This window comes from Nicrophorus vespilloides, unplaced genomic scaffold (genome assembly GCF_001412225.1).
Source record: "Nicrophorus vespilloides isolate i.1.1-1 unplaced genomic scaffold, Nicve_v1.0, whole genome shotgun sequence".
NCBI classification, from domain to species: Eukaryota; Metazoa; Arthropoda; class Insecta; order Coleoptera; family Silphidae; genus Nicrophorus; species Nicrophorus vespilloides.
The window spans coordinates 13,983-86,071 of NW_017099833.1; the positions used below are offsets into that span (position 1 = coordinate 13,983).

At 31.2% G+C, this 72,089-nt stretch overlaps 1 protein-coding gene across 3 annotated transcripts; it reads right to left on the minus strand.

Moving 5' to 3' along the window:
• Positions 1-3,602: 3,602 nt before the first annotated feature.
• On the minus strand, positions 3,603-57,751 carry LOC108565738 (octopamine receptor beta-1R-like). Of its 3 annotated transcripts, none has more exons than XM_017925335.1 (4): positions 57,640-57,751; positions 48,758-49,738; positions 12,238-12,450; positions 3,603-4,864 (listed from the first exon to the last, which is right to left on the minus strand). In XM_017925335.1, exons 2-4 carry the CDS (start codon positions 49,516-49,518, stop codon positions 4,468-4,470), a joined length of 1,371 nt encoding a protein of 456 aa, XP_017780824.1. In that variant the 5' UTR covers positions 49,519-49,738; positions 57,640-57,751; the 3' UTR covers positions 3,603-4,467. The 3 variants fall into 3 exon arrangements, with proteins under 3 accessions (XP_017780824.1, XP_017780822.1, XP_017780823.1); XM_017925333.1 differs by lacking the exon at positions 57,640-57,751 and adding an exon at positions 54,033-54,464; XM_017925334.1 differs by lacking the exon at positions 57,640-57,751 and adding an exon at positions 53,993-54,464.
• Between the last annotated feature and the right edge of the window lie 14,338 nt (positions 57,752-72,089).

Genomic DNA, 72,089 nt, shown 5'->3' on the forward strand with positions numbered 1-72,089 from the left:
AGTCTCTTTCCGAAATAGTTCTTAATCTCTTAACGCCAAGCATATCATATTTGACACATACGATTTCTACAACATAATGCGAGACAGAACAATATTTTCGAGCAATGGTCAAGTGTATCATATTTAGTTCATTCCTGTTTTAAAATATACACTTTCAGTATAACTAGAAGAGTTAAAATGCAAGTTTTGTATGACACAAATTAAATTTTTATGAATTAATTCCGAGGTTAAAAGGTTAAGTTAATTAAGATGCATTATATAAAAACAGCGTTATTTGTCTGTCGCAAATTTTGTTCTCCGTTATATGGATAGCGCATTGTAAGAGTAATTCGTTACGGGAGGTTTTACTGTAATTTAATTTCTCTCTATAAAAATGATGAAACCCGGCGCAACCACATCAAATAAAAAAATACATTGATTGGAAACGGTGTACGGAATTGGAGCACTCTGTATGTGCGTCGAGCGGGTGACGGCTGGTGGGAGTTTAAGATACATTTTAAGGGTTTTGGTCCTCCTTCAAGACCTTCGAGTTCTCTCGCTCGCTCTTGCATACACATATACACACACACGCCTCTCTTTGCCGATGCGACAGGAAATTCTATTACCTTCCTTAGATACACAAAGGGGCGGGTTAGCTTCCCCTGCGGCCTCCTCCAATACTCCTATCCTCATTTCCCTCTTCCTCCACCTACCCACACACAAATTCACCTCCTCTGTATCGCTATATACATAAACGTACATAATTCAGACACACACTTCGTCCTTTAAATATTTATCTCATCCGCGATCCAATTAAACTTTAATCGGATTCTATGCACGCCCGATATATTATGCAGGAGAAATATTTAGCGAACATTTTGCAGCTATAATCACATTGATGGAAAGATGCGCTGCTCGGAAAGCAATTCGTCGATCACCTGTGTGAAGGGAGTATAGGTCACGTATCCTATTTCCATGGAAATGAATTAAAGTCGCATTTACTTTTTCGTACGTGAATCAAAGATCTCTTTCGTTTACCAGAGAGTAATCTACTTTTCACGATTCTAAACACACCAATTTCGATATATTCTGAATGTGATGTGGTTCGCATCTTTCAACGTCAACTTGAGATGATTTATTAACATGACCTCTTTTTTTTTGCTCGAGAATAATAAAAAAAACCTTTTGCGCGTGCAATTTTTTCACTCGCAAACAATTTTTTTGCTTAAATTTGATTAAAAATAATTTAGTCAAACCATTTTTCTTGTTGGTATTCTTCAATTGAAACTACAAAAACAAAATACTTTGTTAAGGGCGGAAAGACTAAAGTGGACAGTTCTTCAATAAGATGTATTTATACATATATGATCTAAAATACTGGTTTTTTTAGATAAAAATATGTTTTTATAATTTATGTATTTTTTTGCAGATAACTGCAACGTTTCTTTAAAGTACACTTTTTAACAATTTTTAAAATAACCCGGTTTTGAGTAGCACGGGATCATTTGTTTATATTATTCAAGGGTTGACTGTATTTAACTAATTATTGTATAATTTCGTAGAAAGTAAATCAAATAAAAGTAAATATTATATATTTTTAATCGATAACTCATTTAATTAATGATAAAATTGAATAGATTGAAACAAAAGTACATTTAAAAAAAATTCTTTAGTTCATCGACAAAAATTGAATTGAGTGTGCAATTTAATTTCGTAATTACAAATATATACGAACAACATTCAAATAACACGGTATTTGAGTTACACAAAGTCTTAAAATGGTAAACGTGAACCTTTTCACAATTCTTAATAATGTTACTATTCACCTTTGAGCAAAATATTTTATAGTTAGGAACGATTTTTAAAATACAAAATCTCGAACAAAATGTTTATTTATATATGGAGTTTTGAACAACATGGTTTTGTTAAGCTCTGAACCAATTCTTGACTGAATTGTATAGAATAGTCTATAATTATTTTCAATTAATTATAAGAACCAGATTTAAAGTAATAAAAAGTAAAATATAATTAATAACAAATTTCGAAAACATTTGCCTGTTTGTTGATGGTCAATAAGAAATGTTAAAAACAAAATTAAATGTATACATTTTGAACCAATTCTCCAGTTGCAATTTATCAGTTAAATCTATGAAACCCAGTTATTTTCTCTATTAAGTCTGTTAAATAGGTGCAATATTCGTATAACACGGTAGTTTAGTTATACGGAATCTTAAATAACAATATAAACATGCGACAATTTGATTTAAATCTGAATAATTAAGGAATATTTGTGGTGGTACGCGAATTTGACCATCTTTGAAATGAAAACTAATCAGAATTATTATAATATTCTACAAAATCTCCAGGAAAAAGGAATTACCATTTAGTTTGGTTGGTATGCCAAGGGATGAATTTGATAAGGCAAATGTTGATTCACTTGACGAAGTTGTCTGATTCAGTTGTCTGGCCCGACTTGGGTTTAGAAATTTCTTGCACTTCAAAGAGATGAAGGAACAACACCGATAATTTATGTTTAACCAATAATTTTAAAATTATTTTCAATATGTAATTTTCAAACCGTACTATAGTGAATCCGCACTATGTTCGAAGCCGCACTATGCGTGGAATTGCTATTTAACATTTCTATTGTTGGTATTCATCGGTTATATTCAGGACAGTTATTTTTTTCTTTTAAGATTGATAAATAGAATATTTACAATTTCATTTATTACTTAAATATATGTACAGACAACCCTACATAGTCACGTAACAATTGTATGGTTTAGTATACTTTTCCAGATTTCTTAATCTTAATCTTTTTACAATAAAAACTGAGACCCAATGTCCATTTATATATGGAGTTTCAAATACATACCGTGTTATTAAAAGCATGTAATCAATTATCCGTGTTATTTGAGTGTTGACTGTATTTTATATATTACATAGCATAAGAAATCATTTAGAATTGATAATTAATTTACTCAATAGATTGAAAACAAACATTCGATGAAAACAAAAAGTGAAAAGTAGTTAATATATATTGAAAATGTTAGTTTTACGATTTATTAAAGCGTTAGCAGTAAAATCACAAAAATCATATATAACAAGCAATTTTTAATTTAATTCTGCTGAAAATGAAATAAAATGTAAAAATATTAAACAAATTTATATTATTATTAGACAATTGAATACTCGAAGTTGTTTACTCTGTTATGAGTGATAAATCGAATATAGGTGGGTATATCGAGTATAATACATTCACGGCTGATTGAATCAATGAATGAAATTGAATGTTTGCTCGCGCTCTCGATGTCGAGACGGATCAAATCCGAAAACGAGGATAAAGCTAATAAAAGTACTTCTATGCCATCGAAATGGAAATGTAACCTTATATCATCATCATTCTCCCATTTCCCACTTCAAAAAAAAACCTCAACTTCTTACTGTTATTATTTAGTAAAGAAAAAAAACTTATTTATTATTCGCTTTATGTTTTTTTGTTATTCCAATTTTCCTGCACGCTTCTTGTGCGATTTTTTTTTGTCATGAAGGGTGGAAAATGCAATATAGCGACTCGGAGGAGCGCGTGCAGTGAAACATTTCCTGCGTGTGATTTAGTATAGTTCCTGTTTTTAGAGAACAGCTCGAGCGTTAGAGTACCCATCCCCTTCATCCTTTACCTTCCTTATTCATCTTGTGCTATTTTTTTCTTTTTCTACATAAGGAATGATGATGAAAGACGGCACGGCACAGATGTTGCAAACGTTCAACCCCCGAAAATTCATCAAGAAAAAAAAAATAGTATTTTTTTATATAATATACAAGATTTTATTTTCTAGGGGTTGATGTTTCTATATGATATTAAATCTTGGAGATACGTTTTGATTGTGGTTGATTTTAAACTAGATTCAGCAGTACATGAATTTTCACCATCGGCATTGCAGAGGAAACGCAATTGGATAGAAATAGTTCAAAGTAAATAATATGGATGCGCCCCAATTCCGCGATGGAAAATGTAAATTGATACGCATTGGAGCGGCGCCAGGAATGCGATTTGAATAACTTAATATTAATTTTCGCGGAAAATATATATATCTGTTTAGTGGAGACGAGAATTAATTTCCATTAAATACCCTGTCATCAAATAACGTGTTTCATTTAGTGTCGAACGGGATGGAGTTAATTGCAAACCGCATCGTGTTAAGTGTATTCCTTGATTAAGCGAGAAACGGATACTGACTATGTGCATTTCTCTTTGGTTTCAAAACAATTCACTTAATGATTGATTGATTTTTGGCCATGCCTCTCGCGCACATTAAATATGACTTAATGTATGCATTATAAACGAGAATTGAGCTTCCTTTGGTTTACATGTTACCTACCTCATTAAATCTGTTTTTTTTGTTCGTTTTTTTCCTTTTTTTCTCCTTTTGAAATTGGAGTGAGTTAGGGTAAATGATATGTACAAATAATGATGTATAAATGAAATTAAATGACCGCCTCGCTTTGCGTCTGCAGATTGATGATCTCACCCTCAGAGACGTTGCTGATGAGGCGGGGATCGAAGGAGGTCGCGCCCGTCGGTGGTAGGCGTAGGGTCGCCCCGGTCGTCACCAGGTGATTGTTCATGTGGATGTCGCTGGAGGCGTTGCTGTAGTTGACGTGATCGCGGCGCGGCCTCCACAGACGGACGCAGGTCAGCCGCGAGGCAAACTGGCAGCAAGATTGAAGGGTCTTCTTGAAAGCGGCCCTGAACTCGCGGTTGAAGTAGGCGTAGATCAACGGGTTCAGCGCCGAGTTGAAGTAGCCCACCCAGAAGACGAGAGTCACCACGGATGGTGGACTGTAGCAGTACGTTGTCCCGCACAACGTCGAAATCACGTACCTGAAATAATAAAGCAACGTATAATAAATTAATCAAATGTCATATCACTTAGAAACACTATAGTTTTATTTTCATAGTTTCGGAAGAGCCACGTAAACAATTTTGTCGCTAACAACTGAAGACACTGGAAGTATTTGTGAAGAAATATATTGTCGTGTCGTGTCCTATATGGAAAATCGAGTTGCTGTGGAATATCTTCTTCGGTTGTATGTTGTGTAGTCTTAGGTTTTGCAAATAAATAATCCAACGAGGTCTACTTGTGCTTTATTATTAAAATGTTCTTTAAAATATTTACTTTATTGTAGTTCTTCCCTCAGCGATACATCTAAGACTATGTAGTTGTTTATTTATTGTTCTTCGTATGAATAAATACAAATACTTATTCTACGTATAAAATTAATTAATAGTTTGAGGAGTAAGGCACGTTTTTTATAAGAAGCTCCGCTTCAGATGACTTTGTTGAATCTGCCAATTCTGCATTTTAGTTCCCAGGTTAAAAATCATAATTAGCAAATGTTTTACTATTCACAGAGTTTAGCAAACTTTGAAATAAATAGTAATCTAATGATGCAAAGTCAGGGCTATATGTAGAATGCGGAAATACTACCCAATCGTACTTCAATGAATTCCTACGAGTTACCAAATATTTTTGAGGATTTGTATTTTTCTTTTAGTGAAATACAATTTTGCAAATTCTTGCTATTTATCTTTGATTGCTTTCTCCAGTTCCATTAGATTTAGACAGTAAATATCTGAATTGATTGTTTGATTCCTTGGATGCAGCTCAAAATACACAACACCTTTGAAAGCATCATTGTTTTTGATGTAATTCAGCTTTGGATGTGGTTAGTGCTGTGTACTACTAATGTCTTCGTCTAAAATAAGTGACACAGCACGCAACAAGCATGATTTTATTTAAAAAAAAAATTACTTTTAACAAATGATTATAAAATGTTAATGTAAAAGCATCACAGGTTCAGATCTTGACGATCTGTCAAATGTCATAGGTTGCTAATAAGGATTATTGTGTTTATAGTAATTGTATTTATTGATTTTTTTTACTGCATTATTTGGAAATGTTTTTTTATAATTTATATTGTGACTTGCAAAAAGATCGTCCCGATTTTTTACGAAATTAAAACATTTATATATAGATATATAAATTTGTAATTATGTATACACCATTTTGATCTATACACTTTTATTCATCTTTCTCATAATTTAAACATCCCAGCCTCTCAGAATTTATAAGGTTTTTCGTCTAAAAACTTTTCCCGGTGATCTTTTTGTCGACTGAAAATTAAACGTTCTTGCGTTAATGGAATTTTGCAAAGACAAGAATAAGTGGAAATCGGAAGGTGTACTTTCTGGTGAATACTATAGGTGGAGTAATACAACTCAGTTTAACTCCAATAATATTTGTGGGGTATTAAAAGTAACATAAGGGCTGCCATTATTGTGGCTATTGTCAATTAAATTATACAGATTTCATATATCGTAACGATTTATGTAACCAAGCTTCAAGAACGCTCGTGAATGGTTGTTTTCGATACTTCTATAATCTCTGCTAATTCACTTGTCGTGTACTGCAGGTTATGATCGATTAATCTCTTGATTTCATCATTATTACTAGCAAACTAGCTTTAGTGGTAGATTTTAAGAAGTTGCTTTAGCTGCGTAAGTGATTTATTTAGATTAAAGCTTGTGATTTCAGTCATAAAAACAATGAATAATCCACCATCGATAATAATCAAATCGACAACCGGACAATAGAACATTGGAAAAAAAATGGAAATTCTAACAAAATATAAATAAAAAATGGAATGATCTTGAATATAAAATTTATTGAAAACATCTCATTCCTTTAAACAATAATTTGCATATGATTCGCTTCTTTAGTATAAGTTCATAATTTCATAATAATAGATAGATATATTCTTATTTGGGCGACTAATAGCCGAATGGTTAAGTAGCCCTACCGACGATTTCGTGGGCGCCGGTTCGAATCCTGGTGAGCCCTCTCGGTGCTTGCAGCAATAGGGCCATCGTTCATCACAGATGGACAGTATTCTTATTTGTTCGTTTTGTTATTATTTTACTTGTTATATTTTAGCGTAGTTTTATTTGTTCAATCTTTTATTGTTTTACTTGTTAATAAATTGAAACTACATTAGGAACTTATTATTAACAAATAAAAAATAAAAGTTATGTCATAAAATCATAATCGTATTTTTTTTAAAGAATCTGTCGTCCACTTGTCCAGTACATGATTAAATAAATGGAACACATATATATATATATTAGAATTTATTTATGTATAGAATGTACATTTTTTTCTTTTGTATTGATGTTTGGCCAATAAATTATTAAATTATTTATTTACATGAACATTAATTAAATAATAAAATTCAATGAACAAACTGAAACTGAAATATAATATTATATTGACAAGAAAAGTTATTTTAGTAGTGTTTCGGAGTATGTGATACCCCAACCGTATTTCAAGAGAGCTAACCACGAACTGAATCTCATCTAATAACTATATTCTCTTTATACATGTATAACCTGAAGCTACTGAAAGCTACAAGTCACTGGTGTTTATAATTTTTGTTTTAGAACATTAAATAGTGACGCTTGGGGTATGTGATGCCCCACAACACTAACACAGGGTTAATATCTGTAATGAAACACCTGAATTCATATTAATTTCATTTTGAGTTGAAAATTGTATTAAAATTTGAAGTAAATTTATGTTGATTAGTAACTGTAATTTAATTCTATTTGAGACAATAAAAAGGTCTAAATTATGTTTTTTTTTACTGGAGTAAAATAAACTTTTGTGTACAATTTCACAAATAAACGTCATGACATCGATATTTATTTTGATGACTTTTTACGTATTTACTTCCCTTTTTTTATTTTTACCCGTTATTGTTAACATATATAAATGTAGGTATTTTTATTGTTGAACATGTTTTAAACTTATTTTCTCTATATCAAAATCGTACGTTTCTATTCGAACATTGCACGCCAGCACGAACGAATTCTCACACAATAAAGAAGAGATTCAGGTAAATCTAGGACACATTTTTCTATAAACTTTATAAGAAGTTTCTATAACACACGTATGCATATTTTCCATAACGTTTACTAAATTTGATTATATGTATTATTAAATTTTCTTATTCAATTCTCACAAATAACAAAATGTAAATTGTTTTATCCTTAAAATATATTAAAATTCTTTAAACAAAATAAAGCACCTTTATTTATGTATTAATTTGAGATGTTAGCAGTTGTTATATTTTACATAATTATGTTGTACAATGTTTAATTTTGTTGTTTTTATTGTCTCTAATTTATGATTTAATTTCAGAAGTTTTTCAGGTTTAACTCATATTTGCAGCTTGTCTCTAATTTGAAATAAAGTCGATATATCTTTATAAATTTTGTTATCTTTTAGACCAGGGGTCGATGAACCGGAGTAATTTACCCCAAATTGGATAAAAGTGAATTATTGGGTGAAACGCGTAATGCCGACAAAAATGAATATATTTTGGGGTAATTGGTAAAATAAAATCTGCGACCCCTGCTTTAGGTCACAATATTTTCTTGTCTCCTGTAGTTTTCTTGAATTATTTGCTATGTTAAAGGTATCCGCATGTTCAAATACCGAATGATTATCATATAAAAAGGTTTTATTTCAAGCCCAAGTTGAATTGTAAGATTATTTATATTTATGTATTTAAGGATCTGGTTTTGATCACTAAATTTATAAAACGGTAGTAAATCCATAAGATTAAAATGAAATTATCCTTCAAATTTACAGTCTACCAATATTTTCAGAAAAACTAAGTTTCCTTTTGATAAAATTGAGTGATTCTTAAATTAAACATCTCAAACAGGAAATATTGTATTCAGAAAGGGCGATTACATTACGGTCTACTACTAATACGACCCTCGTCCCATCCTCATCCTTGCCGGAAACACTTGCAACGTGGACAACAAGCTGCTTACGTCCCACGACTTCCTTTCCTCCTCACTCACCTTTCTATCTAACAAGCATTCGTCGATGACAACCTCATGAACCGTCCTCTCGCACAGCCACATTCCTTCCAAACGTACAATTCAAATGCCCAGCAGCTCGTTAATCCTGGGCAAATTTACAATTTGATGCAATTTTGCGCTTGTAACTGCACTCGACAATGCTAACAAACTCATTAAATTCATAGAACAACATTGTTATTATCTGTCAACGTCAGAGGTGACAGCTAACGCAACAACTTTTTATAGATGAAATTCGCTAGTAATAATCAGAAATTATAGATGTAAAATTGATTTTTATTAACGATGCATTGAAACGTGAAATAACTGCTATTTTGCAAAACTTTGTTTTTAGAGGTATAAGATACAATGCCAAGGTTTTCTACCAACATGTTCTCCATTGATTAATAACTAACATCCTCTTTCGAAACCCATTGATTTAGCTACACTCCACTTAAGCATTTCTTCATGACTTCTTTCGAAGAACTATAAATGTTTTCGGATCACTGCGGATTTCGCTAAATCAAAACTTTGTTATCAAAGGTAATGTTATCCGGAATATGACTGTATTTTCTTTAGACATTAACTCCGATAAAGAAGCCAATAATATTGTTAAAGTAATAATTCAGAAGGAAACCTCTCTTGTTAATGAACAATTTGGGATATTCTACAGATATTAATACGTTAGACCAGCGGTTTTGAACTTGTGAGTTGCGGATACCTCCGCAACGCATCTCAATATGCGTTTTTTTAAAGGGTCACGAAATGACAGCTGTCACTGTCAAGAGGAAGTAAAGAAATCCGTGTGGAAAAATATATCAAAATCAAAATATTAAAAAAAAAAAAATATGAATTAAAACCGAAAATTAAGAATTTCGAAAAATTACAATTACTTGCGAAATCAACATATAAATAAGTTTTAACTACTTTTTGCAAACACTGTTCAGAAATAATATTATTTATAGGATTAAAATAAGGGAAAATATTAATGTTACGACAAAATTAAGTAAACTAGCAGCATATTTCACACCACAAAAGATTATATTTTTCACTACAGATTTCCTGTCATTACTAAAGTTCTAGGGTTGCTTAGTCTCGACATTTTACGTTGCACGAAATGAAAAAATAAACAATTTTTTAACAAAAATAAAAATAATTATAAAAAATGGTAATATGACAAATAGTAAACTAAATACTTATTATAATATACATATTGAAAATTGTATATAAAAGATCCTGGAAAAAATCGTTTCATTAAACAGCAAATTAAATCATGTCTGATTTTTAAAATCTGATTAATATTTTCTCCGCATTTATAAGTTTTTGGATTATGAATATAGATATTTAAATAAAGTTATAATTCGTTTATCCCTTTGTTGTCCAAGTCTATCTCATAATGCATATCTCTTCTAAGATAATAATTAACTTTGTACTGTTATTTGTTTTTTAAATGTTTCCATTGTGTCATTTTTGTCTACTTAATAAGTAAATTAATTAAGCAATGAACTTAAAATACTTAAATAGTACTTACGATTAACATTGAATTTAACAAACAAATTAATTATTGTCAAATGTAGATTGTATAATTCGATCTTATTGCCCGTGAATAAATTCAATTAATACTAAATTCAGACAACCCAGAAGGCTGCGCTCTATTGTTTGTATTATGTCATTTTTTTTTACAGCAAACACAAAATATATTAGTCAAGGGAGACGCTTGTTATACTTATATTTAATAAAAATTTAAAAAAAACAGAAGATAATTAATATATTCAAAGTCAATTTTGAAATTTCTCGCGTCTCGAACGGCAATTTCCAGGTATCGAAACTATATTTTTCCAAATGTCCCGGGAATTCCCGGTTTAGAAACCCTAGTACGTTCTATTTTGACGTGCCACTTCAGATTAAGAGAAATATCAATCAATATTCTTTGTCGTTCCAATATATTTCTTGGTGTTAATTTACTTGTTTTTGTCGCAACGTGAAATGCAACCCCTATAATAATCTTTTAAATTAACGTTCGAAAATACAGTTTATTTTTAATTTCTAGTTTTCCGGGAATTCTGAGAAACAACAAATAATATTAATATATATATATTAAAGAGAATTGAAAAACATAGTTATTGAATTTCTGTATTTATGACGCTTATCAATTTATTTGTAAATTTTTAAACATTTCATTTTTTATTTTCTTTAATTTATTTCATTACTAATATACGCTATATACTAAATTGACCAAATACAGAAATATTAAGTATATATTGTAATAAGAATGAATGTTGAAATTAGAATAAGCAGCTATTATTTTTTTATTATACTTTATACAATTTTTATTTTTTAATTTATTTTTGTAATGAATATTATTATTAAATTGCATATTTTCCAATAATCGAATTACTTTGTCAAAATTTTGCACACAATAGACAAAATCAATAAAATATTAATGAAAATACTCGGGTCATTCATTAAAAATAGGTATACAATCAATGTTCTTTTACCTTATAGTAATGTGAATAATTCTGATTAAGAATAATAGTTAAATGAAATATAATATTAAATCTTAAATAACTAAATTTAGTAGATCATATTGACATTCTAATCAAGACTGCTATTTAATGAAATATCTATGACAACTGAGAACAAGGTTGCGCTTAACAAAGTAATTTCTGGGAATCCTCGTTAATTGAGGTTTGATTATTTATTAGGATTTATACAAAAACCGACTTTAAAAAAACCGGTTATCTAATTTCAACTTTTCTATAAAACTGGTTTAAACCGGTATTTATCACAAAATAATATTGAGAAAATTGAGAATATCATGTTATAAAACTATAACAAAATAAAATTTACAGAAAAAAGGACTTCTAACAACATTTTTTACCATTTTGGACAGGACGAAGTCGCTTCTTCAGTTTCTGGAATATATTAATGAATTGATTTATGCATAGCATTTTCTAATGCTATTATTTAGAAGTCAATATAATATTTAACAATATTTCCGTTTTATGCCAGAGGCGATTTTGTGTCAAAATGTTTATGTTTTTAATCAAATAATTCATTCATTTTTTTATTTTAAGTATAGGTTCAAAATATAGATTTTTTTTTCAGAAAAAACCCTACTGTATAGCAGAACGGATGAAACTAAACAGACAATTGTAATAAGTACCAACTTAAATAAATTTATTTTACTAATAATGCCTTTGCGATATGTTCAAAATGAAACAGATTTAATTATTATTGTATTTTTTTTAATCTAAGGTAGTTATCGTCCGCTACTGACTGAAAAGATGTCAAAAATAATGTAAAAATAATTAATAAGAAATTCTTACCATAGAAAGAATGGAAGCCAGCATGCGAGGAAAGCGGACACGATGATGCCCAGTGTTCGAGCGGCCTTCCTTTCCCTCTTCATCTTGCTGGTGCCTGGATCCGTTTTCACTTCAGCTAGATCTGCATCAACGGATTGCCTCAAGGAGGTGAGTCCAGCCGAAATTCCATTGATTTGCAGGTGCTTGTTCAGAAGGGCTGCCGCCACTTTACTCCTGAAAACGGTTCGAAATGATCAGTATTCCAAAACCGAAACCAAACTGAGCAACCTGATTTAATTAAATTACTTAATACACATTTCTCGTTCGAGAACTCCGACGGAGAAACAGGAATGTGCGGTATTGCAATTTTCGCGCCCGCCAATTGAAAGGATGAGAAGGAAGGGTGAGGGAATTGACCGAGTTTTCTCCGTTCCCAATTGCCATCCGATGGTCGGACGGGGCCAAGAAAAATAGTTAATTGCCTTCGCTCGCCTTTCATTTCTCACTCTTAACCTCGACGGAGGCTTTCCGTCGTAATAAGTTGGATTGACTTTGGACGAAGCAGGAAAGTTGGCTGTAGGGTAGACCCAGATGATATATATATCTATATAGATGTATAAAACTGGTGGCGAATTACAGGCTCGCATCAGCGGCAAAACTAAAAGTGGGTAGTTTGGAAAATGAAACGAAATAGGGATCTTCTCCTTCTTCGTCGTCGTCGTCATCATCTTGTGAACGCGTGTCTGTTTGTGTGGAAAAAGGATCCCCATTCTCTCGCAGAAGCTATTTTTAGAAACGGTTCTAAAGCCCGACTCTAAATCATTTTCGCGGCAGACGTATATTCTTGCACGGCCGTCAAATGTGAAAACGTCTCTCGGATTACCACCGAGGACGACTATCTAAATTCATCATCCTCTGTCTCTCTCACTCTTTCAATGTATTTAGCCAATGATGAATACTCGCCCGGCGCATCCAACATCCACGTCTTAGGTATCGCACTAAGCCCTCTGGATCATTACAATTTAAACACGTACTCAAACTCAATTAATTTCTCTTTAATGTTCTCTACTCACGTTGTTACATACGTCCTGTGAGACTAAGCTGTAGTGCATAAAAGGAGTGTAATAGCAATTGCAGATTCTCGTGTAATCGCTGTCAAATTTTATGAGTGGCTTTTCTAAATGACTTTGCTACATTAGAGGATTTGTGAATTTTCAGTACATCTAAGACGATTTTGCAATACGTAAAGTAATTGAAAAAAAGTATACTTACGTTCAATGAGCTAAGTGATGTTGTTTATAGTTTAAAAGCAGTTTAATTATTTTAATCATATTAAAAAATATAATAAAATTATATAAAAAATAGCAATATTTGAAATGTTATATTATTAATTTGAAAATAATGTGAATTTTAAAATATATATGTTTTTATCTATTTAAAAAAGTAAATTGTAATTCGAAAATTAATGCAAAATTAATAATTTGTAGATTATTTTTGAGTAGATACAATATGCAAAGATAAATTAAATATATTGGATTTCAAGCAACATCAAAGTATCTTTAAGTTGAAGTTTGTAGAGAGAAACAGTGAGAAGATTATAATAATAAAAATATTGCATTAGTTCTGTGCAATGCAAATAAGTAAAAATAAAATAAATATTTGTCGTTTCAATAAAATACCCTTTAAGTTTGCAGTTTTTAAACAATATTAAAAAAAATGTGAGAAGTATGTAGTTTTAGAAATACTTTTTAGAACATTACAGTAGAATTTCGAATACTTGAAAATAGGATAATTAAAATAATAACACATAAGTTTCGCTTTTCTTTCCACTTTCCACTTATGTCATATCTTACGTATAGTTATTGTGATGTTATTTTTTTTTTTATCTATATTTCATGTTTTTTTTATATATATATATATATTTTTTTTTTAAATTTGTAGTTGTTGGTTGGTTGTTATAGGTTAACTTCAGTAGTATATTCATGCTCTGAGATTCCACTGTTTCCTTTCACTGTGAATCTGCGCCCTACAATAATTCTTGTGGAGAAAATAGTTTCGCTTTTCGAAAAATTTAATTTTCGACTAGCCTTAAGGATTAAATTAATATCCCATTGTATTAGTAGCGTTATAACAATATCTAAGAATATGTATTGTTATGCGAAATATTCAGTTTTTAAAAGAAATTATATTAATGTTTCAAATTTTAAGATTTTTATATTAAGATGCAAAGTATATATTTTTTTCAAAGAAATTATGTGATCTTAAAATTTTATTAAGGAATTTTTATTAACGTGTGTAGAATTTAATTTTGAAATTTAGATTTTCATGATCAAAAACGAGGTCACTGCAATTCATAGTTAGGTCTATAACTATAAAATTGCGTTAAAATGTAATATTGAGATTTGCTAAGAACATTATATTAAATTATAAGATTTATTTATAAGAAAAATAAATTATTAAACGCTAAAACATAATCAATGAATATTTTTAACGCATACATTTTCAAATATCGATGTTCAAAAACCTCAACTTCACACCATCAAGTATCAAGGAAATTATGTGAAAGCATACAATATTAAGGCTTTATTAAGAAAATTAAATTCAAGTATGTAATGTTACAACATTCTCTAAGAACTTTTATTACAGTATGTATAATTTATTTACATAATTATATTAATGTTTGAAATTTCATGATTTTATCTATGAAATGCGTTTATGCGTTCAATTTTATTACTTAATCTAAGAAATTATGATAATCGTTTTACTGTTAAGATTTTATCTATGAAATTATATTAATTTGTAGAATGTTAATCTAAGAAATAATTTTAATATTTTTAGTCTTAACATTTAATCTATTAATTAATTATGTTAATATGCATAGTTACGATTTGTTATACAGTAAAATGTTCTCCTCCTCTGTATAAATCTATCAGTACCAAGTTAATATATAAATGTACTGATCACCAATCCATATCTTTTTCCATGACATTGATTACTTAACTGTCATGAACTTAAAAACTTAAAATACTCTAGCATTATATTTCAATATTTAAATTAATATTGAGCGCACAGGAAATGATTACAGTGACACTGTTATATAAAGCTATTAAAACTTTGTAACTCTCTGATGGAATATACAAAATAACCCTGACATAGTTACTGTCTATTAATAAACAAGCAAAGTAAATAGATTTAATTTTCCAAGCAACACAGAGAGAGCGGATTTTATGCAAATTATTTGTATACAGCAAATAGCTCAGATAGTCCGGATTCACTGTAATCCAGTTTAGAATCGTTCAAAACAAATACAATTTTAATTGAGCAATATACAAATAAATTGTAAAAACATAAGTATACAATTTTTTCCTCCGATTAATCCGGTTTCAAACTGTCTGCGATATTGACAGAATTGACTGACATAACAGACCGGTTTCAACATTAGACCGGTTTCATAGAGTCCGGGATATTGCCAGAAATAATTATTCGGACTATGCGAGGAATTGCTATATTTAATTCATCAATTAGTCTGCTTTCAGATAATGCAATATATTGACAGAATGAAAATTATTCGGAATTTCTATATTTAGTTTCTCAATTTCACCGGTTTCAGACAATAATTGATATTGACAGAAATAATTATTTGAACTATGCGAGGAATTGCTGTATTTGATTCTTGGATTAGTACACTTTCAAACAGTACTGGATGTTGACAGATTGATGATTATTCGGACTATGTGAGGAATTGCTGTTTTAGTTTTGACAGAAACAAGTATTCGGACTATGCTAGGTATTGCTGCGTTTAGTTCATCGATTAGTCCGCTTTTAGATAGTCTTTTAGATAATCGGGGATATTGATACAATCAATTATTCGGACTATGTGATGTATTGCTGTCTTAGTCTGGTTTCAAACAGTCCGAGATATTGAGAGAAACGATTATCCGGACTATGCAAGGTAATTATGTATTTAGTTCTTCGATTAGACCGGTTTCAGACAGTTTGAGATATTTACATAAACAATTATTCAAATAATGCGAGGTATAGCTGTATTTAGTTCCTCGATTAGTCCGCTTTCAGATAGTCCGGGATATTAACAGATTGACGATTATCCGGGCTATGTAAGGTATTGCTGTATTTAGTTCCTCGATTAGACAGATTTCAGACAGTCCAGAATGTTGACAGAGATATAATTACCCGGACTTTATTTAGTTCCTTCAAACAGTCAGGGATGTTGAAAACATCGATTATCCGTACTGTGTCTGATAGACGGTTTCAAATAGTCCAGTATATTGGCGGAATTGATAACCCGGACTATGCGAGGTAATTTCCAAATTAAGAATAGATTAATGTTATAAATCTTAATATAGGAGAAGAAAAAACAATTAATGTTTAATAATAAACAGAATTAAATTGTGTGGAACAGAAGGGACTAAGTAATTGATGGATCGAGGAGCCCAGGGAAAAAATACAACCGTGCATCGACAGAGATAAATCATTTACGTAACAATAATAATTTCCAAATGGACGTAGCACGCAAGAAAATAAAATAGAAAGAATATATATATTTCGAATTCAAGTCTTTCGTTTCCATGGGAATTCGTATCAACTCCTTCTCGCTCCCTCTTGTTCTCGCTTCTTCTCACTATGCATCCTTCTGAGAGATCGAAAAGGTATAAAGTGTGTTCTCTTCTGCTCTCTATGTGAAAAACAGAGATGAGATGGAGGATGGAGAATTGGGATAGGAGCTAATAAGAAAGTGCCGGGCGTAAAAAGAAATCGAGTTATCCTCGCTCCTTCGCAGGCAGCAAACATAATTAATACCGAAGTTGCTTTCTAAGTGAAATTATTAAAGCCTCAGATGGCCAGCCGTGCGACATCTCAAAATCAATGCACGCTCCGCCTCAATTAAATCTCAGCTGGAAAATTGGTGGTAAATCAAGCTCAACAGGATAAAAGCGGACAAAGATTATGAAGACGACCTGGACAAGATGTAACATTAATTTAAATAGGTTTGTAACCTAAAATTGTTATATTGTTAAATATTGTTTGTACATTTTCATCAACAAATTGATTTAATTATAAAAATAAAAATAGTTTGTTATGATTAGTGTTTAGTAAGTATTTTCTTTACGTATAAATTGGAAATAAATATTTTTTATTGTTTTATTTAAATAAAATAAATACAGTAAACAGAAATAAATATATAAGAATTTTAATTACTCCGGTTTCAAACAGTCCGGGATATTGGCAGAACTGATTTCCCGGACTATGCGAGGTATTGCTGTATTTCCAAATTAAGATTAGATTAATATTATAAATCTTAATATATGCACACAAAAAAACAATTGAATGAATATAATTTATGTAACTGCAGAGACAGCGTTAAAACGTTTCTTTTCAAAATTAGATAATTATGATTAAAATTAATGAGATTTGTATTATAATTAAAAAGGGAAATTGTAATTAAAACAAAATACAAAATCTTGTTTACGAAAGAAAATATACATGGGAAAAATTGAATAGAATTTCTTGCATTTATATGCAAACCTTTCTTCATCTTTCACGCAACTTAAAAATTACCTATTGCCAGAATTTATTTGTTTTTTCTTAAAAAAAAAATCTTCAGGTGGTTTTTTATGTCGACTAAAATCGTTTTTACAGTTAATGGAATTTTGCATATATCCAAATTTGTGGAAATCGGAAATTGCATTGTTTGGTGAATACTACGGGTGGACAAATTATTTGAAAGACAAATCATCGAATGAAAAAAAAAAATGATTTCACTATAAATGATAATGCAACGGATTATTACGACTAATAGCATGAACAGCGTAATGCAAACAGCGTGTGAAAAGTGTAGGACGCGAGACGGACGACTCAGCAAATATTTGATCCGTACGGAATTCCGTGCATTGTGACACACTTTCGCATATACATTTATACTCGCTGAAAATACCGAGTTTTCCGACCGGAAAACAATGTAACAAGGGTTACTATGATTGTTGGTTTTATCCGGGAAAATTGTCATTCAAAATTGTGCTCTCACGTGTTTAAGTTCCCCAAGCAACGAACCGTCTACATTTAAGAGATTGCCATTGTCGTACGACTGCACATTATTGTTTCATTTCTATGGAAACTGCAAGTTATAAATAAAAAAAACCTTGATTTATAATGCTCAATGCGTTTAGCTTCAGTGAAATAATAATTATCTAAAGTAGCAATAATATTATATAATAGCAATAATAATTATATTATATAAGTTACGCGAATTTAGTTCTAGTTTATCATATTTTAGTACCAAATTAGAAATTCGTTTTTATAAATTTTAATTAGAGTTGAGTGAGAACAAAAACCAAAATTTGCATTTATGAAAAGTGAAATTAAGTGAGGTCCATTCAAGGAAACCACATTCTTTGATTTTACCGATTGACGCATATTAATATCAAATCTTTTAGCATTCTCGTTTGAAGAAATTGTCCAAACAATAAAGTATAATTATTTAGTTACTGCATTTTTTTTATAATATAGTAGACAAATCAGGTTAGTTGAAATATTTTCAATTATCTATAAATGTTGTTTATATTTGGACTGAATTGAATCAATAAACATTTTATGGTGGATGCGCAGGGTTCGATTAGAAATTAATTTGTATTTTGGAGCAGATTAAAAAGGAGTTTTAATAGGAATTAGTTTTTATAATGATAAAAATATAATCAATTTATTAAAATTTTGCATATAGACGAGTGAATACTAAAACAAGAAATGTATATAATACAACTGAAATTAAGCAAGTGATCCTAGGAAACCGATTGACGCATATTAATTTTCACTATTTCGGTGTATTTGAAGGTGAAAGTGAAGTAATATTTGTTCTTTTTGTAAGATATTACTTATCTGAATAAAAAAGTATTTAGAAATATTTTTTTAATTTTTTATGTACTGTAATTGTATTCACAATCTGTTCATCAACGTGAATATTGAGTAAATTTAGGATCGCGGTTGACATTAGGTAGGTAATCTTTCCCGGTGGATAGTTACCATTATGATGATTTTTTTATTTAACTTCAGTAGTATATTGATGCTCTGCAATTCCACTATTTCCTTTGACTGTGAATCTGCTGCTTAACACTGTCATTGTCCATCAACTTGGCTGAGGGTCCATCTGTGACGAGCGATGGCCTGGCTTGATCAGGATTCGAACTGTCGCCGGATTCGATCGTGGTAGGGCGACTTAACCATTCAGCTATTAGCTGCCCCTTTTAGAAATATAAATTTTATAACCACTAAAAATAATATTATTTTTATTCACAGAAATAAATATTGTCGTATAAGAAATATTAACTATTATATTATAAATTAACTAACTTCTTTAGGTTGCAATAGCATTACATTCGATCAGTTCAGATTCACTATGACCAGGTTAGAAAGTTTCAAAACAACTTAAATTTTAATTGAGCAAAATAAATATAAATTTCTAAAAGTTTATTTTTTGTAATCATATAGTTTCTTGATTAGTCCTGTATCAAATATTCTGAGATATTAGTATAGTTAATTATCCGCACTATGCGAGGTATTCCTATATACATGTAAGTGCTGTAGTTTTTACATTTCATTTTATTTTCTAATCAACTATTTTTTATTTAATTTGTGTTTCGTGAAACATATTAATCATAGTGTAGTTGTAGCATTATAAAAGTCATTTTAATTTATTCTTCATCTATTTCATTGTTTTGTTATTCGTGTCGGTCTTCTATTATTAATGGCTCGTGAATATATATGTAAACTGCGATTGGTTTGGAAAAGTTCGGAAAACTCGAGTTCGAGCATTGTTTATGGAGACGGATCGATAAAATTGGCTTCGGAAAATGGCCCGACAACGGAATAGCGACAAAAAAAATAAATGAATAAATAATACAAAAGGAGCAAACGAAAAAAGAGAGAAGAGGAACGGCGCAGACTGGCAAGATCATCCGCCGTGTACGGAATGCAGTAAGCCGATTGAATTAGCCACAATGGATGGTAGATAATTGCGGATGGCTTTGAACTTGGGGCCCCGACCAACGCAAAGACGGGAAAAGGGCGTATCGAAGGGGGTGAGACAAAGAGTGTATGAGTGAGAGAGAAAGGAGAGAAGATAGAGGGAGCTGTGATGGCAGTGGGAACCTTAAGGGAAAAGTCAGCCGAATGAAAAATCATTGAGCTCTGGCAAATCCTATTCCACTACAGCCAAAGTGGAGATCTGCTCCATTGTATGTTGTATTTAGTCCTTTCTCTGCCTTCCATTTATTTATCTTCATCCATTCGACTACTCAACTTTTTTTTTCACTCAACGCATTATTTGTTTAGCATCGCACATTTCGATTTGTACTTTTACCTAGTCTATTGCAAATCTTCAATATTAAACACAAAATATCAAATTTCATTGATAAAAAATAATATAGTAATACCTCGGTTAACGAATATAATGCGTTCAACAAAATTAACATAAAGGGAAACTTACTAACATATACGTTCATTCGTAAAATAAATGAAAAGCTTTTTTCGAACAAAGAAAAATTTTGTCATATACAAAGTGAAATTAATTGTTTATGCATTTTCTTTAACAATTGCACTTAACACTGATGTCTTTTTTCCTAAATCATGATCTTTTTTTACAACAATAAAAATTTCAGGCTTTTTAAACCTTCAGTTGTCGCTTTTTTTGTCAAGAACTTTTCTAATTACATTTTTATATTCGTTTGCTAAAGTTTTTCTAGATCTTCAACTGAAAAAACGTCTTTCAATAATTATTTAACATTTTCCTCATCAGCATTTCAAAAACATATTAAGCAATCTGCATAACATACTATTTTGCATGTTATATTGCGCTAAAGTCTATTTAAACATTAGTTACTAATTTCGAAGAACTATTTATGTTTTCGGGTAACGTTAACTGATGTTATGATATGATTTTAATAAAGTTTTTATTGTTTTTTTTTTTAAATATTGGAATAACCATTCAAAATTACCTTAATGCAACAAAAAAGTATAAAATTATTTTGATAATTATTTTTTAAATTACTTAGACTTAATGAAGCCATAATTTAATACAACAGTTTGATAAAAACAGATAAATTTTAGAGTTAATGCAAAAGTTGACTAAATTTCGACCACACGTTGCCTGAATTGGACCGGTAAAGGAAATTGTAAGAACAAGTAAATCCAAATTAGATGAGACTTTTATTATTGCTGTTATGAATTGATTTTTTGACAATAAATTTAATAATTTTGAAGTTCTAAATCGTAATAACAATCTTCAGTTGTAAGTATGTTTTTCGTCAAAAACTTTTTTAATTTCATCTGAATTTTCTAAATCTTCCACTCACTTTGTTGATTTTTTTATGTTACATAATATAAATTAAAATATATATTTGTATTTATTCTAATTGCAAATATTTATATTAATATTTTTGCGATACTTTCCTAAATGTATAAACACTTTGCATAAGCTTATTATTTATTGCCATATCCAACAAATTGACACGTGCAAAATAATATAAAGGTTATTAAGTGTATCAATGTATAGTACGTAGACTTATTTAGAAAAATAAATTACAAATTATACATAAAAAGAGACAAAAAATAAACACAAATAATGCTACACTTTATAATTTATGTTAAATACTGAAGAAGGATCAATAACACATAAAATTTCGATATATGTAGTGTATACTGGAGTGATATACTATAGTGTATAATGACTAATAAATTATTTTGTATACAAAGTACTATTTAAACAAAAATGAAGCGAGTGGTCCATTCTGGGAAACAAGATAGTTTTATTGAACCCATAAGCACATTTTATTTTCTTTTTTTTTCTTTTTCATTCCTTTTGTTGTTAGGTGAAATATTTTAAATTATGTTAAAAAGTTGCCAAATTTGTATCACTAGTTGCCTGAATTGGATCTACCAAATTGATGAAAAACACAGAAGGAAAAGCATTATTTCATAATATTGACGGTGTAAATAGTATTATTTGTTTTTCTTTAAATGTAAGTAATTTCTTTAAAAAAATAATAATAAAAAGAAGTTTTATACATTTTATTTTATATATTTTCAATATTTATACTACTTCAAATCTCCTATATTAAATATGAAAAATTAAATTTCACATATAACCAATTAAATTCGACTGATATGAAAATAATTGTATTTATATAATTGCGTTGCATTGAATGTATGAATATTCATATTTTCAAACAACTTTTATTGTTGTCCTCACAAATTAAAATATGCAATTTATGCTGCATTTAAAATCGTATTAACGTTTATGAAATACGTGTGCCAATTGATGATAAATTTAATGTATTTATTTTCAGGTTCGATAAAAAATGTAAATGCATCGGGGAAAGTGCCACGCTTCAAAGGAGAACTGATTGGCTTAGGGATTTTGGAGTAAGCAGAAGACAGCAGACAAAAAAATCCAGAGTATCGCTGGAGAAAGATCAATAGTTTTCATTCAGATGAGATGAAAGGATACAAATTGCTGAAATTACATTGGAAACGTACAAATATTTATACAGATTATTTTAACTAAGAGTTAGTAATCATATAATAATATCGATATAACGAAGTTTGCAATTTCAAGACATAGTTTAAGTAAAAAATATAGGATAAGTTATTTTAATTCTCGAAAAACAAGGAAAATCGTGAAATTACTTTAAAAAAATAATTTCCTTTTTATTCAAATATTATTACTAAGAAATGAAAACTTTATAGAAACTTAAGAAACAATCATTACCTTAACATAAAAATCAAACGTGTATCAAGTATATATTCAATGAATAAAGTATATAAAGAAAATAAGCTACATAAAGAAAACTATGTGGATTGAACTGAAATATCAAAGTTGAATGCAATGAATAAATAAACAAAGATTCTTGAAAATATTGACAATAGGTTTCAGATTATCAATCAGTTAATTGATTTTTTATTTATTTTTTACCTTTTATGAGTCCCGGGAAATCGAGAAATAATACTTTTAAAAATTCACGGGAATTTCCGCTTAAGTACAATTATTAATATAAGTATAAAATGAAAATTTACAACTGTAGATGTTAAACATGCTATTAATTTTTCTGGAAAAAGTAATTGAACCTGAATTATACTCATAAAATTGTTATTTTATCTTCACGGGAGCTGTTTGTTCTGATAATAGCTTTACCATCAATAGGCATTATTTCTATTGAAGATAAATTATATGCGGCGCTCAAAGCAGCCAAAACCTGTTTTACTTTAACTCTTTGGATTAAACACCTTTGGCGCTTTTAAATTAAATTTGTTATGTGTTAACTATATTGATTAATATTTTTCTTCTAAAATATGTTGAAAAATATTATCATAAAAATGTATGGAACACATGATTCCTGTCAACGTTGTTATTTTTTTAATAAATTAACTTTCATGATTCAATAAACAAGTATCAATTGATTTTTTTAAACTACAACAATACAAACGTAATTGAAAACATTTATAGACAATGAACTTAATTGTTCGGAAGTGCTTAAATAGAGTTTACAATAGATCGAATATGAAGTTTACTAATGTTTATTTTCGGTATGAAAGTGGTATTCCCTTTCAGATGTTGGAATCGGAGGAAGTAATGTGTGCCGAAAAGATGAGATTTTCTTAGAAATTGCGCAAATTCAGTAAATTATTTCAGTAAAATGTTTATATATATCTTTGAATTTTATAAATTTAGAATAAAAGTAAAAAATTATTAATTACTTATAAAAAGAGTAAAATATTTTAAAAATTATATTTTTAAAATTTTTATCATGAAATATACTTTTATCGTCAAATGTAGTTTTAATATTGCTCTATTAAAACAACAATAAACATGAGTGATCGATTCGAGATTTATTTGTAACATTTTATTGTCTACTCAAAACATGTACTTGATAATGTTAGTATACCTGTGTAAAAAGTTTTGAATGTTAATTTTGTACAACTTTGGGGGAAGAAGTGATAATGCGACATTCGAGTTTTGACCGAAAGGCAAACGACCAAAAACAAAACATATCTAACATTACAGTATTTTTTACTATTTATATTGAAGCAATTGAAATATGATTTCCTAAAATTTCGCACTAGTGTTATGTTCCATTTTATTGAGCTGCATGTATTCATCTATACTTTTTTTTAATAATATTGTATTATTTTTTCCAAAATTACATAAAAACCAAAATTTATCTTTATCATTTCCGGTAATCTCCGGTAATGATTGCAAAATGAATCAGATGTGATGAAAAAATGGTATAAAAACATTTACAAATTGTTAAAAATGCATCAGTTTTGTTTTGTAAGAAACAGTTATTTCTAATACTACCGAATACTAACCTAAAACTAGAAAATGGCAAAGTACTAGCACAGCTACCAAAAATAAGTATTTCAAATCGACGACATGGAAGAGGAGATGAGTGAGAATGAGTTCCTCTTCGAAGAAGATGCGGAATAGACGAATTTTAACCTCAGCGACAGTGACTCTAACATAGAAATTAGTAACACCGATAAAGATGGCATTGAAAGTAACTTTGACGATTAGACTGGCAACAACGATGATATTATCTATGATGAAGTGTTCACCGCAACAGATTCTAAAGATGAGATCAAATCATCTGAAGATAAAAGTAAATAATTTGAGGATGAAAATGAATCATCAGAGGATGAAAGTGACTCGTCTGAGGACGAAATTGTCCCTGCAGAGAAGAGAATCCGCAAAAACTATATCGAAAGATCAGGACGAATTCGATTCGAAGCCGAAGGTGTTGCAATTCCTCTACTATGACGATATTTGACGTTATGAACAACTAAATCAAGTCTCAGTGCAAATTCGGCAGCGTTTACTTCAACTCACTGATTCTGTCCATTGCGATAACGAATGTGTGACCTGATGTATTGTATTGATTCTGACCAAACACTTTCTGAAATGCCTATCATGTCTGCTAACTCGCGCACTTTAAGTCGACAGTCATATTATTTTGTGCATTTTATTTATCATTTCTGGTGTGGTCACCTCATTTGTTCGACCACTACGATGTTCGTCTTAGCAGCTCCTATGGTGTCGTTTGAACTCTGCCACCCAATATATTTATATTGTAAACGTAGGAGCAGACTCCCATAGAGTATTTTGGCTTTGATAATGGTTGTACTGAGACCTTTTAAATGACAGTATTATATCACATAATGATGACCAATTTTTTCAATATTTAAATATTCACTGATAGCATTCACTATTGCTGGCTGTCAAATAAATACTAAACAACGTAGCATCTTTAAACCTAAGCTTTATAAGTTTGTTACTTTTGATCATAGTAGTTTTTCCCGAACAAGAACCGCCATTTTTACGTGTGGTCAAGTACTTTTGGGACTGCTCTACTAGCTTTTATTTTCATTTATTTTTGTATTTGCAGACTTTATTAAAAAAATCCAAATGGAACGGAAATTCGCGCAAATTCATGGACGCCTGTATTATGAACATGCGAACCCGGCGCATCCACCTCAGATGGATTTTGTAATTCAAACAATACGAATGTTAGCTATAGACCTCGTACGCACGCAAACACATTATCTTCGTTGAGTGTATACAGTGTGGTTACGGTTTGGAGGGTGCGTGGGACGAACTATTTGCAGAGGAGGACGTGAGATACGACAACGACAGAGAGAGATGTGCAGAGATAACGAAGTTGTTATCTCAACTTTAAACCGCCACCTGGAAATGAAGGAATGGGGGATGTTGCAGGATTTACCGAAGAAGAAGTAGTTGTAGTAGATAGAGAGATAGAGTGAGAGGGAAGGAAAGGGTGGGATCCTCACCGATGTATGTATGTAATCCCATAACTTCACTCCACTTCATCCATTCGCTCGCTCGGGTAGTATTTAGTCGCGTTCGAGTTTCACGCCTTTAATTATAAATCAATATTAATCCGTCGACAATTTACATGCCGGGTCGCATTAAGCGATCAGCGCTGATTATTTATATAACACGTTGCATACAACAGCACAGCAAAAGCAGGAGCGGCGACGGCAGAACGAAACTTCCTACAGCTTTCGTACTTTATTATGCAATCGACTCTTTCAGTCGCCAATTAATGCAATCGCTCCATCGCCGGTAATTGACGCTCAACAACATTTCACATCGGTCAGTGTAAATAATAAATCGACCCCTCTGCTGCTGATGTTCCTTTCACTTCCAATTTTCATTGACGAAATTGAATGACACAACTGATTTACCTATATATATCCTACATTAAATATAATCGATATTCATAGTTACACTAGTTACTACAATTTTTTGATGGTATTGGATAAAGATATAATAATTATAATATTGTATTGTGCAACATAGCAACAGATAACAAGAATAATATTTTGATAATTTTAATTATTAAAAAAACATAGCAAAGTACTACAGATCCCTAAAGATCTAAGAAATTTTATTTTATTTCTAATCGTTTATTAATGTTTTAATCACTTAGAGTGATTCAAAGATTAAAGGCAATTTACCGATTTTTGACCACCTAAATATTGTTTTCAAATTTAAAGGAACAATAAATAAAGACAAATAAAGAAGAATACAAAAAAAATGCATCAAGTGGTCCAACTAAAACAAGTTGTTAAATGGACTTAATATTTTAATAAAAAATTGATTTCGCAAGATGGATTTAATATCACATATTATAAGTTCTTTCCTTAATTTCCTCTTCAAACTTTTGTTTTCTCTCTCTTTTGCTTCAATTTTGATTTATTAAAACAACTTTTCATTGCTAATGCATACTGACCTATTTTTCCATTGAGAGAATACAATGAGTTTAGACTATATCAAGAAGGATGTGAACAATAATGCATTAAAGATGATTAGTGCTGAAAGTGAGAAAGTTTTTTCGATTTCTAACTATTTTATGTGCAAAAACAAGGACAAGGCAGAGCAATAAATATTCATCAATTAATTTTTTTTTATTGCACCGAATCTTATTCGTTATTCGAGGTATAGATAAAATTCTTAATATATTAAAAATAGGTAATTTTTCCTGATTTTTCTCATTCTTTTGGTCTCTCTGAACCTTTTGGGTTTAATTAAACCAATTTAGACAATTTCTTCCAAAATTAGACAACTTTGATTCACGTAACTTTGACTAACATGACAGGATAATTGGTACAACCTTGGCGCTTAACAATTTCTTTGAATTAAATAATTTGTGTAAGATCATCTTCAACTTTTGAAAATAATAACAAATATATTTCTATTTTAACCATAAATTGCATACGTTCATTTGTTATGCAGTTTTACTTCGGTAAATAAAATAAAATTTGTATTCAAACTAAAATTTGATTTGTATACAAAGAGAAGCAATCTAATCCATTTTGGCTGTGAAGTCGGGAGCGGATCAGCAAATAGTGTCTGGGATTTAAAACTGAGAGGGAACAAAGTAGCATTTGGAAATGAAAAAAGGGGAAAGAAAAAGAAAAGGATCTGAAGGAAGGTAGGATACGGAAGAATGGAGCATCGGCACCGACTCTGAATTTTGTATACATGCAAATTGCTGCTCAGGAATCTCTCCGGAGTGTGCATATGCTTTTGTCTCTCTCTCGCTATTTCCTTTCTCTCGCTCTCACTTCTGCCTCTTTCCAGCTCGCTCTGTGTACATATCGATTTGCGAATATATCGCCTGCTTCCGTTTCCGGCGATCGTGCTTTAAATAATGCACGGGCATTCGAGGATATTGGACGATTTGCTTTCCTTCAGTCTCGAACGTGTCCAATATCTACGCAGTATTCATCATCGAAATACGCCAAATAAAGTAAAGTTGTACCTTGGTTGCCGAACATAATTCAGTTTCCTAATATTTGAAAACAGAATTTGTTTCAACTAATTTTGGACCACTTGCATATTTTTTTTAAATTTAAAAGTAACAATAAATCGAGAAAAAGGGAAGTATTACCATTAAGATTATATAAAAATGAAAATCTATATATGCATCAATCGGTCCAATCAAAGAAACTACTTTCAAAGGATGGCCTTCATATCACATATTATCAGTTTTCTTAAGTTCATCCTTATTTGCTAGTTTGTTACATATAATACATCAATATGTTGTACTTCAGTTGTCAAACATACTTCAGTTTTCGAATAGTCTATGGGAATATTCTAAAACAGAAACTAATGTACAATCCTCATTTATTTTAATGTGAAAATCTATAATCCGTCCTTGAAGCCTATGTGATTATTTATTTATAATTTTTTTATTCATATATAGCAATATCCATAGCAATAATGTGGCTTTCATCAATCCGGATTCAGTATAGTGCGGTTACATTTCGAACTAGAGCAATCTAAAAATAAATTGTAAATATATAATTATTTTCTATACATAAATGAACGATATTTTCATAAAACTGTCGCATTAGAAAGCCGCTGAAAGCCTCTGCTATTTGGGCTTAAAAAAAACAATTATCATATATAAAAAATCTATGAACATAGCGAGAGTAGATAGTATATTTTTTTTGTTATTTTTTTGTCGAGGTAGCAAAAACTGAGTATTTGAAAACTGTATTAATAGTTGACTCTGAAGAAGTAGTTTTACCTAGGCTCTCCCGTTATATATTTTTCTTATTATTTTTATTTGTCTAAGAAAGTAAAACTGAAATAACGTTTAGAAACCAAGGTATTTTTTATGTTTTGTTTTTGTTTTTAAATGAATTATCTGAAAATTCCTACGTTCCAGCAAAATTTTTATTCAGTTCTGCCTTCGACCAATTAAGTTAATGACCCTCGATGAATAATCGAGGGTGTTGCAAGTGGATGCCAAAGCTCTTTAATCATCGTTATTAAAATCCCGTTGCTCGTGATTATCGCAACATTATCCTTTCGCTATTGAGTTACCTCTCCTCTCTCCACACTTCTCTCATGTACCAATATAATAACGTACCAATATTTATATATTACATGGCTATGCAATACGTGCAAACCGCGGACAACGTACGAACGTGCCATTAAACTTATTGATTCGATTTTAAGCGATTACTCCCTATCATAATTCTAAAAATAATTAATAATGAGGGTTCCATTACATATATTTCTCACTCCCTCTTGTTTTGTGTATATATATATTTTTTTTTACTCTCCTTCTCTTTATAGAGTGTAATGAAACTACTCGCATAGTGTACAGCGCTGATCACCCTTTTGATCGTTCACCGTTCAACGGAAGAGTTATAAATAATTTTTAGAAAATTTATATCACAATGAAAAAATCACTATTTACCAACAAAACTAAAAAAAACTATATTCTCGTTAAGCATTTCACCAATTATAGCGGCGGGTTGCCGAATTTGGACCATCTAAACTTTTATTTAATAGTTCAGAATTGTTTATAAAAAACGTAAGTTGATTGACCAAATGTCGTCATAATTATATAATTTGTTTTTCGATTTATATTAAGTCAACAATGAAAAATAATTTGCAAAATAAACTATGTGTTAATAGATCCAATAAAAGCAACTGGTTTCTTAAGATGGACCTCTATATTATTATTTTTCTTTTCTTCAGTATAACACCTCACTCAATAAGTTCGACATTATTCATCAACATAGTCACCATCAAGAGTGATGCATTTATTCCAACGCTTCTCTAACATTTCGATACCTTTCTTATAAAACGTTCTTTGGCCTTAACTTTGACTCTGGAATATAGTAGTGGATCCAGGTTTTATACATTGTTACATACCGCATGAAAAAGTCCTTTTTATTTCCCTTAAACATTTCCAAACAGCGCTCGGAATTATCAACTTGTTGTTGTTTTTGGTCCACTCTTGAGCAAACGCGGTACCCATTTCGAATAAAGCTTTCTCATGATCAAATGTTCATGCAAAATGGTGAATACACTAACTTCTGATATATTCAGAGTATCAACTATTTCACGCAACATCAATTTACGATCGGCCAAAAACATTTTGCGGACTTATTATGTTTTCTGCAACTATTGGCGAATTTGGGCGAAGAGTGTTCAGCACCATTTGTGTCTGTACGACTTCGTTTAAAATTAGCAAACTACTTCTATACCATTTGTTTCGATGGACAAGAATCCCCATAATATTTATCAACCCATTGCTTTTCATGAACGGTATTTTTTCCCATCAAAAACCAATGTTTCATCAACACTTGAAATTCAGATTTCCATTGTTTTCAAACTTACAAAAGTAGCCATGAAATTATGAAAGGCTTCGTCTGAAGGTTGGTTCTTCCTAAAACATATGGATTTATCGATAGAGGTGCCATCTATATATCATCATACAAACTTATTGAAATTTTTATATACTTTTAAAACATTGAAATATTTCTCTTTAGCAACGTAGCAGTAGTACTAATTGAATTTTACTTAATTACATTGTTCAAGCTCTTATTCAATATGAATAGAGATACATTTATTCTGGTATTGTTCCTGGTATTATTCCTGGTAATAATTGAAATATGTCTTCATTTTCCAAAACAGAATATATAAGTATTTTATTATTTTTTACAAGAAATATTAAAACCAGTAATATATTTAACAAATAATTTTATTTTTTCTTTGTTTATATAGGGTGTTCCAAAATTAACGAAAGATTTGAATTTGGTGTCATTTGTGCAGTAAAGTGTTGGCAACCCCAAAAAATAAACAATTTGGCAGCAGAGAGGTTAGAGTTAGTAAAAATGGGGCGTTGAATGGATTATTCATCATCAACAAAAGGATGCTGATTTTTCGAGCAAAATCATACTAAGCAATGAGCACATTTACACCTTGATGGCTTTGTTAATCGCCAAAATTGCCGCATTTGGAGTCCGGAGAACCTACATGTGATTGTCGAAAAATAAATGTATACACAGAGTGTCAGTGTTTGGTGCGGATTTTGGGCTGGAGGCATCATTGGACCATTTTTTTAATATGAGGCTGGTCAAGCAGTAACTGTTACTGGTGCTCGATATCGCAAAATGATAACACACTTCTTTCTGTCCCAGTTGGATATTGATATAGACGACATATGGTTTCAATAAGATGATGCCACATGCCATACAGCCCGTGAAACAATTCAATTACTGCATAAGACATTTCCTAGGCGTTTCGGTGATCAGAATTGACCCCTTAGATCTTGTGATTTAACACCATTAAATTTCTTTTTATGGTGCATTACAGGAAGAAATTAAACGCTGCATTAACGATATTCAGCCACATTTATGTAAAATGGTCATGGAAAATTTCGATAAAAGAGTGCGTATGTGCCAGCAAAGCAGTGGAGGCCATTTGCCCGATGTGTTATTCCATAAATAACCCTAACCTATGTATTTTATGATTCAATAAAAAAATCACAACTTGAAGACTAAAACCTGTGTTTTCTATTTAATTCAAATCTTGCGTTAATTTTGGGATACCCTTTATAAAAATATAATTATTATGATTTCAAAAATCTTCAAATTTCTTAGCCTTTTCAGATTTAGAAAAGTATTATCAATAAAAAATAAAATATGTTTATATACAGAAATTACTTGTCCGGAAAATTTAGTTTCGCCAATATACCGGACTAATCGAGGAAATTAATACCACATAAAAATAAACCGCACAAAAAGAAACTTTACCATATCAAAGGAAAAAAAGCAATCATTTGTACTATTTTTTTAAATTTTTGTTTTTGCTCAATGAATCCAGACTAATCGAAGCTGTATCTAAAAATGTTTTTTTAATTTTTATTTAAAATTATTTTTGGTTTTACAAATGTATTACTAAAACCGATTTTTAAAAATCGGTAATCTCTAATGGATTTCTTTGACTTTACTAAGTTGGTATATGAATGTATGTTATTTTATATAATTACAATAGTTAGCTTAATTATTATTTTTTGCTCAACACGGCTCACCGGCTTATACAGAATATGTAGGATGATTATTATATCTCATGTCAGGCATAGTATAGATTTACTACAACATAATTAAAAATAATAAGCTTCAAAAAATATATGTTACTAACAATGCACGTATATCGCATTACCAATATTGATATATAATTAAAAACATAATAACGAAAATATGTCTGATAACAAGCTAGATATGTTTTTTGAAATAATTGCTAAGTCGTTTATACATTTTATATTTACTGATGCAGTTGTAAAGACATAAAATAAATATAGGTATAATCAAAACATGTGAACATACATTTATACTGACATGCATTACTTTGTTTTATTTTTAGACTGTTTGTATTTTCGGTTCGGTATTTACGTCCACCTATCGATTAATATATAGTCGTTGAGGTCGTGGCAGTCTCATGCTTCCTGTTATTTCCACTAATCTAATCCTCGCCGAACGAAATAATCTGCAGAGCTGGGAAAAAAATGATGGATCGTAAAGAGAGAAAAAAAGGTCGGATTTAGTGTAGACTCTTCCGATCTCGAAATGGAAACATCACAAAGCAAAGAGTAACAGATATGTTTGGAGAAGAAAAATAAACATACACATAATCGAAGTTTATTATCAGTGCAAAAATTGGAAAATAACAGTTATATCTCAGTGAATCCAGCGTAGTTATTAGTTCTGTTGCCAATTTTTTAATAATGGTTTAGTTTCTTATGTAAGAAAAAGCAGTATTTAAAATTTTACACTTAGTGACAAAACCGTAGATACATACCGTAGATCAGCGCTTTCCAAACTTTATGCTACTACGCCTCCCCGAAAAAAATTTTTTTTTCCGCGCCTCCCCGATTTTTTTTTCTCGCCTCCCTTACCTTTTATTGTTTTCATAGATTAAATAATATAGACACGTCTTATTTATTTGAAGATATTATGGTATAAAAATTAATTTATTAAAATTTTTGGCGCGCCTCCCAGTTTGGAAACCGCTGCCGTAGATAATGGTAGAAATTGCTTTAGTAATAAGTAATATGGTTTAGTTCTAATAACTTATGAAAGTACAAGTTTTACACTTGCTTGACAAATCTACGATGTACTTGTCAATCTTTTAGTTGGGATTTGCACAAGTACTTCCGATATGTTTACAATGTTAAGTTGCTAGGATTTACAAAATCTGTTTAATAACATATATGTGTTTTAATATAATTAGTTTACTCACAAATTCATAGATGCTTAGAGAGTACTTGTAATATCGTAATTGTCGTAATAGAAAATCTACTTTTATTTAGTTCAGTTTTTTATAATTACTTATATAAGTACAAGTAAATTAAAAAATAATTACTAACCCAAAGAGTATTCATATGATTTAGGGTTTGTATTTTTAAAAAGGTATGCTTTTTTATTCACATAAAGAGATGTGGAGAAATTAATAATTAAATGAAGTAAACATATTTTCTTTGATTTTGTATGTATTATATTTTGTGGTTTAAAAATATGATTTTTTATTTGGTTTTATATGAAGTTTATTTAGATTTTGTTGTTTGTAGTTCTAAAGTACAGACATAAGATGGGCCAGGAAGGTTACTCCACATGGGATATTAATGATCTATTAATAATAAAGAACTTTAAATTTTGAAAGAAAGTATAAATATATTTTTTGATAATGTTCCTATAGTGATTTTCTTGTAAATCTAATATAAAAGTTAAATTTTGTTGAAATTTTACCTTGAATGTGACCTAATATAATTTCCGATCAATTCCAATTCCCAATTATACGAAAGCTCAACGGAGATATACTCCGGCTGTCACTTCGGGAAAATTTGACAGACTTAGAAAATGTGGAGTACCGTATGGAAGCAGTAATAAAAGCATGCGATGCTGCTATGCCAAGAAGAAGGCCAAGTACCCACCACATGAAACATGCGTATTGGTGGACTGCAGAAATATCAGAACTAAGACAAGCCTACAAACAGGTAGACTAAGATTCCAGAGACAGAGGCGTAGAACACGCGGCGGCGTATGTCCAGAAGAAAAAGAAGCACTCAGAATAGCTAGGAGTATGCTAAAAGAAGCGATAAGCAAAGGGAGTGCTGGGAACAAATATGCGAGGTACGAACAGTAATTTGTGGAGCGAAGGATATAAAATAGTCAAGCGGAAGCTGAAACCAAGAAACCCGACGGCAGGAATGACTGCACAAAAAGTATGGGAAATCGCAGAGACCTTGTTCCCGAAGCATATAGAACTACCACCAGCAGCTACAGCTGAGGATGCGATCTATCCCCCATTTATTAGCGAAGAACTAGATTATGCCTGTGGACGCTTAAAAAATGGAAAAGCCCCTGGTCCGGACGGAATACCCGCAGAAGTGGCAAACAACACCCAAAAGTGCCATTAAAGCGGTTGTTGACATAGGAGGCAAAAGCGGGTTTCAGGAGCATCAGAAGGCTATGCGTCCTATTGACACTGGACGATAAAGATCCCGAGCGTCCAGGACGTAGCTGAAATGCATACAAACAGCGGAGTACCGCAAGGCTCTGTTTTAGGTCCCCACCTATGGATAGAACAGCCGACAGGCGTAACAGCCATCGGTTACGCGGATGATCTTGCAGTAGTCGCTGTGGCAAAAACAGAGGAAAAGGAAAAGGGAAAATCTGGCCATTCGTAACATCCAAGAGTGGATGTCTGAGAGAAGACTGGAACTAGCGCCGGAGAAAACAGAAGCGGTATTGCTGATCAGAAGAAGGAAAGTCAGCACAATATAGTTCACAATGTCAGGCATAAACATAACACCGAAGAAAGCTATCAAATATCTAGTGGTCCATATCGATAGTAGCCTGACTTTTTCCAATCACATCAGGACAGTGGCTGTACGTGCAGCGGAGACCACTACAACCATATGAAGAGTGCTGGGGGCAGTGGCGCAATCTGTAATGCTACACGCAGCTCCTGTATGGGAAGAAGCGACGACGGTGAAAAGCTATAGAAGATTGCTTGAAACTGTCCAGCGAAAGTGTGCAATCAGGATATGCAGTGCATACCGGACAATGTCAAGAGATGCTGTACAAGTAATAGCGGGAGTGCCACCTATAGAACTACTTGCCACAGAGAGAAAAGAGAGGTCAACGGGCGCTAGCAAAACGGATGCCAGAGACAGACTGTGGCAAAGATGGCAGAAAAATGGCAAACTTCAGAGAATAGAGCCTGGACTAGATGACTCATCCCAGAAATCAAACCGTGGATTAATAGAAACCACGGGGAATTAACTTTCCATTTGTCAGCCCGGAGCATACGTTATTCAGTTGTTGCAGGTGGGCTGCAAGAAAGCATGTAACTGAAGCTAACCTCGGAGTTATTCTAACCCCGCAGAATTTTGTCAGTAAACTGCTGAAGAACAGCGACAAATGGAACGTAATTGCAAGGTATGTGTTAGACGTACTCTCTAACAAGGAAGAAGATCAGAGGAGAATGGAGAGAGAAAACGAGGAAAATGGCAGTGGAAGCCAACATTGATTTAGACTATCAAGTGAGACAATCAACATCTCAGAGCAGTATTAACAAACAGGACCAGAATACTGACGAAGAAGAGGAGAGGTTTTTAGTGGGTAAAAATCCCACAGTACCACAAATCCACCGTGATCCATATGCAAGGTTTTCCTCTCCTCCCGGGAAAAAAATCAATTCTCAATGACTTTTGTTATTATATCAAAATGTCTTAAGACATGTTTGCCCATAACAATATCTCTGATGTATCTATAAATATTGGCATAAATGTAAACAATAAACCCGGCGCATTCAAACGAGCATTTGTCTATATTGTTGGTATTTTACCTTGATTATGATCTGTTATTATGTCCAATCAATTTCTAAGGACTTTTATTATATAGAAACTCCTTAAGACGTGTCTGGCCATAACAATATATCTGAAGTATCTATAAATAGCGGCATAAATGTAAACAATAAACCCGGCGCATCCAAACAAATGTTTGTCTAGTCTGATCTGTATCTCTCCACCAAGAATCATATAAAATAGATTGATAAAAATTAATATCAATTAGGCGGCGGCGTTCATAAAATTGCCACCCTTACTTTTCATTTTATTTTTTCATTTTGCTTCGCTTCTGCTGCAGCAAAATATTTAATTGCGTTCCGATTTCCTCTGACAATTATTTCTATCGAGTATTAAATTACTCCGCTTCGCGTAATCTTATTTGTGGTCATTTTGGTGCGGGTAATTGGTCGTGCTGTGCGGCATGTTTGTATGTAAATACGGAGGTGGCTTTGGTGGTGGTGACGGCGGTAGGGGCGGAGGTCACCAGATGTGAAATTGGAGCTTACACACCAGACTCAATTAAGCGTGCCGGCATTCCGTGAGAACGCGAAAACAATACCATCTGTATTGCCTATTGTGTACACGCAAATGCTAATAGTAATTCGTATTGGATACATTAGTTATTTGTTATTCGCAAGAAATTTAATTCAATGTTGCTAAAACAACATTTATTGAAATAAATTTGTACTATTTTTGACAGATTGTGAAAACAATAAAGTTTTATTTGTATTTCATATCTGATAAAAACATTTTTGACACATGTATTAATAGTAAAGAATCAAATAAGTTTGCAGTGTTGATATATGATCTTTTAACTTGGTAATAGTTTATAAATAGTTATTGGCTATTAATATAATTTATATTTTTCATAATAATTCATTGTATGTGACATTTACTAACATTTTAACATTTTTTTCGAGTTGATAATGACTATGTTAGTAAAGATATTCGCAATTTAATATAGATTTGCTTGATCAACAAAGTCTACGTCCTGCCACTTCCCTTTGTTGAAAAGAAGAACTCAATACTTTCTGTTCTCCTCAGAGTACCACGTTTCTTGGAGCACACAAATATCTCCTCTACCAGAGCCCTCAACCGTCTTCTTCCACCGTTAGATCTAGACTCACCGCAATTCTGGAGTCATCATTTTACGTAGGAGCGTAGTTTCCAGTGTTGACAACTTTACAATGTATACATTTAGTAGTCAATTAATACACAAAAAAAAAATGTAATATAAATTATTCTTCATCAACCTAAAGTCAATTTTGATTATTATAAATTTCATAAAGTATGTACAAAATTATACTTTTACTACCACTTATTAACAAAATCAGTAAATAAGTAACCTAAAATTGATATTGACCGCAGATTTTCAGTACGGGAAATAATATATATATATAGACAAAATATAGACTTTTTGTTAATTGACTTTTTATTTTGTAATTTTATTGTTCCAATACATATTACAATAATTATTTATTAATAAATATGTTTAGATTTAATATTTTTTTTATTGATTTATGTTTTAACATATAATTTAAGAAATGCATCGAGACTAAAAAGTGTATACATTTAGAAGGCTCTAAGCTTTTAATGCTATATATTTATATAGTTTTAAAGATAATAAATGTCAAATATAATGAGAATACCAACTTAAATAATTTATGTTTCTAATATACGAGAGTAGTTTGAAAAGTCGTGAAAGCGACACACATAATCCATTAATAAAATTATTTTTTTCTCCGCCATTTTAATATATTCTGTCCTAAACACATTGTATTTTTTTTATTTTAATCTGTTTCTCAGTTATTGTTTACCAACCATTTAAAGTAGATGTGTTTCTAAGATAGAAAAACATGAGCTTCGTTCTAGGATAAAATTCTTTGTTTTGAACAGTTTATCGGTAACAGAAATGCATACCAATCTGCTCGTTCATTTTCAACTATCCTCATATGGACTTTAGAATTTAAACGTGGACGTTTAGAAGCGTAGAAGATTCAAAAACTGCAACATCTTCATATGTCATAGGGATTTCAACAGAACGAGTTTTTCATATTTTGCATGTAGAATTAAAGATGAAAAAGCTTTGTATAAGACGGGTGCCGCATTTGATAACAAAATTATGCGAATTATAATTTCCCAAGTGTCGTTTTAACAATTTAACTTCGGCAGACTACCATCTATTTCTAAACGTGGAAAAAATCTTACTAAAAAGCGAAAAGTCAATTATTTTGCAAGCCAACAAATAATTATAAATATGGTATAAAAAAAACCATCCATAAAATTCCTTTTTTCGCTTTCCAAACTTATGAAACCACCCTGGTGTATATTATCCACAGTTATTTCAGTTTAGTGGTAGCATGTGTACAATATTAAATAAATTATTTATCTGTATTTGTTTCCTTATGTTTACAACTGTAGATTCAAATAACCCATGCAAATTACTTCATTTTCAATGAATACGGCGAATAATAGCCGAATGGTTAAGTTACCCTACCCACGATCGAACCGGCGCCGGTTTGAATCCTGGTCAAGCCAGGCCCTTTGTGAGCCTTCTCGGTGCTTGCAACAATAGGGTCATCGTTCATCACAGATGGACAGTCAAATAAATGAAGTTCAGCATATGGACTTTCAGCCAAGTCGATGGACAATTACAGTGTTGAGGATAGCAGCAGATTCGCAGTGAAATGAAATAGTGGAATCGCAGAGAATCAATATAATACTGAAGTTAACCTACAAGACGACAGCCAACCTAAAAATTAAAAATATATCATAATGGTAACTATCCACCGGGAAAGATTATCCATTTAATGTCAACCGCGATCTTTAATTTACTCAATGTTCACATTGATTGTGAATAAAATTATACGATATTAAAAAAAATTCAATGAATTATATTATTAAAAATAAAACATAGTAAGAGTTCTGTTTACAACTCTATGTCTATGTTTACAACTGTAAGTGCAAGTAACCCATATACATTAAATTTATTTCACAAGTTACAAGTTAAATGTGGATGCACCGTTATTTAAATTTGCAATAAACAATGTTCTCTCCTTCTCCCTCTAAAAATACAACTTAGTGACAGCTATAGTGGCAAGTATACCAAATTAAATAAATGCATGTCTCTATATTTAGTACGTTGTGTTTACAAGTATAAATGCAAGTAAGCTGTATGCATCTCTATAAACTACGCAATTTACGTCGCATGTCCGACGTACGTGGATGCACCATTAAACAATTTATTTATTAAAGTTCGCCTCTGTTTTTCGACCTACCGCAAACGTCATCGATTGAGTGACATGTAAATGCCACAGGTCAAGGCCACTCACAACTTATTATTATTCCATTCTCGCTTAATTCATTTTGCAATATATGTGTGTGTGTATGTTATGCTTCGTACGTTTTGGGACCGCATCGATCTGTCTCCCTATTTAACATATATGAGTGGTTCATAATATATTAATTACAATGTAATGGAGTTTTGGGTTTGTTCGGTGGGAATAATGGCCAAATTTCATTATAACCTAAAAGTCTTGCATACACACACATACGGTTCCATAATATTATTATTATTATATACTATAGACCTCGCCTCTTTGAATGCTCGCAGGACGAGTGTTTGCGTTATACATTAAACAACGATACATTATATAGTTAAACGAGGGTCGTGTACGCTTATCCATAATTCCCTGCAAACGATATCATTTCATAATATCAAATTACCAAATTCAACAATACCTCGTATAGCGCCGTTTTGATAAGTTCCGATTTACTATTCTATAGACTGGTTTAAAAATTTCAAAATATACTACATTTTAATTGAGCAAAATAAATTTCAATACTAAATCTTCTTTATGGGGAATCAGTTTCCCAGATGACCGCGGTCGCAATATTTAAGAAATAATAATAACTAAATTCTATGATTGAATTGAACCAACTTTTTTTGTGGGACCTCAAGGCAATTTATGATTGCGGTTGCAAATACTTACCATATTAGCTAGTAAAAAAATAACAGATCTGTTCTGTAGTAAATCTCAAAAATAATTCAAACGAGAAAAGAAAACTACAGACTCAGTTGCTGCTCCTCAAAAAGAGAGAGAAAATCGCAGATTAATTTAGTATAAGAGTGACAAATGAGGGGAAGTGGAGAGATTTTTGTACAAATTTAGCAAAAGGGAAACTGCGTAGAAAATAATTTAAAAAAGCAACATATTTAGAATTATTAGCTAACTTAAGCGAGGATGCTGAATCAACTGGTATTGTTGGATATTGAACATAAGGAGAATTGCAGCAAATGGATTAGAGGTCTACCAGATTGACCTTTCTCCATGTATAAAATAAGCCAGATTAAAGAAAAAAACTGGATTGCAGGGTCACAGGGCTGAATTTATTACAAGAATACTTGATGTACAACCAGAAACTTTTTTGCAATTATTTGAAAAATGTTTGAACTTGATTTCTTTTCCCTAAATTCTGAAAACAGCAATTATTTAATGGGGGTCCAACTAATCTAAAAAATGTATCATGATTCTGTAATAATATCTAGATAGAATATTCGATGGCGCAAAGAAAAATTATAAATGAGAATCAGTTTAATTTCAGTAAAAGTATCAACAGTTAGTGATATTGAAAAATTAGTTCAATTAGGAAGAGAATAATTATGCGGGTATAGTTTCTTTAGATATTATTGCCGTTTTTGATAATAAAAGGGTTAGTGATTAGTGAAGGAATTTAATTAATCTAGCGATAAATTATTTTTCGACATAGAAGTAATATTTGAAAAACGAGGAATTCTAGTAAGACTCTTATTTTGGCAAAATAAAACAATTATAATAGACTAAGGGAAAGAGCTAATGGATTAGAGGACTAGAAGATTTGATCCAATCAGTGAAATTAAAGTTTAATCCAGAGAAAACATAAGCCATATTTTTTAGATTCGTTGCTGTAGTTAAATTACTTGGTGTTAAGTTAGGAGCATATGGTATGAAGGATTTGAGGTTTGGAACAAAATAATTTTAAATGATATATAAAGGTATTATAGAACTAATTTATATGGTAGAACAGGTGTAGGATCAAGGAAAAGAGAAAGCTACTCAGTATTTATTAGGAATAAGAAATGTAGGAAAATGAAGAAATTACTATATGTTGTAAAAAATATTGAAGGAAAACAAATTGAGAAAACAATATGGATTCAAGGATCCATCCAATAGATAACTAAATTTTAGATTTTATCGAAAGAGACAAATATTCCCAGGAATCTAGGATAGTTACAGATAGTTCGAAATGCGACATTTCTGTTGGAGCAGCTTTCATTAGTATATTTAAAAGAAAGGGAGATTTACCAAAAAAAAAAGAAAATTGCCACAAAAAAGAGTTCAACTTATTACGATCCACTAGAATTTTGGGAAATTTTAGATAATCGGACAAGTCTGTTTGCGACTGCTAAGATGAGGATGCAGTAGAAAACTGGTTCAAATGCAATAATTACAAATTATGGAGAAATATTGCAGATAGAAGGATGGCGCTTAAAGGCTACGAAAAGAGGAAGATATAGAAAACATTTCAGATGAAGTATACTGTATCATTTACAGTTTAAATTTGTTAATGTAAAAACAAAACATCTACATAAAATATGACATGATTTAAAATATCAGGTATAAATGAAATGTTGTTCGGGCATAATTTGGAAATTAATTATTGTTAATTTTTAACCGATGACAATGCAACAAACAGTATAAGAATGAATAAATAAGTTGTATTGTGTACTATAATTTACGTCCAAATGTAGAAAAAAAACGAATGTTTAATAATATCGACGAATTTTGAAGGATCAATTAGCGGAGGACCTAAATAAAGTCTGGCTCGGGTTATTTAAATTCGGCAGTTAATCAATGCGCCTTTAATAGAATAAAACAAAAACAAACGGCGACTTCAAATAGACTGAAAATAAAAGCGGAGAATTTATTAAACGATTGGTGTTTTCCAATACGACGGCTTCAATTTTGCGATCTCTCTTTCGTTCTATAAATATACTCAATATACAGTAATATCTTTATTTACTACACGAGATTTTTTTAAATAATCAAATTTACATTGGACATTGCAACAATGCTTTAAATAGTTGCCGATTTTGAACCGATGCTTAAGAATTTACACCATATGATAACAGACATTAATCTTCAGGGATCTTATGTCTTATCTTCAAACTTCATCGAATTTTGGTAAATATTGCCCCTGCAGTAGGAATGTGGCTTTCTGCGCCGGCATTTATGGGTTTCACTATAAGAAAAATAAATTTAACATAGATTTTCTTCATTCTTATTAAAATTACCAGTATTTATTGTCAAAATTGAAAGCTCTAACTTTACGTGTTTAAATATACGTGTTTTTTAAATTATATTTGTGAAAAATGAAATAAAACTAGCGGACTGTTATCATTGGATCAATAAATTATATTTGTAATAGTAGTATAATTTTGGTTTAAGTTCTATTGTGTAATGAGAGTATTCATTTACATGTGTGAATTAAAATGTTTGCTTATTGTTACGTCATCTTAAGAAAAGAATTGGTGATTAAATCAAACTAAGCTTTTATTTTAGTGTTTAATAATAAATAAAGTTTTGTTTGGTTTCTGAATGATTAGTGTATTTTATCAACTTAAAAATTGGATCCATCTTTATAAGTTAATGTCAGTTTGTGATATAATCTACTTATAAACTTTATTGCCAGTACATTTGAAACTATTAATAACATAATAATAATTATGTACGGATCATCGAATGTATGTTAATTAAGCACTGATTATATTCAAAAAATAACTTTGGTTTAAACCAGTGAGAATAAATGATGTGATAAATATTCCTATTTAAAACATATTCCATTTACGTTTTATTTTCATGGAATCAATTACTCACGTAAATTGAGGGATTACAATATATTTTCCTCCCGTCTAGCGAGTTTTTTTATAGCCCCGCGCAGCAGACAATAATAATACTCGCTTTTCTTCGTCAGCCCGCATACTTACACCCTTTTTTTACGAGATTCGCCCTTTGTCGCCGCCGCCGTCGCCGTCGCCGTTCTTTATTCATACGTGCAATGCAATAAAACAGGCGATAAAAGAAGGGAGTATAAATAAACTTGAGTTTGGTGACCTGGAGGTCCCTGCTGCCTAAGTGTTTTCTGTTTCGTTCGCAGTATAAAGTTCAAGAGAGAGATAGACACAGAGAGAGATGCTTTGCAGCGCCGTTAATAATTTAGGGATAATGGTAGGGAGGTTGAAGGGCAGAAAGGGATGCAACATCAATCTTTTAAGAGTTATCGCGGTTGCCCTGGGTCCGTTAGACGTCCTCCTCGGCTTTAACCATTGATGCGTTGATGGATACGAAACTGCGGCGGGCGGAGGACAACAATATACCGAATTGACCGGTTAAAATTAAAACTTGGCATTCCTTAGCAAACGTCAGGTTTAAATAGATAATGTCTGAAACCTTGCGGTTTTCTCATATAATGTGTTATTGTGTTTTCGTATTGCAATAGGTTTTCTTTTTTTTTTGTTTTAGCGCGATGTGAAAGTAGTAGGACCTCGGAGCTGTTACTTCTTTTATTTATTTCTTGGCATGCCGAGCGTTTTATTTCCGATTGCTAGGTGTTGATAAAATGCGTCTCCTTTAAATAACATCATTGTAGAAATTTACTTGATTCAATTAAAACCTAATTCTTATTGTAAATCTTAAAATTGTATACATTTGAAAGTTTCTTAAACTGAAAATTTAGAGATTTTCTAGCCCGATGTGATCTTTTGATCCATAAATGTGTTTATCAATTTCTTCTATATTAAATAATAAATATTTATATTATTGTTATTCAAATAATTAAAAAAATATAAACAATAATAACACATTCATCTTATATATGTGTTTAATCGTTATTAGTGAAATATTTTGTGTTTTTCAAAATCCTTTTCACATGACTTTTTCTTAGTAGTATCAGTAATAGACAATTTATCATTAAAAATTGTTACTTCTTTCATTTTTTATAATAAAAAATAAAAAGTGTTCAATAAACATGACCATTATTAATATTAATTCCAATTTTGTTAATTTTTTATTCAAGTTCATCATTTGGAAATTAAAAAAATTACTTCTCATTTTTTTGTAGTTTTGTTAATTATTATTGGCGATATATTTTAAGTCATCCAATCATATCATATTCTTGTGTTTCCTTTATAGATAACATATTAAGTCAATAATTTATAAATTCATTAATTTTGGTATTTATACACGTATCTTGTCTATTAAACTATATTTCTGAAAATATAAATTTTAATTCATATTTTTTCTAAATAATTCCGAAATTAATAAAATTTTATTGAGTAAACAAAATATTTTTTATTTAAATCTCCATTGATTTTTTTCTTCTATAAATTAGAATATTACAAAACTCCATTAGGAATAAATAAATTAATTTTTATTCAAATTTCCATTACAAAATGAATGAAGATGTATTGTACTGAATTATTGCTTGTAAAATTTTACAGAAACTGAAATATATGTGAATTTATTGTTTTCTTATAATATAATAAGAACATTTCTTATAGAAAATTAATAAACTTAAACGATTAACATACACTGATAAATTATTACATTTTTTATAAGAAAATTAATAAACTTCTATAATCTTAATTAATTGATTAATATTAATAATTTATAGAATTTTTAATGTTTCTACAATACATATTCAAAGTATTATTGATTTTAATATTTTCAGACACCCTTTATTGATGTTAATGAGTTTATTAATTTATGCAAAAATGTATTGATCAAAATATATATTTACTTTCAAACTTAGTTTTTAGGATGATCAAAGTCTTACAAAATTTGTTAATTGGGTTTGAAATATGATTTGGTCTACTTGAATCATAAATATATTAATAATTACTTTATACATATAATTTATAACAAATATGTGACTAATAAATATTGCCTAATAATAATGTGTAACGCCAATTTACTGTTAGTTTGAGAACTTTTAAATATTTATTAATTTTGCTTCTATCAAGTTGAGTATAATAATTATGTGATGAAACAGATAATTTGACATTGCTTTTTGATATGGTAAGAAACAAATTATCAACCTTTGTGAAAGTCATACATAAATGTACGAAAGAAATATTTCACAATAGTTTTTAATTTTTGATTTAATTTATATTATTTTTCTTAAGTTTTCATTAAAGATTCATTATTGGTTTAATATTTTTATTTAATTTTAGATTTCTATAACAGTAATTTTCAGTCAGTGTGTTACATATCGAAATTAAATAAGTTTAATGTCTCAAGTGTATTGTGAGATAAAAAAAAGTTGAATAAAACTGGTCTATAAAGATGTGTCATCTTTATAGAATTAATTTACACCTTGTATAATGTACATCGATGTAAATTGAGTTTCATTTTCTAAAGGTTATTTCACCAGTTTTTGTTGCCAAATGTAGGATATAAAAAACAAGGTATATTTGGATGAATCATTGTCGTGGTTGCTTCGTATTATTTAACCAAATTTGGTTGGTTCAGATTTACTGTTAATAGTCACGCACATTTAAATGTGGTTACAAGCATAATTATGATCAACTGGTTTGCATTCTTATATTAAAGGTACGTTTATTCGTTTAATTCAGTATGAAATTAATGTAAAGTAATTCTTGGAAAGCATTTGTGATTCATGAAATTTGTAAATCTTCCTCTTAGTAAACTCCCTATGGAGAAGACGCTAATTATTTTCAAGAGATGAGTGAGTAAGCGACGTATTAATTATACTACAATGAATCGTTACTTTCCCGGTACATTTTTATTCCGTTCAAATAAGTTAGGTAAATATTTCGGAAAAGCAATTAACTGCGCCGACTATGATTTATTTAAGTCACGTCTATAAATAATGCGTTTGACTTTGCGGTATTAAACTTTTTGGCAATTTCGCGGCCGAAAGTGTACTGCAAACAGAAACGCCCAGCTAATTGCGTCCCTTTTGTTTGGCAAAGAGAAAGAAAAAGCGGGGAGGGCGAGAGGAAGAAGTTCCTCGTTCGGTTCGTGACCAGGTTTGCATGTTCAGCGCGAACGTGATTCATAATCATTGCACATAACAGGAATGTCTCTCATCCCACAAAAAAAAACAAACTAAAAGTATTGCAGGTTTAAACCTAAACTGGATCAAGCTAGAGCAGGGACGGATTTAGGCATGGTCGTTGTGGGCTTCAACCCAGGGTCCCCTTCGCAGAAAAAGACCACCACAAACATTGTTACTTGAGAGACCCAAACTGTATTAGATCAGGGGCGTCAAACAGTGTAAGACCAGAGTCCTCAACAGTGTTGATTCAGTGTGTCATCCCAGACTCTTCAAACAGTGTTAAACCAGTGTTCTATAACAGTGTTGGCCCAAGGCCCTAAAGCATGGTTATCCCAGACTCCTCACTCAGTGTTAGTCCAAACATTACTATCCCAGAGTCCTAAAACAGTGTTAGCTAGGGCCTTCTAATAGTGTTATCACAGACTCTTCAAACAGTGTTATTCCAGACTCCTCAAACATTATTAGCCCAGGGCCCTTGAACAGTGTTAGTGTTAGGATATTCCAAAGTCCTAACACTAACACTGTTTGGGCAATCGGAAAAGTTAGCTTAGAGCCTTCAAATAGTGTTAGACCAGGGCGCTCTAACAGTAATAGACCAGGGCTCTCAAACAGTGTTAGCCCAAGGACCCCAGACTCGTGCACTCGTACACTGCTGTAAGCAGGATTATACAAGAGCCGTGGCCGTGGATACATTGTTTTGCAATAATTATATGCAAAATATGTATATATAATATAATCATCAAAGGAATGTGCGGTCAAACGACCACTTTATTCATTATTCCGGAAAATGGGTGTAAAAAAAAACTCATTTCAACTGAGCAACACTCGAACATTCACGAGAGGCCAATAAAACAAAAACAGTCTCTGAATGATAACAATTGCCTGCGCTGTGTGAATTGAATTTAATTGCACGAAAATTACTCGAGGGGGCGATGGTAACAAAAGCAAAAGAGTAAATACGAGATGCGAGGTTGTTTTCATGGAGTACGACAAGCTGCGTGCACTCCGTTTTGCAGCTTTTCCAGTTAATTATGAACGCCGTAAATTGTGGAGCAGCCTCGCATTGCGCACTTCGTGTTGTATGTATGCTCTGTATCCCTTTTCCGTTCGTTCTTTGTTGTACAGCGTAATGCATGCATGTGCAACAACTCCAAAGCTTTCGAAACATATATGAATATGGATATTTAGAACTTAAATTTCAAACCCATTTGTGTAAAATTATTACTCTGCAAATGAAGTTGTTTTATGTATGTTTTTTACGAAAGCTGACATGTTTTATAATATTGTGAGTAAATACCGAATCCATTGGATTAATTGCTTAGCAAAAGCAGAGAATTTTGTTAATTGTATTCCGCGAATTCCGAGTGCTTAATATTCCTAACTCGAAATGAGGTGGTTGGCGGTGGTGGAGATGGAGCGGTGTGAGTAGCAGAGGAGTTTTCGAACTGTTAAATATTGCTTTGTATTCTGGAAGTTAGTTCCATCCATGCCGAGCTTTTGTGTTTCGCTTGGCCGTGATAACTTTTTCCAATATCGATTCGCGCATTGCGCTGCTCTTCATTTATTAAGATTGTCGTGCATGTATATTCAATTAATGTGAATATATTGTTTTCTTGGATAAAATACTTGAATACGCCAATATGCTTACATAGTATTTAAGATTTGTTTTATTTCTCGTAAAAAGACATTCCCATTAACATTAAATGAAATCTTTTTCCTGCATTCAACAGTGTTCACTTAATAATAACACTTCTTGCTAAATCAGTATAATTTTCATTTAAAAAATAAAAATTATTTTAATATCATTAAATTTCTCTTTATATAATTACAAACATTAGGCTATCTACCAAAGTCCTTCTGTTTTTTAATTATTTTGATTGATTAATATTCTTTTAATATGTAAATATATTTGACTACTAATAGATTTCTATATTACTTCCAATAGATTTCTACAAGATTTCCACTAGATTATATATTTCAGATTTGACCATCAAAGCCAAAACATTTAGCATTAAGTTACTTGCTCATAATTGTGTCGTATATAGTTATTGAGAAAATTGATGATTTGCAGTTGATTCACATTTTTCAACTTTGGCTGCGAAATTTGACTGTTTCCATAAATGTAAATATTATTTAACTGCATTCTCTTAATTATTTAAGATTATCACCAAAATATAATTATGATTGATTTTTAACTTTTAATTCTATTTTCTGAGAATTTTCATATTTTTATTTTTGATATTATGTTAAGTTTATATTATGTTTGTTGCAATATAATATTTAAATAACAAATAATAATAATATGTATTACAACTACAAAGTTTGTAACCTTGCGAATTTCTTTATAACATCAGCGTCATTTTAATTTCTCAAGAAAAAAAGCATATTTCTAAGAATACAATTAAAATTTGGTTTACCTATTTACTATTGATTTGACTTCTTTCATTTAATAATTTAACTTTTTTTGAGTTTCCCGGGACTTCCGGTAGGACCAAAGTATTACTGCTCACTTGATTATAATTTATTTTATTTTTAAACCATATTTATTTTCTGAATAATATTTAATTATTCTCTTCATTTCACATTTTTCATTCATTCATTTTAATTTCTCAAGAAAAAAAGCATATTTCTAAGAAAATATTTTTTTCTCGAGAATTGCTTAAAAAAATAAAACTGCTTACCTGTAGAGCATGCGTTCCTGACGGTCAGCTTCGACGTAGATGCGGTAGTACATGAATATCATCACCATTCCCGGAACCCAAAAGCTGACACTGGATGAGATTACGGAGTATGGGCGGTTCACTGTGAATGAGCAGACCTGTGGGTTCTTTCTGCGGAAGTCTAGGTGTTCTTCTGTGGTGTACCACTCCATGAAGATGGGTAGAAAGGAGACAACGGCCGGGCTGCACCAGACCACAGCCAACATTAAGGCGAGTCTGCCATTGGTCATGATCAAAGGGTAATCCAGAGGTTGGACGATGGCGTAGTATCTATCCACGCTGATGCAGCAGAGATGTAGAATAGATGCAGTCGAAAAGTAAACATCTAAAGAGTTCCAGACGTCGCACATGAAGTAGCCGAAGACCCAACGGCCTCCAGTCACTTCGACGCTGAAGTTGAAGCACATCGCCCATATCGCCACCAACATATCAGCTAAAGCCAATGAAACTACAAAGTAGTTGGTGATGACGCGCAGCTTCCTGTGTCTCATCACGGAGACTATGACCAGGAGATTTCCGAAGAGCGCTGCCATGATGATCATCAGCATCACGGTCGTCTTGAAGACGAGGAACAGGCCGAGCAGAAAGGATCTACCCTCCTCCAGCACCGACACTGACGACGAATACGACAGGTGAGTACTGTTCACGTACCTGCTGAAGCCGCTCTTGTTCGCTCCGAATTCACTCCTGTTCACTTCCGGCAGCAGCACCATCTCGGTCATGTTTTTTTTTGCGAATTCCTTTCTCTTTCCCTTTTAATTAGGCGCGACACACCAGCCCCCACCGACCGCACCGAAACCGCACTCCACTCGCAGCAAATATTAATTAAAAGCCTCCTCTTCGTCTGCAACCCCCTTTTCGCTTCATTAGTCTCCTCTCCTCTTTAACATTACTTTCCAGTCCACCGTCCACCGTTGATGACATGTCCTCCATCGGGAAATTCTACAAGAAACAACAAATACATTGTTCAATTATTATTTCACATTTCCATTAGACATTCATAGCTATATTTAAATAATAAATAATAATAATACTTTATTGGCCAGAGAGGAAATACAAAAAAAAAAAAATCTATAAATAAATAAATGATAATAATAACAACTAAATAATAAAAATAAGTAAATAAATTCTAACAAAAATTAACAAAAAAGAAATATTAACATGCTTTACAAAGGGCTATCGACCGAGGTCTTTCCGCTCGGGAAATAAATTTAATTATGGAACAATAACAATATATAAATATTAAAAACAGAAGAATGAGGAAAAGAAAATAATTAAATAATATATTATTACAGATTTAATATGCAACTTTCATTTACTGTAATACGTTTTTTTTTAATTTGGTTTGAGTTTTGAAATCATCACCTTTGTAAAAGGACATGAAGTAACTTAAATTAATAAATTTAACAGTAAATTATGGTTTATATATGGGATAAGTGAGAGCTGATGTAACGTTCTTAGACGACAAGCGCTAAACGAAACAGCGTTAAACCAAGTCACATTACCATATAGTAAATTAAGAGCTTTTCTTAGACTTTGAGTAGACCGCATTGTATCAAGTATTCAGGATTAATCGAGGAAACGCTAAAGGAGGTCTTACTCTGTAGTAAATAAATGTTGATATATTCTGACCAATTATTAATAAATTGAATAAATAAATTGAAATTGAAATGTATTGAACAGTGTAATATTTGAACAATATGTTGACGGTATTTAATGCTGCACGTTCCTTTGTATGCATTACCAATTAATTTTCACTGATAATCCGCACCGATAGACTCACAACTGCCGCTATATAGGTATATTTAGGTATTTATATCCGTCGTCATAAAATATTTCATTCGAATGAATATTAATTACACGAATCTAGGCTTAAGTTTGCCGGCAATTAAGCTGAATGAATTTAATTAATTAATTGCTGCGCTTCATCGATGCAGCTGCAAACGGAGATTGTGCATAGGAATTTCGAAAATCTGGCGCACCACATAAACGAAAGAAAATAATTCTCTGCTTTTATGTACACAATAAAATTTAGTTTATTTATTTAACTTGTTTCAATTTTTAACAATTTACCTTTTTTTAAATTTCCACCAAATTTACTTGATTATAATTTACTTTTTTTAATTCTTATTTCTTTTTATATAGAAAATAAATTTTGGTTTAGTATTTTACTATTGATTTATCTATTTTTTAATTTTTAATATTTTTACTTTTGAATTTCCCGGGATTTTCGTTACGACCAAAGTTTTTCTGCTGACTTCATTATAATTAAATTATTTTTTATTAATATATGTTTTCTCTATTTCTCTCTTTTCATGAATACAATTAAAATTTGGTTTACCTATTTACTATTGATTTGACTTCTTTCATTTTTTTAATAATTTAACTTTTTTTTTGAATTTCCCGGGATTTCCGGGTATTACTGTTCACTTGATTATAATTTATTTTATTTATAAACCATATTTATTTTCTGAATATTATTTAATTATTCTCTTCATTTCACTTTTTTCAAGTGTCCAATTAGTTATTACTGTTGATTTGAATTTCTTTAATTTTTTAATAATTTAACTTTTTTTAATGACCTACTTGATTTTTCTTTATATTTATGTTTCTCTATATTTTTTTTTTCTCTTTATTTCAGTCTTTTTATCTATTCAATAAATTTTAGTTTTTCACAGGATTCCCGATTAAATTCATTTTAAAATATTACCTTCTACACTTAGATCTAAACGTGCAATGTAAAAAGAGCATTTTTATATCAATTAGACATTGAATTGAGAGCTTCCAATGAACGTCTGTATCTTTGACTGGGTGTAATTAAACATGTTTAATTAGTCTGAAACGATTCGTTGTTATTGGAACTATACAAATATTTGAACTCGCTTCGTTTCATTAAATTTCTGAGACTCGGATCAGATTGTTTGCTTTTGAGCGACTCGTGTATTTCATCTAATTACACGCGAATTTATTTTAAATACCGTAATTTCCGTTCCTGAAAATGAGAAATTGTGATAAATGTTTTGCCAGGAACGAAATGCATTTGAAATTACGCAATTATAACGTAAAAGCTCACAGGTATTAAAGCTTATTATCTCAAAATTAGTATCGTTATTTAATCAATTGATTTACGAGCTTCATTAAATATATTTAAGTAAATAAATGCATATTTTTGGTGGTTTTCAACTATGATTGAAAAGCATAAAATTATGGATCATTGCAGAATTAAAGCTGTTTAAGTCAAAATTTTGTAAAATTTGTTTTTGAAAATGGTAATTATAATAATATAAATTTCAACAATTGTCAATAGGTATACATATAGGAATAACTCGGATAGTGCGGATAAGAGGTTCCGTCAATAATTTTGAAACCGGATTAATCGAGGATTTTAAAACCACATAAATTGTTTTGTTGATTCAATATGTAATTTTCTATATACTCTGTAAACAATTCAATTATAAAAAAATAAAAACGAAAATATTGACGGAATGTCCACAGTTACTTGACATTTTATATACCATATATTTGGTATATAAATATATATTTTATTCTCTTACTTTTGAATCAGCAACAAATTGTTAAAATTTAAAGATAAAAATTATAAACAATTATAATGGATTAATGATAGTATTTCATTATATATGAAACAGGCATTCGTTCAATGTTTATTGAACAACTAATTATCAAATTTTATGAAAAAAAAACTAGTTACAATTATTCAATTCCAAATAATAAAAATAAAAAATATTCACAGAATACTTGCAGTTAATAGAAATTTCACATACCAAATTTTCTGTGTATAAAATCTAAGTTAAATAAGATAAACTTTAAGAGTCATTTAGACAGATTTTATACGATTCTATAAAAGTTGAGACCTATTTCCTGATTAAATTCAAATTAATTATGGAACTAAATCATAATCATAAAATATGAATAAATTGAATCGACATCATAATAATTATATTCCATTAAAAAAAACTATGAATATTTATTCCATTAATTCTTTGATGGACGGTGGGACACGCATTGTCCCACTCTTTGAACATATCTAGTGGGGCATTATTATAATTTTCTAGAAAATGTACAGAATAGAGGAATTACCATTTAATTTAGTTGGTAAGTCAATCTTGTTAGACTATGCCATCTGATGTTGATTTAGTTGTCTAGAAATTTAGAAATTTTTGGCCTCTCAAAGAGTTAAGCGGTATGATTCATTGTACGCTACCTTAGTGGCAAATATATTCGTCATAAGCACTTCACACTACAAGAGATCATGACAAATATATACGACATAGCCAAATGATTATATGCACATATAATAATTTAATATAAAATAAAGGGAAATTGTAAGATTTTTTTTCTTATTTTTTTTAATTGCATTTTTTTCCCTTACTTTTTTAAAAATATTTATGCATTACAGGATAATGTATTTGTTTCTACTTATATTTTAACCAATAAGCAACGAATTATCGAAATTTAAAAAAATCCTTATGTAGATTTCCGTCTATTTAAAAGTTATTATTTATATTTTTTGCATATATTATAATAAAAAATAATTAATAAGAAAATATTAATAGAATGTTTTCAGATTATTGTAAATAATTCAAAATAAGCAATAAAATTTAAAGCATTTAATTTTCATCTGTTATTTTCACTAATGAGTAATGAATTATCAAAAAAATTGCTTATCTTATAATTAATTCACTAATAAAACACAGAATGAAATAAGTAATATTGACGGAAATTGTGTAAACGTTTGATAAAGCATATTCACTATATACAATAGTCACTATTAATAAGAAATACTGTATCAGGAATGTGAATGAATATTATTCTATGATCTAGAATTCAAGACTTATTTTTGAAGATTAATTTGAACTAAATCAGAAAATATATTTAGTCGTATTTCATAAATTAAAGCAACGAATATCATAAATTTATATATTTTTTATACTAATTTTAAATATTGCGGGATGTTTCGTAATTTTATGAAAAATCTTAAAATTAACAAAACGTTATCAATAGATAATTTTTATACCACAATTTCATTGTTGTTTTATCATCATCGTGTACAGTATAAATTTTATTGTTGCTCTGAAAAAGGGAAAAAAAGGGAAATACAATTGTATCAGTTACAGTCGGGCGCATAAAGCAAATTGGATTATCTAATGGAAAATTAACTATTTAAATACTAATTACCGTTGGCTACAGCTAGTTCGTAAACGACTATATAATGTACCTTGTTTTTATAATAGTCTGCGATCCGCAATTATCACTGTCATGCATGCAAACGTTTGTATTTCAATTTAGAACGTTTATTTTTTTTATAACTCTCTTTCTCTGATTCCCTACTCTTCCTACGTTTTCTCTTTTTCCAGCAAAAATCGGAAACGCGAAGCACAGCCGGCAATTGCGTTTGCTAAATTGACGCGAAACATTTTAATTGACTTCTCGATATTTTTTTTAAAGTTTTTTTTAGATTTTTTTTTAATACGTAATACTCTGAATATCCATGGACATGTTGGTTAATTCTTGTTTGTTTCTTTATTTAAATTGTTGGTAAAGGTTTAATAATTGTTTATTTTTTGTATTAAGTTAAAAATTTGGACACACGTGAGAATCGCGCGTCGCGACGTCTGGAGATCTGCGGTCGCGATATTGTCGTGACGGCGCGCCGTTTTCGACTGAACGCGCGGGCGTCGCGACGCTCGCAGCTGCCCGCTCGCCAGGGGGCGCCCGCAGAGACCTGTTGTCACACTTTCTTCTGTTCGCATTTTTTTGTTCTCTTGTTTTTCCCTCGATCTTATTTTTTTTGTCCGTTCCCCGATTCGCTCTCTTTCTCTCAGCATTGCTTTTCTTATGGCCGAACATAACGCGAGGGCGTCGGATAATTAGGACCTTTGCTCTCCCATGGGGATGACGCTCGCTTTGCCTCGGTTTATTTTACTTTTCTGCTAAGAAATTCGATTTTTCCGGCTGTTATTTACAAGCTTTGTTGTCCTACAACAAACTTTGTCTAGTCGAAAATGTTTTCCAATAAAGGATAATTCCTATAATCTATTGTGCAAATTTTAGGACATAAATAGATGAATTAAAGGGATTTCATAGACCAATGCGGTATTGCGGGAACGATTGCAGCGCTACGCTGAAGAATGCGGTATGATGCTGAAGCGGGAAATCGCACGTATGTAAATGTTTAGAAATCCTTCCAAATGCTTTAAAATCCGCGTAGAGCTTCGCAATCCTGATGTATCACATTGGTATGCGGGAATCTTAACTTGTTAGATAACAAATTTACGGATATAATATTAAAAAAAATGAATGATTGACATCATTGAAGAACTTCGGAATTTAATAGAATTATTGATTTTCTAACAATTTGCTTTCAGGACAAACCATAAGATATCTCGCATTGAACTCTTTTCAAAATTTTTTTTTTACTTTTTTCCGAACATTATTTCATTATCAAAACTGAATTTCAGTTCACAAACTGGCAATCAGGTTCATGAGATTTACCAATAGGCAGCTCATGTTGTACATTTTTCTGAACATAATTTCGGTTCACAAACAAATAAACAGCTAATTAGATTTAACCAAAAGACATTTTTCTTATTCATGAACATAATTTTGTTTTCTAAACATAATTTAGGTTCACAGACAGGCAAATTAGCAATCAGTTACATAAGATTTACCAAAGCGCAACTGGCCTTGTATTTTTCTTTCAACATAATTTCGGTTTCCAAACTAAACGTCACAAAATGGTACTCAACTACATAAGGTTTACCAAATGACATTATACTTTTCTCTGAACAAAATTTTAGTTCCCAATCTTATCTTCGGTTCACATGCAGACAAACTGGCAATCAGGTACAAGAAAATTACCAAAAGGCAACTTGCATTGTACTTTTTTCTGGACATAATTTCGGTTTCTAAACGGAATTTTGATTCACGAACACGCAAAGTGTCAATCACATAATGTATAATACGCATTTACAATATTATTTTTTTAATGAGTAATTTGCATATAATGTTTTTGTCAATAATATATGAGTGATTCTGTTCCAGAACAAGAAACAAATGAAAAAACAACTTACACCTTGCTGCTTTCCAAATATAATTTCGGTTCCTAAACTGAATTTTGGTTCACAAACAGACTTACTCAGATTTACAGCGACAAATTATAAATTACTTCCTATATAGTTTCCACTAATTTTATTACTTTTGTGAAGGATTTATATTCATGAACCACAGATAGGTTTATTATTTGTTATCGAAAATTCTCATAGTTTTCGAATAATGCAGTTCAAGAAAAGCATTTAGAAACATATAATATTCGACAATCGAAGTAGGTTTCGACAAAAAACATACCACTGCTTTTCGAACAATCAGGTAAATTGAAAATCACGAACTTCACTTTTTTTCCATTTTCAACTTATTACATCAACTCTCTTTCGTATAAATAAACTGAAGTTAAATTTCCGTTCATGTTTACCTAATTATTGTGTTTATTTGGTGTAATTTTATTGTTGTGGTAATAAATGTTGTTATGATTCTATTGTTTAAAATTTTATGTATTTTGATAGCTTTTGTATACGATTTTATGCAAGAATGAACTGTTATATAGTTTTAAATAAGCAATGCGAGAATCCAGTTTTCTTATGAAAAAATGGTTTTGGATTTCGAAAAATTCAGTTCAAGAACAGCATTTAGAAGGAAGTATGTTCGATAATCGAAGTAATTTTGTTAAATCGCTTTCCATGTACCATAAATGTATGTCTTGTTAGAATAAACACATTTGTTTGTTTACCTGTATCTACTACGGAAGGGTCAGGGTGACCCACCTGATATTTGCTTTCATTTAGATTTAAGTATTTTCTATTTCAGTAAGAGCAAAAAAGAGCGACATATTTTTGTTGTAGAGTCTATTTAAGGTCTAATTGAAAAATAATCAATATTTGGATTTGAAAGTTCAATAAATTTGGTTTCCAATGTACCAAAACTGGGAAAACTAGTAATTATAAACTGTATATCAGTATGCATGACACTATACTGTGAATGAAAATTTAAAAAAACTGATAACATACTCGTTCAAATATGTGCCAATAGCTTTACTTCATTGTATATTAAATATCACTGGTATTAACAGTAAAGTTATATATGAATTATCAGCACTAGGAATGAAGAATTCTAGGTATTCTCTGATAAAATAAGTACGATGTGCTTGTGTGAACTATATATGCATGATCGATAAGTTTCTCCGAAATCTTAGAAGACTGATTGCTAATATCATGCAGGCTATAATGCCTGTTGAAACACAACCTAATTAACGGATTCCTACATCCAAAAGAAAGAGGTGTTTTTTGTCCATCAAAAGCGACAAGAAAATAGTAACGTTTTATGACATATGCAAAAGAACAATTTATTCTACATGCTCAAGAAATGCCCAGATTGTATTTAAAATTTGGTTTACTAAGGCAGTGATTGTTAAAGTCGGGGTTTCGAAAAATATTTGAGAGGGTCGCAGAAAAATTGATGACAGATCAATCCTGGTTGTTTTTCTACACATATCCATTATTCGGGGAGCCGCAAACATTTTTTAAGTGCAACCAAAAAGTTTGAGAAACGCTGTACTAAGGTACCCCTAGAATAAATTCAGCACATAGTACAAATATGCAAGTTATGATATTATGAATTATTTGTTGACCTTGAATTGCTGCTTTAAGCTAAGTCGATTGGATATGTAAAAAATCGCAAAGCAAGTGATGTGCGCGCATCTTTTGTCAATGTAGGATTTAACACTACTTATATGCAAAAACTGACGAAAATTGTACACCTTATTAACCTACCTTAGTACTTCCCAAAATGATGTGTTGCGGCATACTGGTGTGCCGCGAAAGTACAGCTATAGTGCCGTAATAAAATTAAACGTAATGTCTTGACTATGAAACGGTACTGGATGGCTGATTTATGCTTGTGAGGTGTGCTGTGATGTGAAAAAGGTTAGGATGCACTGACCTACCATGGAATAAGGTAGCAGTTTATAATTATTTAGTAACTTTTAGCTACATTCACAGTTAAATTACTTTCTTGAGAAATTCCAAGATCAATAATACAATATTTGAAACGTTTATAATATCGACGATTCGTTTAAGTTGATGCATTAACGATAAAGAAATATTATATATAGATTTTTATGCCATTTAGTGACATGTGATGTCTATTTGATTATTTAAAAAAATAATAAACGCGTTAATGGAAGATTTAGATGCGTTTTGAATAGAAGTAATCGAAGATGGGGGAATTTAAAGTATTTATCAATAATACAGCGGTTGCACGATTCAGGCAGAAATAATGAATAATTCACGCTTAAAACACTTTAGCTCCGAGGAGGCCGTATGCGCAATTCGAACTAGATTCACGCTCGCCCACGAGCAATCAGGATCGAACCGCATTTTTCTCAGTACTCGCCTAATTAAATTGAAGAGTCAAGGCCCATCGAATAAACTACGTTACATTTCCAGTCTTTCTCTAAATACGTACTAGAAGCGAAACTCCTGACACTAAGTGCTCTGAATGCGACGCACAGCATATTGGCAATTTACGAGACGAGCAAAAGATTGTCCTTAAATTGATAACTTACATTACATCACATCAAGACGAAGGGATGATTCACAAAACATAGCTTTGTCGACGATTTTCCACGACCAAACTTGGCGCTAATTAGCGAAGAACTTGAATAATTAGCGATAGTTTCGCGAATTACGCAAGAGCTGCGGAAAATTCGCATATTGTATTTGTGTGTCGCTCCAAATGACGAAGGGAAAATTTCCATCTGCGCCGTTTTGCAATTAAAAAAGTTTCGAACAATTCCATTGTAATTAAAGGGAAGTACGCAAACAAGGAAAGTATGCGATGCGACCGGTGCGTAATAAATTCGGAAAATTAAAATTAAAAAAAAAAACGAAAAAATAATAAAAGGAAACGGAATACGGGCAAACGCGAAACAAGGAAACTGGCGGAAATTCGCCACTCCATCCTTCATTTCTCTTCCAGATAGAATTCCTCATTTCCTACCGTAATCTGCTTGTCAGACCAACCAGCAAACACCATCGTCGTCGTATCCCTCAAGCTCTCTCTGTTTCTCTTTCCTCGAGGTTTTTTTCTACCCTCGGCCGCAGTGAAAAGTTTATTTATATTTTCCCTTGACGATGAAAAAAAAAACAGGATGCTGATATATACAATACAGGGATTGCGCGCGATTAATTCTTTTCCCAGTTTGGTTTAATCTTGGAGACGTTCAGCTCGAAACGCGCTGCAGATTAATTCCTGTTCCGGAAAATGCTATCTCTTGAAGCGCATGTTACTTGCACGTGACGCAAATCTAGGTCACAGTGCCTTTTACTTTTATTTTTTGTTAATGGGTTTTAATGATTGTGCACTTTCCTTTTAGATCCAATACATCCAATTTGTAATAACCATAATATACTTATTGGTTCTTTAATCTTTAATTCATTTGTTAGGTTTCTCTAAAATTGTCCTTAAGATGTATATAATCTCTTAAATCGTGTTACGTTGGATGGCTTAAAAGTCACTTGACTATTTAAAATATGAATAACTCTTTCATACTAATTAATTACAAAACATTTCTTTCATATTATTAAAGTGCAATTCTTGAAAATTAAACATGGAGAAATTCACGTCTGGCCAACCTGTGAAAATAAACGAATTTATCTACAATATGAACGATCGTTGAACGATTTCTTTTGAGAGGCAAATTTCTTAATTATTAAAAAAATCAACTATAAACAAACGCTTAATCTGAACAATGGACTTGCGTCTTCTTGGAAAGATTGGGTAAGTCAGGTTTATATGTTGTTGTTTTTATTTTTAGACACGATTCCAGATTTTCATGAAGAAGACGACTTCTCAATTTGCTCTTGATAAGGTTCTTGTTTTTTCTTCTTAAGAATTTTATTGAAAAATTATTTACGTTGTCTTATTTTTTCTTTAAGTTCAAAATATAAACGATTAACTAGTTTATATTTTGAAGTTATACTAATGCAGACATTTAATTTGATAATTTAAAATAAGAATAATACAAAAACAAAATTACTAGACTTTTATTACTCTTGTCTTTGCATTGTTTTATTATTAATGAAGATCAGCATGTGTACCAACTTAAAAAGAACGTGTAACTAGTTATTTCCGTAAGTAGAAGTTTTTCATACAAATTACTACGCAGTTATTTACTGTGCGTGTGGCAATGTTAAAGTATTCTCATTTAAATACTAACGAAATACACGACCCTAATTTGTGTTATCTATATGATACCAACGAAAACAACCATCTGTCGTAAAAATAAATCACTTGTGGAGAAATGCACGTTTAAGATTTGCAGATTATTATTTCTGTTTCCTTCTTCTAAACTTTTGGTAAACAGAAGGCGATCCTTGGGAAAAGGAGTTTGTTTTCGCCGTAGCGACGATAATGGAATAAAGGCGTATTGTTTGAAGTGGAACAGAAGGGTTTTTATCCTTTTTAGTAAAAACATAAAACAAAAGGTGGTATGGAGGGAAGGGTGGTTCGAAAAGCCTGCAAATGTCTTTAGTATCACCGTCATTCCACGAAAACTATTCACAGTCAACTCATTAGCGCTTTATCGAATTGCTATATGTGTATGTGTTTGGATGTCGGTATTTAACGGGGTGGGAGAAGGGTGAAAAAATGAAATGAAAATAGAGCGAGAAGCGATTCGTTTATTGATTCTGTCGTTTATAGGGTAGTAGTAGTGCACATTGCCCTGTATATTATGTTAGGTAATTTTCACCCCCACCTCCATCACCCCGTTTCGATGCCGATGAGCCCTCATTTGTTTCATTGTTATTTGCTTGTTGAGAGATAGGGTGGAAGAGGGTGATGGAGCGGGAGGGATGTGAACGATATGAAGAAATTAACAGTCCGGAAATGGAAATACCGGGACATACCGCCGCATTGTCGTTGTCTCGGTTTCCGTTCTCTCGGAGCTATATAAACACACCATCCAACCAAACGCTACTAACTACCCCCATCCACTGCTACCTCAGCATCCCGCTCAACCGGTACAACAACCAAAAGCCGCCGGATATGGGGGTTCATTATGTAGCCTTGATTGATTATTAAACAGGATTATTCATGTTGGTCCGATTATGTGATTTCATCAGGTCGTCCTTTGTTTACGACAGCAGGCGGGACAGGGACAATTGAACAAACACGAAAAACAAAATCTGCCGACACAAAATCCGTACTGTAATAATAAACAATATAATACCATTTATTTAATAGAAATTGATTACTCCAACAATTCTGAATCCGTTTCACTATTCACATCTATTCTACTTATCAAGTGAACATCTATCATGAAGAATTAAGGATTGCATGGTTTTCAATCCATATTAAAGTCATTATATAATTATGAAAATACTTGCGTTGAATGATGTACATTTACGCAAAACATATATTATTTAGATCAGGGGTTCTTGAATATATCATTCTATATTATGTTTTTACTTTCTTTCTCTTTATTAATATATTTATGAAGTATTAAACAATATTCTGCGTTTTATTACCTACCTTTGACGTAACAAATCCAAGCGCTAGCTGGATGATTAATAAATCTTATTTTTTAACATGATTCATCACTTTGAAGGTATTAATAGTAGACAAATAAAAGATCAAATCTACAATTCATTTTTTCTTTGTATGGTCCAAATTTGGCAACGATTTTCCTAACATTATTTTTTTATAAATAAATATTTTAATTTATAACATTAGGATTTTCTAATTTACAGTTGCAATTCTTTGTGCAAAATAATCATTTAAATTTCACGACAAACATCCAATGAAGCAATCGGACAATTCTTTTATAAAATGAAATAGTTTTGTAAAAAATATCAATTTTATATCAATACTCGATTTAATTTACAATTCATTCAATTTTAACAAATTTTAATAAATTTATAATTAACTTTATTAATTATAAAATAAACGAACTCATCATCATAATAGTTGGGAATTGGTTTAACTACTTTATAGACTTAACATTTTTGGTCAATCTTCTCGAATTAATTTGCACGAATGAAGCGCATCATTAATTCTGAAGTAATTCAACCGACACGTAGTAAAATCTTATCGTTTTTTGTCATGCACAACAAGGATTGACGTGGATAACGAAGCATGTATAGATCATTTATAAATAAATAATGTTGTTTTATGTAGCAATTATTAATATCGAGCGCAATGTATTGAAGAGAGTTTGTCATGTTATTGTAGGCAACCGATGCGTCATGTTATACATAAAACCTGCAAATATTAAAAATACCTCGCATAGTGTAGGTAATAGGTTTGATCAATAACCAAGACTGTGTGAAATTGAAATTTTCAAACCAGATTATTGTGAATCCGGACAGATAGAAGTCGCACTATGCGCGGTATTGTTATACATTATTAAATAGTTATTTAATAAAACTAATAATAATAATATGTTTGCTAAACTTTTTATTTTAGTTGATTATTCAATCAATTCTTCTTTTTTTAAATTGATATCTAATTGTCTTAATTTCACATTGCATCTTTAACTTACGAAATTGAGAAATATCAAGTAATTAATTTTATATAATTAACTAATAATCACCATACAAGTATTCTTAATGTCCATTACTTTTATTTGAATACTATATTTGTAAGTTCACAAATAATTCTAATTTATTTGTAATTGTTCCATAGATGTCGCGAGGAGTCCCTGATATTGATTCATAAAAGTTCTGTGCAAGGTGTGCGGTGCGTTTCTTCTACCCTTTTACGCAACATTGCGGAAACCGTTAGATAGGTGGCGCATCTATCAACATTCAAACAACTTAAATATCATTTGTAAAACTTTTAAGACATTACAAATAATTGAAAAAAATATATGATGAATAATACAAATTGAATTTGTGACAGAATATGATTTATTTTCTGAAATGATTGAAAATTTAATATAAACATGTATTTTTGTATTGCAAAGAAATAATGAATTTATTGAATGTTCTACTTTTTTTTCCACCTGCTTCTTCCCTCTAGGAAGAGCCTCTACCATTTAACTGCGTCGTGTCGACGCATTACGCCAATCGCAAATTGTTCTGCTTCGATATTAACAAACTATGTTTTGTATCAATTTTCCCTTTACGCAACATAACGGAATCTACAGTATAGATGGCACCATCTATCAACTTATAAACAACTTCAATCAAATTTATACAACTTTTAGGAGATTATAAATAATTGATACATTGCAGTATAAAAAAATCATAAAATAAAAGTGAATTTATGACTAAATAAGTATTTTTTGCAAGTGATAAAAATGATGCATTTATTGAATGCTCCGATTTGCTATTAACAAATAAATGATCAATATCTATTTTCCTTCTAAGAACCGTTACGGAAATCTATCGACTTATAAACAACATCATTCAAATTTAAACTCTTAGGAGATTATAAATAATGAGAAATTGTATTAAAAATAATTTTCAAATAAAAGTAAATTTGTGTCAGAATATTTAATATACAAAAATACATGATATTAAAAAATATATACTCAGTTTTTCTTTCTATTTACGTTATAATAGTACGTTAAGGACGACGCAAATAGGTTTTCCTGCTGCGAGAAATTGACGTAAGATATTTTAGGTTACACTCAGTCAAAATCAGTGGCGTGCATAGCGAAAAAACTATTATACATAATGTATGGATCATGCAGTTGTCAACTTGTTAAGATAACTGAAAAATAGGTGGCGCCATCTATCGTCAAACAAAAAACTTCATTAACATTTATGCAGCTTTTAGGAAATTACAAATAATTGATAAACTATAAAATAATTATTAAATAAAACTTTGTTTTAACTTTCTTTTTCATATCACCATAGAAACGATTAAAAATTTAATAAATTTAATTAACGAAATCATGTTTTTATACAGCAGGTGGTGGATACGATGAATTCATTCAATGCTCAACTGCGATATTAAAATTATATATTTAACCTACAAAGTTAAAAATAACATAATTCAAACGTGTACAGTTTTTAAGAAATTACACATAATTAATAAACTATTGTATAAAAGCGAATTTGTGACTTAATATAGATTTATTACTATAAATTTAAAATATAATTATGTTATAAGTACAGATGACAAATTTATGAGTAAATATTGTTTATTTTGCATATAATATTTGAGATGATTGAAATTCTAATATCCTCATATTTTATGTTGCAGGTGTTGGAAATGATGAATTTATTTAAGATGCACAGCTTCGATATTAAAGAAAATATATTCTGCGTAGGATGTGAAGAGGCACGAAGATGGAGATACCTACGTAAAAATGTATGAAAAATGATTAAAATTGGAAATTGGAGAGCCGTCAGAAACTTGTCAGGCTGAAGGAACTGATGGTTCCAACCGCAATTTTGCGCTGGCTTCTTCGAACCCATCACTTTTCGGGTAGAAATGCATTTACATAACTCGAAATGAGAGAAATGTGAGGAATAAAATTGATTTTTCTCATCTGTTTGAAAATATCTTCTATTGATTACGTAATCTGCAGTTGGAAATAGTAATTCCTGGAATGTGGAATTTATATTGTCTAGATATATTTATATATTTGTTCAGTTTTATGTTTTGTATTGTATATATTTAAATAAAACGATTTAGTATAATTTATTTTAATATTCGCAATTATTCTAGATATTATATGGTATTTAATAATGTTTTGGTGACAAACAAGAGATTATTGATTCAGGGGATTGATTTACGTGGAAGTTCATTTTGTGGGAAATAATTATTAAAGTTTTATGTTCAATAAAGGTTGGTAAGCCAAAGAAGGCTTTCCACTATCCCAAAGTAGGATAGCATAGATGTTTACATCAAATAATTCATCAAGTTGAATTGCGAAACATCTCCATTTGATTATCTCCTCTACAATTTGCTTTTTAATATCAAAAACCATTTCAAAAATTATTCTCTGAATAGTGGTGGATTACAGAAGCATAGCCTCTAGTTTTTTAGTGGCTTGAGTATACAAAATTTCTTGTACAGTACCTAATATGCAAGGATTTTTTGTAAGTTTTGTAATTTTTGTTATTCATTTTACTTTTCTGAAGTATCAGCAAAATCTCTTGCACATTCAGAAGCATCATAATATCGTATGGGCTGAAAATCTTCGCGGACGGTCCCTGAAGCATCGGTTGCCAACCACTGCTCAAGTGTATTTTCTATGTTTTTTTTTCTTGGAATCAAGCGAATTGATGATTTTAAGGCAATAATAATTTGAAATGTATGTGTCTAAAACTCTGTGCCTAGGTCCCAAACAGTGTTAGTCCAAGACTCCAAAAGTTAACTGTCCGCCGCTGCAACCATACGTATGAATTAGCCACACTACGTATTAATACTCGTACTCAACTCATTGTTAATTTATCAAGATAAAATTTATTAAAAATGTTGTCCATATTTCAAAATACTTGCAGATCAAGTTACCATCCATGATACAGCAATTTATATGGTAGATAGATCCCCAAAAAAACGTTATTATGATTTTTTTTCATTTTTTTACGTCTTTATATACAAATGGCTGACGAGCGTGAATAAGCTGTTGGAGCTGTGGCATCTTTTTGTGTTTTCGTTTGAAATTGAGTAGTTATTACTAGTCGTTCACATGGTACTCACGAAATAACAGGTTAGTGGCTACGACTCAGTGATCATCACTGCGTTTAAAAAGGATTATGTTATTTCTGCGCTATCGTCTACCATTGAGGTTATACTCACCAAGGCTCTGAATTCATTGATGGATGGCAGTAATGCGAAAATTTATTTATTACTACTTTTTATTTCTATATACATATCTGCTAGTTTATTATTATTTGGGTACATGTTGCTATTTTTTTAAATGATAATTGGTTATATATTATTTATTACTACTACTTACTGCTTCTATCTATTTACTTACTATTTTTATTGCTATTAAACTATTTATTTTTTGCATATTTTTTACATTGTAAATTGATTAGTTTTGTTTGCGATCATTTGCATTTGATTTGTTGCATTATTATTAGTTTATGGTTTTTTGTTTTATTTGGTAAATTGTTTTACTAATAATATCGGTATTTATGTTATATTTATTGCTGACATGCTTTATTGGTGATTTGCATATATTATACTATTTATATAGTTTTGTATGGCATTAATGGTGCATTTGCTCTTGTTTTATATTTAATCTTATTGTTTGTGGACGGTTTTCTGTTTGTTATTGTCTAACGTGTCCACTAAATTGTTTATTATCTGCCACTTGAATGTACGCTCACTGAGTTCAAATTTTGATGCTTTTGGGTTGAATGCGGGTGCTTCAGGATATGATGGGATTGTCGGAGAATTGGCTGAATGAGAGAGTCTCATTTGAAGGAATTGCAACTTTTGACTATAATTTGATTAAACATGATCGTTCTGAAAGCTTTTTCCTTTTGTCTTTTCAAATATAAATATTATTTATTTGTTTTTCATTTCCTTCGTAGCCAACAAATTGATTTTATTATTTTAGTAATTTATTTAGGAAAAGAGTTTTAATCACTTAGTTCTCTAAAATATCTTCCATATGGTTATCGTAATAAGCTATTGGATATTTGTAATTCGTGGAATGGATGGAGTCAACTAATGGAAGGATGTAGCTTCGAACGTGCGGTTGCATATTTGATGAAGTTTTGTGAACAAACCGATCGACGAAATTGATTCCTAGTGACGTCAGAGCCAAAGGGTTTTCGGTGGGCTGGAAAATGTATCGATCGTACAAGTAATCAACAACTACAGTAATATAAATACATCATTGACTTAAGCAATAGGAAATGCGCTGAAAGATGCCAGCAGGTACGCGGCAAAACAACATTATTGATCAAAGAAAAACAACTTCAATGACATAATGTTGTTTGATGTTGGTTCGGTGCAGACGCGCCTTTAGTGTTTCTCAAATATTAAAGAGAACAGATTGAACTCCCCTGCAGTGGATAAAATAAAAGGAATGAAAAATAAAGAGAGTAGGTGGATGGATGGATTTTTTTCGCGTGACATTCATTTCGAGTGTGTATTTTACCTGTATTTGCTTTTCGTTTTATTTATACAGAGTTGGTATAGCAGCCTACACACAGGTAGGTAGCTTGTTTGCATTAATGCATAGATGCAGGGATGAAATGAAATGGGAATAACTTCGAATTAGGTCATCCATCGGTCGATCCAAGAGGGGGTCGACTAGTCCCGCTCACCAACTCTATCCGTATCTCTCTTTCTCTCACTATCGCACCATTAGCATGACCACCCTATTCCTCATCCCACAATGCTACATATATCGATTCAAAACTAGCAAATGTTTGGCAGCGGGGCCCAAAGGGCTGTAGAGATGTCCTCGTGACCTCTTTTCGGCCACAGACCTCTCGCGAAATCACCGTCGCGACCTTGGTTTCCCTTTTTCGATTGAAGCTTCTTGCCATCGAAAATCCGGTCGCGATTCATATTTACAGCCTAAGGGGAGACGACGACTCCTGCTTGCCTTGCAAGATTGGAACATCTATTCTAATAGACGTCGACCCTTCCACCCCGATTTATTTGAAGCATTCGACAGTAGCTTTGACATCCCCATTTTTATTGTCATCATATTTTATTTACAATTCATTCTTTTAGTGAAATAAGTAAATTTGATGACGAATGGCATTAATTGAATTTTAATACAACAATTTCCGACGGGTGTCCATTCAATTACTTTTTTCGTAGACGAATTTAATATAAATTAAAAAAAAAATAAACAGTAATAACTCGCATTATCCGGATATTTAACCGCACTAATTGAGGAACTGAATAGATGCAAAAAATTAACCGCACAAAAAGCCATTTGACTGCACAAAAAAAAACAATAAAACTATAAAAAAAATTGTGTACAAATATTTTTACAATTTATTCATATTTAGTTTGTTTCTAATTTTCAAACCGGACTATAGTGAACCGGATTGATCAAAACCCAAGAATGCAAGGTATTGCTGTACATCAAAATGTATATTTTTTTATTTGTAATAAGTAAATTATAACATACATAAATACTATGATAAGCATTGATACCAGGCACGGTCCGTGTATGGATGCGGCGCAACTACAGCATGTTCATACATATGGTCAAGTCGTGAACAATGCAAGAACAAGGCGTGAATAATGTGTGAACAATGTGAGAATAAAGCGTGAACAATGCATGAACAATTTGTGAATAATGAGTAAATAATGCACAAATAATGCGTGAGCAAGACACGTATAAAGCGTAAACAAGGTGTGCGCATGCAATAATTTAGCAAAAACAACGTGATAATTAGGCCTGAACAATGTGAGAGTAAGGCGTGAACAATACTATATAATAAGGCGTGAACACTACTAAAATAAGGCGTTAACAATAGTAGAATAAGGCGTGATCAAGGCGTGGACAATTCGAGAAAAATACGTGAACAAAACATGGTCAAGGCGACAAGAAGATTTGAACAAGGCGTTGGCAAGGTGTGAACAATGCGGTGAATTTGGTAAGAATAGGGCGTAGACGAGGCCGGAACAATGCAAAAATTAAGTGTGACGTGGACAATGCGAAAACAACCAACAATCAAAACGTAGAGAATGTGTGAATAATGCGAGAACAAGATGTAAAAATGCGAGAAAAAGTTGTGGACAAGGCGATTTAATACTCGCGTTAGACGTGAACAATACAAGAACAACGCGTGAACAAAGCATGAACAAAACATGAACAAAGCATGAACAAGGCGTGAACAAAGCATGAACAAGGCGTGGACAAGGCGTGAAGAAGACATAGACAATGTGTGAAGAAGGCGTAGACAATACGTGAATAAGGCATGCACAATGCACAATTTGAAGAGAACAAGGCTTGGAACAATGCAAGTATTAGGCGGAATAAGGTGTAGACAATGTCGTGAACAAGGCTTAGACAAAGCGTTCGCAATATGCGAACAAGACGTGTACAAGACATGCATAATGCAAGAATTTTGCGAAAATGAGATACAATATTATAATGTACTATTTTTTTAATAAATTAATACAATTCAGCGAAATTACCAACAATCCTATGCACGTTTTACGAATAATGAATAATAATACGCAATGTTTCAGTGGATTATTAACATCGTTGTTTGATATTTTTACGAGGCAATAAATTCGCAATTAAACTCGGAAAATTATGATTAAATTAAATTCAGTTGGAATTTTTTTTTTTGGGAAACACAACCATAAAAAAGTATGCAGGAAACGGCCCACGCCCGGCGTTTTAAATGAAAATACCGTCCATCCAAATGAAATGCCAACGAGTTCACATACATTAAATCACTGGTGTTGGCACTGGTGTGCGTCAAAAGGGAAACACGCAGATTAATTGACCGAGGCAGTTTATTTATTTATTTACTTATTGCTGAGTTTAATTAAAATTTAATGCGTTTCGGCTTAAGCGCCTTAAGATACCGGCAGCGATGAGGGGGCACTACCGAAATTGGTGCTGTCATAACTGTCGTCGGATTAAATGTAATAAAAAGAGGATTTATCATCCCCGGGTATATGCGTATGAAAGAGAGAAAGAGAGGTAAAAGGAGGGAAAGGAAATAAGTATTAAAGAAGCCTTTCCACCTCCCATCTGGACCTTTTAATACCTTCGGGGATGAAAGTGGTGACATACATTATTGGTTTTGCTCAATGTACCATATGATACAAAATCCCTCGTATACTCAAACATTTAGACCGTTTCATTTTGTCCACATTCGCCTTTGTTAAGAAGAATGTAGACAATGAAAACAATAAAATTGAATGGAAAGTCAATTATAGTTTGAGCCCTTGAACTAGTTATTCACAAACCTCGAGCCTCACCTCTCCCTTTCTTCCGCCACTTTTAATTGGATTTCCAATACATTATTTCGTTCCGTTTCGTTTCGTGCGGAGCGAATAGAAAACTCCGTGCAATGAATTTCGGTCGTCGTGATTTGCGTTCGCGGTTTTGCAAAGCGATTTTCTTCTAACGTAAAGCTGCCACGAACTCGGCGAAACTAATTAACCCGGCAGGGGATTTTCGGGCGAAATCGAATTTAACTTTTCCACGGTTGCGTAAACGAGAAGAAGACGAATGCGTATAAAAAAAACAACAACAAATAATAATAAAGTAATGATAAAGTAAAAATACCGCGTGGGTTGGCAATATCGATTTCAGGCGATTGGTTTAGACAGATATAAAATAAACTTTATTATTTATAATGAAATAAAAGGATATCATTTTATTGCTTTAAAAGATGATCATGGAGATTTGGAAATATTGCGATTTCTGAAAGTCGCTAGTTAACCATTTAGATCTCGTATAGAGGCAGTAGTTTAATGATTTTACAAAGAAATTTAATATTTTCACTCTTTTAACTTTTTCAGAAATATATTTTGCGAGCATAAATCTGCATCTTTTTTTAATTATATTGGTACAATTCGATGACAATCTATGGTTCAATAAATATGATTCAAAGGATAAGATGTTTTTAATCGTTAAGTTATTAAGCATTGGTGCCTAGGTTGGACCATTGTATTATAGTCACTGATGCAATAACATTTTATGATTGAACGTCTTGTGGATTCAGTTTTACAAAAGTTATTATTTTTAGGTAGTTTTCTAGACTTTTTTAAAATAGGTATAAATGAATAATTAAATAGCTATAATAGCAAATACGCTATAAATAATTATTTTAAGTTATATCCAATTTGCCTAATTTTGGACTACAGCTAATTAATTTGGAAGAAAACACCAAATTATAGTTATAATACTGATTTCTATACAGTTTTCTCAGAGAAAAAGTAAATTAAAAATTAATCAAGTAATATAAAATTTTAAATACTATTTCATATGTTTTTTAAGTAAAAATCTATGTGCAGAAAGTAATAAAAGGACACATATAATCCATGAAATGAAACAAATGCAGCAATATTATAGTGAATCCAGGCTGATTATATATTTTATTTGTATTTTATTGACTTCCTCGATTAATTGGGTTTCAAACAGTGCAGTTACCCCGCATTATACAAGGTTTTTCTATATACTTAAAATAAATAAATTAATAATCCATCCTATGAAACCAGATGTTTTATTTGGACTCATAGACGCATATTTTCCCTTGTTTTATCATACTCAAATCTATTTTTTTTTTAATAGTATAATAGAAAATATTAATGGAATCATTTTTTTCCGGCACTTGCTTTTTCATTATATATTCCCTGTTCTTAGAAATAACAAAAAATTGCCCAGATTCGAATATTAAATAATTTTCTTTTATATTTTCCTACACTGTTTCCTATTTCAATATCTTTGCATATTCTCCACTTTGTAATATTCTAGGGATCACTAATATACCTTAATATCTTAAGCTCTTTGATTTGGATAGGAGTCGGTATAAGTTTTGCAAAGATCTATCTTATAGCGATCATCGCCACAGTCAATTATTACAAAAGTTTTCTTATGTTATTATTGTTTAAACCAGAGGTTTTTGAAACAAAGTAAATTTACCCAAAAAAAAAAACTAAGTGCTATACATAAAAAAGCAAAAGCAATGAGAATTTGGTGTAAAGTTATGAGTCCCAAAATTAAATTTTTAGATTGATTTTTTATTTTCAACTTAAAAAAATAATATATGGATAAGTTATAATTGACTAACGATAACTTCAGCAAATATAGGTAACCCACATAAGGGTAATGAAACAAACAAACGTCAAATTTCGTAAATTAATGGAAAAAGTTGAACGTTCAACATGTCACATGAAAACAAACTACGAAAGTTTTCAAATAAAAAAATATGCGTCTGTTGAATTTGCATGGGTCCGCAAGCAAATTCATCCGTTCAATATTTGAGACCCAAAAAGGCAGAACGCTGATTATGAAGATACCCTAGATGTTAATTGCAATTGGCGTTAGGTCGAAGCTCGTTACAATTAAATAACGAGCAACTTGATGTAGCATTCGCTTAACATGCAAATAATTGAAACTTAATAATTTGTCACTTAAGTTAACCGCTATTACAAGGAAACTTGTATCTCGACCGAAACCTTGTGCTGTGTAATCCACTTAACAGATATTCAATTAAAACATCTCATTATTACTATAAAACAATACCTCGCATAGTCCGAGTAATTGGTTATGCGAATATCTCGGATAAATAGAAGAATTAAATTCATACTAATAAAT

What these genes read in the sequence shown, in the direction of transcription:
- LOC108565738 (XM_017925335.1), bottom strand. Translation starts at nt 49,518, where the DNA reads ATGACCGAGATGGTGCTGCTGCCGGAAGTGAACAGGAGTGAATTCGGA. An exon ending in CAGGAACGCATGCTCTACAG is followed by an intron (nt 12,451 to 48,757) that starts GTAAGCAGTTTT and finishes AACCGTTTTCAG; the next exon opens with GAGTAAAGTGGCGGCAGCCC. An exon ending in TGGCTTCCATTCTTTCTATG is followed by an intron (nt 4,865 to 12,237) that starts GTAAGAATTTCT and finishes TTATTATTTCAG; the next exon opens with GTACGTGATTTCGACGTTGT.